Raw genomic sequence first — 72,089 nt, 5'->3', positions numbered from 1 at the left:
CAATTTTTAAGTTATCCAAGAATACAAAAAAATCATAATAAAATTTCAAAATATATATTTTATTTAAAACAGTAAAATATATTAATTATTTAAATAAAGAATTTATTTTTATTGAGTTTATCGCAGAATTTTCAGTGAATTATTTAATTTTATTTAAATCTTCAAAAAATGCATCACTGATTGACTGTGCTTGTGGAATTATGGAGTTGCATATTCTTGTTCCTTTCCTATTTTTGATTATTAAATACTTCTTGCATTTCTTACAAATGACAAAATGTCTGAATCTGATTAATGTTCACACACTTCCAATTCTTTCTCCATGTTGATATGACCATCGAAGAAAATTTATACCTCATCGTTCTAATTATTTATCGTAACTGCTTGTATAATTTCTTCGTCACCTATATTTTCTAAATTGAAGCTTAAAAAGCCTTACGAAAACAATTTACGATGGTTTGTGGTGTTAAATAGTCCCAATTATTTTTTGACATTCGATTTACATGTTAAATAACAATTTGACCACCATCTAATATCTGTAGCAGATTCTGTAATAACAGATTATGGTAATAGGGCTTGACATTTTGAATAATCCCTTGATTCACTGGCTGAATCATAGATTTCATATTTTTTTTATATTCTATAGTTATACACATGAAATTTTAAATTTTGAATAAGTAAAAAGTTGAATAGTTAAACTTAGGTAAACAATATAGAGCTATTTAGAGAAAATTGTAATCGTTTATCAATCCCTTAACAAGTAACGTTTACACTTGGAAATTTGACTATGCCTGTGACGCATAGCATAACCTGTGTACCTGAGTAACTACGTATCTATCGTTAATCGTTTTAAATTTATCGTTAGTATCTACGTATATATTATGCGTGAGAAGTAATATAGGTTACACGTCGTATTATAATGTAAAACGCAAAAAGTAATGAAATTGTCCCCTGCGGTTTCGTAAGATTCGGAAATAGACATACTCGAACCACGTTACCAAAGTGCGCGTGCGTTTGTGTGAGGGTAATGCAACTTAGAACGCTGTTGTCGCGACGGCCACTCGTGCAATTCTACGATAAAATTGCGTTTTAGGAGAAACGACTTTTCATCGCTGTATAATACACTATACTATCGCACCTCCCGGCTGGCGTCAGTATCGTCGTGACATAAACATAATGGTCTAAGCGCGTTATTTCCCCGGGGCGCCTCCACTGAAAATAAACTGTTAATACAACTGTATACGCTAAATATACCTACGTGATGTCGAGGAGCCTGTGTGCCATCTAGGGTGAGACTGAGTGGGGAAAACAGAGAAATTCGCACAGTGCTTTGTATTTATATATATATATATATGTGTGTGTGTGTATGTGTGTGTGTGTATGTGTGTGTGTGTGTATGTGTGTGTGTGTGTTACACGTTTAATAAACGTATCTACACACATAAACAGGTAAAAGAGAAAGGAAGAGAGCAGTGAGGAGGGATAGAGAAAGAGAGAGAAAGAGAAATCATATTATACAGGTATATAAGATATGATGGCGAGAGGAGGGCTGAAAAGGATCCCGTGTAGGTCTTGACCATGGTCGATTTAATATTGATAGGTAGACAACATACCGGAAACCATTGGTCGTCGGTCGGTCGGGAAAAGGGGTTGCACAGGAGAATATGTTTACCGACAACGCTCGCACAACCCTTATCGTCCACCAAGCACGCATTTCCGAGAATTCTGGCCGAATGTCCGGTCTCTTGCGGCTTCCGCTCCATTCCGATTCTATTTGCATCCTTGATGACACACACAGATGCCCGTACACGAAGGCCAATTCTACTACATATTTAATTATGGCACCTTTGCCAAGGTTGTGGCCTTAAATATCCATAGTATGGGCTTATTCGCCTCCTTATAATGGCCGTACCTACGCGCCCGGACAACCACCACCATGCACCACGCTAGGAGTCGTAGTTCCTTTGAAGCTCCGGTAAATTAGTTTAAAATAGACGGTGATGAAGTGGATAATATGAACGCACCAGTAAATAACTTTACACCAACTTGCAGCGCGCGTAATCTGTTTCACACCTTCTTCACGTTTTCCAATTTAGACTGCTATCTACCTATGGCACTGTTTGTAATACGAACCCGTTAAATCCTACCAACGGGTATTATTATTATTATTATTATTATTGTTCACACGTAGGCTGTATGATGAATTTCTCCGTTCAAACAATGTATACTTTCCGGTGAAGTACTGATGTATTTCTCAAATATTCGAAACCGTGATAAACAAAATAGTATTTGAAAATTGATTCCGACTGAAAACTATACCATTAACATTCCTTAAACGTATTTTAAAATTTATATAAAAAAATAAACTTGATTATCAGTATATAGCGATCAAAATTTTCACATTTTTCAGCTATCCTCAACGTAATCCATTAATATACCATACTCATTAGGTTGTATAAAAATCAGCTTTTTCTATCAAAATAACGTTGTAATGAAGTATATAAAACTTTTAAAAATATATAAATATTTATTAATATATTAATATTTATAAACATGTTTATATTTATATTATAAATGGTTGTAAGCATAAAAAAATTAAAATAAATATTTATTAAAAATGATAAACAAATAATAATTAATACTTAATTAACATATTAAGTCCTTTTTTTATACAAAATATATATAGAAGTATTTTATGATGACTAAATAAATCAGAGCTGTTAATTTTCATACCCTAGACCAATTTTTAATAAAATTTATATTGTACATAAGTAAATATATTGCTAAAATGTATTAAGCTTGTACTTAATATTAATCTTTATATTCTCAACAAATTATTTACTCGATAATGTTTATAAAAGAATAACGGTTAAAAGTTACACTATCATTGGCGTAATACAACATGGGGTTGAATCGCAGTGAATCGCATTAGGCTAAAAAGTTTGGAAATGTGAAGAAATATGTCAACTTTTACCTCTAGTATTGAAGATTACTTTATCACACTTATTTAAAAGAAAGTGTCTTTTTTATTTTATAAACAAAAATTCCACTTTCAGAGTGCTTTTCAATTACAGTGCGTCGTTGATATAATACCTTAAAAAATGAAATAAAATAAAGAAATAAAAAAAGAATAAAATAAAGAAGAAAACAGGAAAATAGTGAAAGACATTTGGGGCGTTGGGAATGAGCAGTCAGCCAATACGCGGCTGTTTATCTAAATACGATTCACTGTATATCTGGCAACACAACTTTTTTATCTGCTTTCCTTTAAACTTTTATTAGATATCCTCATTACTGGTATTTACTGATGAAATTTTGATGAATCTGAGATTTTCCGGTACCCTCGCCGCAGCCGAACTCGTGCATTATTTAGCGACCGACCGACCGACCGACCAAGAAACTTCTTTTCCTTTTCACAGGAAGGTTTTTATTTTTATTATTTTTTTTCAACGTGTCCCTCGTGAGACTTAATTTTTCGCCCCTATCCCGACCGGATGTATATTTGTTTTGTTTTGAATCATTACATTTTAATATGTTTTTTTTTTATATTCCAAATAAAATTGTTAAATGAAAAAAATGGTTTTATAAGTACTCGAAACTCTCTTCTATTTTATCATATATTTGAAAAAATAAATTTTAATTTTATTTAATAGTCTAAAATAAAGTAAATAACATTTATAATTAAATAGTTGTTTAGATTATTTACAAACTTATATTACACCAAATAATCCAAAAAATATAATGAAAATAATATTAATATCAAAAGTACAATTTCCACAATGATTATATTTAGATATATAAAACAAAGTATGAAGTATAAATAAGAAATTGGTGTGAACGCAATATTTTGAAAAAAATGTGTGTTGCTGAGTTCTATAATAATCTATCGATAAAACGGCTGTATACTTTTAAACAACTAAAGATAAGTGGTTCGGTATAATAAAATATGATACGAATAAATACATTTTTTTATTTTTTATTTTTGCCAAAAGACTAAATTTTCAAATCTAAAAATTAAATTGATTTTGAATATTATTTAATAAAAAAAAAAAAATCAAACACCTCGAAAATTACATAACGATTAAATTGAACTTACGCCATGTATAAATACAATGTTTACATAAAGTTACATTTTGAAATAGTTAATTTTGTGAGCTGCTATTCAAGTTGGTGCCATTACTAGATATGATATTGTATTTATAATTACGAGTATACTATAGTTATAAATATATTGTAGTTTATTTTCTGCAGTGAAATCAGTGGGAATTTTTTACTCGCATAATTATAATATCTAATAGATTTTTATATATAATTAAAACCATTTTAAAATCAACGTCTCCAAACATGGACGCGTGAATACTAATTTTTGTTTCTAATAAATCATTTTTTTAATTTGACTGTTGTCAAATATAAACATTTTACATACGGTTAAAACCAAGTGTGACGCAATGGCATATTACCAAAAAAACCACAAAGATATAGATTAATAATATATACTTTAGGACAAGTTCAACAACATAAATGATCTAAAACATGACTTAACAATTGTGATATGATATATTATTATAGTTTATAAGAAACGAGAATTCTTTTTTTTGAGATTTTTTTTTATTATCTAAAAATAATTAAATAATTTCTAGAATATATGATTTTATAAATTTGAAGTGCATTCATAAAAAGTAATCAGTGTCGGATTACCCATTAGGCGGAGTAGACGCCCATATTAGGGCCTCACTCATTTAAGGGACCCTTTGAAAACAGAAAACTATATTTTTTTTTTATTTAATAATATCTGTATTTTATTTACGAATTTATGGGACAAAAATCATTATGAAATATAATATATATTAAGTTGTAGGTGTTATATGTAGTAATATGTAATAATAAAATTTTTTTGAAAAAAAGAGAAATAATATAATAATTAATTACTTTTTCTTGCAAATAAAAAATTTAATAAATATGCTTTTATTTATTAATAATAGTTGGTTATCATTAAAGCTATTTATTTTAATTATTGGATAGTAATGTTAAAGATGTATGTAAAAAATAATTTTGTAAGGCCCAAAATTTTAATTACTTAGAGGCCCATAAATTTTTAACCCGACACTAAAGGTAATACAAATTGGAAATTTATAATTCTTATCTTACTAAAGAACATCTCAACTTCATTAAAACGTATATACTTCAAATTCATAATATAAATATATCATATAAGATTTACCTACCTATATTCTAAAATGCTGTACCAACACCAATAATACTATATTTCTGTATAATTATAATTGATTATTTAATTATAAATTTGATAATTACATTATACTCGTGTATATATATATCGATAATACAAATTAAGTTATTAAATTCCCTTTGTTGGATTTATGTAGAAAATACTTAACTGATTTTAAATTAAAGTATCATAAAAATAGTTATCATATTAATTTTTTTTTATTTGACAATTATCATGCGTTAAATATTTAAAAATTTGAATTATTAAATACTAAGTTACAGGTAATAAGTAAGCATACAATTTTACTTATTTCAATCCACCAATAGAAAACAATTTCTTAACAGATGCTCTAAATAATTAAACTTGCGTATAACGTATTATATTTTTGAGTGAAACCCTATAAAATTGAAGTTTATCTAGTTTTTCGTCTACTCAATACATCAGTTTTAATCTAAACATAATATAACTTTGTAAATACATACACTATAAGTCTTCGTGTGACTTAAACCTCTAGTAAACGATTCAATCCGGTGGATCTCTTCAAATTTTCCGGTCCTCCTCCTGTCTACGATAATAACCACGAATATATCCATGTATAATATATATATATATATATAGTATAGTGTAGGCAGGGAAGCGGTAACGGGACATATCAAATCAAAATTATATTCTTTCCTTCCCTTCAGATTATTTGTACATTAGGGACCCGAAAACGAAGGGTCTTACCATATAATATACAGTACGTACTAAATGGACTACAACAAACAGGTGTCCCGCTTGCTCCCCTCTTTGCAGGCCACGGTCTATCCCCACGGGGGCCTTCCGCATCTCTTACAATACACCACCCCTTACTATCCCTGTTCGCCGCCCGTGCTCTAATATTGTTAACGCCCGTAGTCGTTGTTGTTCATAACAATAAACAATATAGCGGCACTGTGTATAATGTAATATCCTCTTACAATATAGCGCCGCTGGAAAGGGATCGCGACATCATCAACGTCATATAGTAATCTGTTGATTTTTCGTTTTTATCGTTATGATTTTTCGAAACACATGTTACCCCTTTTTTTATCGTACAGTAGCAAATTTTAACGTCCCCTAATAGATATACAGAGGGCTATAAAATAACGCGTTATCCATAGGAAGAGGAGAGGAACCGTCCATATCGTTATTATAAAAATAAGCAAATTAGATTTCGGTTAAAAACAACGATCAAAAGAAACTAATTTCAAAATAAAATTAAAGGGGTTAGCGTGAACATTTGTTTTGATATTTTTTTAAGTGTCTCAAAAAGTACCCGTCGTATCATATTTATGAGATAGTTTATTCTTTCTATAGATATGTAGTTATTATATAATCGCTATTATAAATAAATACACTTATTCAGTGCAGTGCTAAATCAATTAAAATAATTAAAGACCATAGATAATCGTGTCAATAATTCAACTCTAAGACATTTTCGTTGCTTTAAAGTAGTATAGAAAACATATTAATGTTAAATTAACTTTAAGAACAAAAAAATTGATGGATTGGATTATAAAAATTAATAATCATACGTTAGTGCAATGTTACCGAAATGCTAACAGTAATACATTTTTGTTGATGGTTAGAATTAATTAATAAAACGTTCCTTGATTTTGAAATGTTTTACAAGATAAACGAATTTTATAAAACAAAGGTTTTAATCAAATTAATGTACTAATTATACACGTAACTAATGAAGTTTTTGAACCGAATATAAAATACAATGACTATAGAAAATATATTGACAAATCGACATAAGATCGTATTATTATTAGACGTAAGTTATTCGTAAACATAAAATAGGTTAGAGTAATAGAATTAACATAGGAAATTTGTTTTTAATTATTTTAGAAAAGAATTATAGTTTAACCAGTAATATTATTGATATTCTAATAAATTTTTTTTGTTATTTTGAGAATTATTTTATAGTCCAACAACTACAAAAAATGCTAACAATTCTGTTGTTTAAGTCTTATTAAAATTAATTTAAACATACAGTCATAAATCTATATTACAATAATACGATGAATAATATAGCTACGTAATTACTATGTATACTAACGTGTGTTTTACGATTTATAAACACAGTTAATGACGTAAATTGACAAGAATATTATGGACATGGCCAACAGGAATTGGTAGCTCCCAAAAATGAACCCGGGGAGAGAGTGATTCCCCCACAATAGGTTAAGTGTAACATAATACCAATTTGTATACGTACATGAAATATATGTTTTAAAAATATCATATATATTTTTTATATAAGAACATTGGCCTTACCTCGGAGTTTCACTTGTATGGCATGGACCCAAATACAATTTTTGAAAGTAACCCTATATAACTAGACAAATATATAATAGTATGAATAATGAGTGTGTCTAATATGTCCAAATGTATCAAAAAAGATTTACTATACATTATATGCTTTTAAAGCTGCATTACATACAATTATTATTATTGTTGACAAAAAGATATACAACATTCGACTGCCCGAAATCTAGAAAAATATTATACTATACCTATCCTAAATGCAAAAATATACTATAAAAAAACTAAATTATTGAAAATAATCTATTATTTTAAATAATTTATTTATAATAACTCGGATGATGATTAATTGTTTACTCAAAACTATTATTGTGGAGTGTTATAATTACCAACCGTTGAATTAAATTTTTTTGACAGCATGATACAGAAAATTTAAGAGTGCTAAGCACTTCTTAATTCTCCTATATTAATGGTAACGGGTATTATGGACATCCCTGCACAATTTTACTCATATATATAATGCATAATAATAATAATAATAAATATGTATTGTAAAACCATACTATAGCGAATCCTAGAGAGAAATTTTAAGCTGTACGCTGTTATAGAAACGTTACAACATCTTTTTATTAAATACGGCTAAATATTTTATGTAATACTTTGACAAACTTAATTTTGAATACTATAATTTATCATTTTTATGAAAATTTAAAAAAGTTGTTATATTTTAATGCGAATTTTTAGGGTACGATTATTGTTTTTTTGCGGTAATAAAACTTTGAATTGCTCCAGTTACATTTGCATTGTGATTACGATTTTTACATCAATTTTTACATGCAAGTTTGTATGCTTATTTATTGATAATAGTTAATTACTAGATAAGAAAAACGAAAAAAATCAAGCCGAGGAATTAAAATTTAAGATTTATAATATTTCAGTTTTTACTCACGAAATTGTGACGGGACAGTATAATAGTTAACTATATAATTACAGACTCTTATTGTGGCCACTAACTACTGATTTGATGTATTTAAAATCATGGTGCGAGCCATAAAATTAATAGATGTTTAATATTACACACACACTAGATGGTACCTGCTTATTGTATGGTGTACCTAATATTACAGCTACTTTTGTACTTATAATTGGTAATACATTTTTATATTAATTTCGATCCATAAATTTGTCACGAGGTACAGAACTTTGCGGGCCATACATTGTGCATCACTGGTGTATGTCTGAATGTATGAAATTATACTTTAGAATGAATTTCGGATTTCAAGTATCTCTTTGCAGTAATTATATAGGAATTCCGCACGTGCTCGTTCATCTAACTGCGGCGAAAGCCCCTTAAACTCGTTAAAAACCGTGTAAACAATATCCGAGGTGGGTTCGCCGTAATAAATATTAATCGGAGTTTTAACGAGTTCCGTGGTGCTGCCGCCACCGCCACCGCGCACACTATACGGTTTTAATAGAATCCTAACCCAAATATTTAAACACAATAAAGTATCGTTATAATAACAATAAAGCAGTGTGCGCGAGAAGTAGAAGAGCGGGCGGCAGTGCCCTCAGGAATAATGCGGCGGGAACAATGGCAGCTGTTACCAATACATGGGGGTGGCAAGTTAACGGCGGGTACATGGAACGGTAGAGCTATGGTCCCCCGAGGGTCAGTCAGCAGAAATCGGCTAGCGGGTGAAAACGAGGAAAAAAATTGACTGGTATACGTCATGGAGAGTTTATCGAGCATGAATTAAGAGGCTTTGCAAAAAGTCCGGTAAACTTGTGTATGTATGTTGGTGCACGCTAAAAGCTTTACGGCCGTACGGAATGAACGAGATGAAATCCGCTTTGAAAATACACAGAGAGTCTAATGGGGTTTTGGGAAATGGAGTTGAAAAGTACATTGATGTTTTAACCGAGCTCACCATGTTTTTACGGTCTAACTTCATATATATACATAGGTACATAGTAAATACACATGGTCTCGAGCTCTGGAGTAATGAAGCTATAATGACGTAATGATTAAATTTCTTCAAATGGTAGTAAAATTGTGTATGGTTATATTTTGTCACTAAGATATAACGTACTAATAACACAAATATTATTATATATAAAAAAAAAATTAATAATAATAATTAATCGTACTTAATTTATTTACAATTTTCGTGAATTAATTAACCCCTTTCGTATAGTATCTACCCTATAATTCAAAAATATTCTTCCAAACGTCAATGGTTGAATCTATTTATTCAAAATAAATAATAACAAAATATCATGTTATTTTATAAGAATTATATTTGTTTTCAATATTAAATATATCTTTATTTAATTTTGTCAAAATAAGAATAAAATTGCTTAAAAAAAAGTAAATAAGTATATGACTTTTTATAAAATTAAACACCTTGGTATATTTTAATCTGAGTGAAAGACTCAAGACCCAGGGAAAACCTTAAGACTCTTAAGTAATCATGTCCATGAAATATCCACCGCATTTAAATTAGTATTTATTCATTAAACTGAAAATCAAAATGAATACCGTTGATTAATTCCATAATTATTACTTATATACATATGGTTAATGATATTGCTAAATTCAATTTTGACTTCATATTTTTAAAAATATTATATTTTTATACATTTTAAAATCTTAAAGCCAAATATAATCAGATGAAATACTTTTTTAAATAAAAGTTTATCAAACCCCTCATACTCAATTATTCAAATGAAAAAATATTAATAATAATAAAAACAACTCATCACAGAAATATATTACAATTCATTCAATACGTTCTTAAAATATAAACAACAGATTCCAATAGCTAAACAGGCTTGCCCAAGGCCGTAACTGGAAAAAAATTCGGGGGGGGGGGGGGGGCCACCACCATTGTTTAACGCATAATATAGTTGTTAATAAACTTTCACCACTAAAATGTTTTTTCTAATTTTGAAAATGTCGGGGGGGGGGATCCGGACCCCTTGACCCCTCCCCCAGTTACGGCCTTGGGCTTGCCTATTTAAACTTTATAATTTTAGTTCCAGTTCATGTAATATAAGGTTAATATAATAGTATTGATTTAAATTATACGATTTAGAATGTTTAATTAATAATTATAATTTAATATATATATATATATATATATATATATATATATATATTAATATAGAAAACAATTTAATTATTAGTTAAGAAGTAATGGCCTCGAGTATAACCCAGTGGTAAATATAACTGACATTTAATCGATAAACTTAGGTAGTGACCATAGCTACATTAGTTTATTCCTAGGCAAAGCCCCCAAAATCATTAAGATAAGTAGTTATTTAATCTTTTGCCAGAAAGTAAACGTGTATTTTAAATTTAAATTTTTCTGGTAGCTGGTCTGTGTTAACTCTTTCTGGCACGGTAAAATATACACATTCATCAAAAAAATTTTCTATTGTATAAAATGGGACAAATATTATACCACCAATAAAATATTTTTTCTCTATTTTCCAGTAATTTTTTAATCTAATTTTAGATACTTAATATTTTTCTCATAGCTTTATAACTTAAGCCAGGGGTGTACGTATACAGATTTTAGCAACTCTCCCAGTTACAACTGCTAACAGTGAACGATCTTTTTAATAAATATAAACAGTGATTTAATGATAAACCTTGATGACGACCTAAATTAATTAACGACCAAAACAAGAAAACTACGGCTGATGTAAATTTTAATTTAATTAAAATATTGTTTGATTTTAAATGCTTTAAGTAAAGTACAAGAAAATTTAAAATAATATGTTTTATGTATACCTATTGCATAGACCTAAACCGTAAACCCCCCTATTGAAAAATCTTGCCTACGCCACTGGTATATGCAATATAATTATGATGACTAGCAGTGGCGGTCAAATTATTTTATCATAGGAGGGGGAGATGTAGCTGATTTTTTAACAAACACTATATATAAAAATCTTTATTTTTAAACATGAAAATTATATTATATTAATGATATTTATATTATTAAATCTATTTTTCTGGTTTTTTTTTTGCCAATTCGTCCAGTACTTCGTCTGCATTTATATTGACAACCCCACGACGAACAGCTATAGTGGCTAAACATTGAGACAACTTTAAAATAATATAATTACACAATTCATATAATAATATAATATATTATGTTAAACAGTAAGTACTAAATTTAAATTTCATACATTCTTATAATTAAACTATAATAGAAATGAAAAAAACCTAAAAAATTTTGTTTCAATTAATATTTTAGTGTTTTATGTTTGAACTGTTAATTTTATTCCAACCTAGAGACTGTATAATAACTAATAAGTGCAGCATATTTATTTTTTTAAATAGAAAATTGATGAATACCTATATTATATTATGTATAATATGCATAAAATATAAATATTTAAAAAAAGGTCATGGGGGGGATCTATCCCCCCCCCGTTTGACCACCACTGATGACCAGGTATTCAAATACAAATATTTTAATACGTATATACATACAAATCTATATTATAAATTTATAAAACGTAAACAATTTTTTTTTTAAAAATTAAACTTGTAAAAAATTAACAGTTAAATACTTAAATCTCTATTATACGTTCTTTTAATGTTCACCACTGTTGTGCTAATTGATTAATGTCCATTGGTCCACATTATATTCCTAATATTACTAAGGAATTGAATCGGTCATCCTTTATTGACGATCTGAGAAATGTCTTCACTAATTTGAATTCACTGAATGTCTTCTCATTTGATGCTACAGTCACTGAAGAAGTTAAAGCCACACGACATAATAATTAGCGCATGGTAAAATATGTTTGACTTCTTCAGACTTTTCCATTAACCATTTAAAATTTTTTGAATCATTTAGTAACATGTTAAATAATATCTCTAGTTGAGCCTGGACTAAATTTAGATATTGTAGATTGGAATCTGTACTATCTTATGGAAATAAAGAAAGTGAATTTGTAATGATTTCAAAAGTAATATTTGATTTGTCTAAAGGTTGTGAAAATAATTTTAACAATGGCTGAACAGAAAAAATACATAAAAAAAGTATTAAGTTTAAGTTTAAGTATTAAGTTTTAAGTTGGTATTTGATAATATGATTAATGTATGAAGAACTAACTTAAATTATCTTCGGTAAAATAAATGTATTGAAAATTCAACCCCAGTGGATGATCTTGAGTCAATTCGTTTAGGACATAATCTTCTACGATGATGTGTTTTAAAATAACTCTCTGAGTTTGTTCCAAGTAAAGTTGCAAAAGATAAAGTGCTATCAATTAAAATATTTTTAGCATCAATTATACATAAATGTTTAATTTCAAGATTTTTAGTAAGATATTTTAATTTGTACAGAATATTTTTCATAAAAATTATAGAAATAATAAAATCAAATGAAAGTAATTGTTATTGAAGGCCTTTGAATCATGTTCCCTTGTCAATATTTCCATTATAAAAACATATTTAATCAAGACTTTTAATTATTGCTTCTAATGAGCCCCATACAGCATTGATACTTTCTGCTCTTGCTGTCCACTGTGTTTTTCATAAATTTTTTAGCTGCAACGCATTTTTGATTTCAGATAATTTTATGTTATACCATATCTCTTATTATTTGCAGAAAAAAATTCACAGAAATTTTCTAAAGTATCAATCATATTTGCAATAATTGTACTTGCATCTATGCAACTATGCTATATATTGCAACTATGCTCTAAAAATGTATTAAGCCTAACCGACAATGTTCCATTGTAATTTTTTTTTCTTTTTTACTTATCAGTTAATACTATAATAATAAGAATATATTTATTATGATATTCTTATAAAATTATAAACAAAGTAGAAATATTTTTTTTTCATTATTAGTATTTTAATATTTAACTATAAATACTTAAGATATTATTAAATTGCAGACTCAATGTATCGATAAAGCATCGTGACAACTAGACCTAACTAGAACGCCGGGAGAGAGGAGCACATCCTTCAACCTCCCCTCGGGACGGCCCTGGTTAGACCACCAAGTTGTGGGAGTAATTTAGAAAATCTCTAGCGTTAAATTTCCCTTTAATAAAACTTACATGAATATTGTTTAACTTTTGACTAAATTTAAAAAACTGGATAACGTGGAAGAGACTCGGGAGAGTATTTGAAATAACTGTGAAAAGAATAGTAAAAAAGTTTAATATAGTTGCCGAAAAATTGTTGCATACAAAAAAAGCTTGTTCTCGTATTATGTAGGGATTGGGTACATAGGCGTAACTAGGGGGAACTTTAGTGGGGGCTTAGCCCCACTGTCATAATTCTTAGTCTTGCTAACGGTAGCTAAATTTTTAATTTTAATTTAAAATATCGTTTTATTTTTTTTTTATTAATATCTTGGAAAAATATTTATTTTTTTTTGGTTATACGTATTATTGAAGTATGATGTTTTTATGTAAGGTTTTACTACATAAATATTACTTAGAAATTATTAATAAATTAAACACAAATATAGTCGTAAAAGACGTACGATTATTAATAACTTGTGCCAACGATTAACGAGTAATGAAATATTAATGAAACTGACTTAAAATCAGAAATTTTGGTTGCGAAAAATTGTTATGACAATCAATTATATCATTAAAAATCAGGAACATTTAAAGCAGCTAAAGAGTATCGTTAAAAAATCTGTTTTCCCAAATTTATACAAAATGCTACATTTAGCCCTTGCAGTTCCAACTAGTTCCGCATCTTGTGAAAGAACATTCTTAGTTATTCGTCGAAAAAACACCTACATAAGGTCAACTATATTACTAAATCGATTTTCCAAATTAGCAATCATAGCGATTGAAAGAAATTTGTCAAACATTCTAAACAAAGAAGACATTTTAAATAAATTTACCAATACTGAGCGGAGGCTTAAGCTGTAATAGTTATAACATTCCTTTAAGTTTTTAATTTTAAAAAAAATTTAACTTGTATCTGAAATAATACTTAATAAATATGTTAATATTTTAATGTTTACCTCAATATCACTTTTTTTATTATCTGTCTTATACATTATATATTAATAAAATAATATTATAATTTAATAATGAATATTACTCGAGGGACGAGTTTAGGGGTTGTAAAGGGCAGAGCTCCTCACATTTTTAACTTATTTTAAACATTTTAGGATTGAAGCCACCCCTAACTTCAGGATATAGTTACGCTTATGATTGGAACACGTTTTAAAATTTCAAATGTCTTCTAATCACCTATTATATATTCTTATGCATAAAGTTAGCACCATATAAGTATTATTTTTATGTTCCTAACGTTATTAAAAAAACTACGATATATATTTTTTTTTTTTTACCATACGTTTTGACATTTTCATTTCAGCAGTACAATTTACGGATTTTCGTCTTGTCGGATATGCAATAATTTTACCAAAACTTTAGAAGATATTGTACCAAATATTTAACTAAGGGCTCTGAAAACAAACGGAACGTGATCCTATTCCGGGAAAATCCCAAATCCCCTGGATCGACGGGAAACCAAGGGAACGAAACCGGACTGAGGAACGACGAGTCACCGATATGCAACGAAAGTTGCTGAAGTGCTCACAGATAATAACGCATCTTGCGAACCCAAAACTGTAAGACCATACTGCAAATCATTATACATAACTGTATATTATATGTCGCGCGGTCTGCAACTCAGGCCCTGTAGTCTTTACGTGCAGCTTAAGAACTACATATATTATTATTATCAACAAGTGATAACGTATATTATAACGAAAACCAGATCGTGGATATTGATATGATCCATTGTTAATAAATCAATAAATATTATTTGTTGTTTTATTTAAATCATTTCCCATTATCGCGATCTTTTAATGATGTTTATCTTTCTAATATACTATACTAAATCGTAGTTTGTAACCGTGTTTGGTCAACATTTTCAATCTTCGTTTCTTATTAAACATTTGTCTTTTTTCCTAATGAACGTTCCGGAAGTGAAATGTACATTGCTTTGCGGCGCTTCAGATTACTCTCAGTCGTTACTGTTTGAAGTAGGTGCTTATTACTTTTAATGTTGCGTTTGCATAAGTCCGTATTTGAAGTCTATGAAACTTTCACGAATACTATATTAATTAATACCTTTAAAATTTTTTTTAAACGTGTAGAGCGCAGTGTACTGGGCCGAAGTCGGGTATCGAGTAGTTTACCTTCAAATGTTTCAGATGAAATCCCTACCAATCCCTGTAGATGGCGCCAAACCACCTAGTGTGCATGCATTAAATCGTATTACATTTCTGTAATTCAACTAAACATTCATTGTTTCCTATTATTTCATGATTAATTGTGTTTGTTATATATATTTTTCACATTTAGAACGCTATCCCGGTGGCAAGATCTCGTTAAATACACTTGCTCAGTCCACGAAACCAGTCCAAATGTACCACGCGTAATTTTAGTTGCAGATTTGCATAACTACTATAATAATGAAGATAGAGATCAAAAGATAAGACTTGCACACATGTTATGTGCTTGTTTGTGTGACGCCATCTCATACTGCAGTCAAGTATATAAATCTACATCATATTTAACGGTATCGACAGAAGACTCTATGCTTGAAACACATAAATTATCTACAATGTATTTTCCATCGACCACGTGGATTAGTAGTTTTGACGATAACCAAGTTGTATTTTGTAAGAAACAAATATATTCATACCAACAGCGTACACAGAAAATAAAGTTTATAAAATTAAACAATAAACTAAGATGCAATTCTGTTGAAATATTATACATGTGAATACAAATAATATTTTATATCCATTAGTGTTTGTGTTTTTATATAAATTGATCATGATAATTTTAAAATGTTAAGTATTTGAATTTTCTTTTTTAGTTATAAATTATATTATATTAAAACTTTGACTGAACACTTCCATAACCTTTTATACTACTAATACATTCGTACTACATTAAAAATGCACAAGAAACCATTCAACATTTAAGTAACAATGAATAATTCAAACAACTACTTGTATAGTATTAAACATGAAACACGATTGAACACCATCAAAAATTTTATTTTGATAATAAAACCATAAAACAATTATAAAATATTAAAATTAATAATGAAACAAAATGTTAAAATATAATAATAAATTAATAATTATATTTAATTATTAGTATGTTGTCTTATAATTCATATATTATAAATGTTATAGTATGAAATGTATATATATAAACTAAAATTTGAAGATACTCATGATTGTCAAGTTAGTAACTGAAAATAGCTAAGTGTCCGCTTTTTTTGCGCAATAAACAATGCTATCATTTAAATTAATGTTACTTTTAAATTAAATTTGACTGATCCAATAGAAATCCAGTGTTATTAAATTAGTACAAGTTTTTATACTTTGTAAAGAGATTATATAGCACTCTCAATGTTGACTTCAAATCCAAATTCACAATATCTAGAAAATAAATACTATAATTAATAATTATACAATCTTTATCTTTGTATGGCCAAAAATAAATCATACTATTTATATAGGATTATATTCAATAAAATAAGAAACATATATTTAATATTCAAATTTAATTTGATAAATTCCAATATTTATTCAAAAATATTTTAGTTGTAAATAATAATTTACAGTAATTGTATAAATTGTAATATCATATTTATAAATATATTTAACTATCTATAGGTTATAAAATGTTACCTTCAGGTCTAGCTTTAGGTGCAGCGAGTCCAATTTCTTGCATTAAATCAAATGCTACATTGACATTATGAACTTTCTGTTCAAAATTTTGAGGTGACAAATTGAAAGAATACAATGGTACAAAAAATCCTTCAAGTAATCCCATAAGTAATGTCAAATAAACACCATCATGGAATTGTGTGTCTAAATCTTTTACTTCCATGTTAATCTTGTTTAAATGTTTGTTGACAAATGTAACCAAGGACTAAAAGAATAATCAATTAATAAGTTAAAAATAAAAAAAAATAAAATATTTTTTACCTTTTTAACCACTTCTAATTTATCAGGTGCATGATCAAATAAAGTATCAAAAGCATCTCGCTCACATCTCATACCAAGATCATCATATCTAGATGTAATTTCCTCAATAACAGTTCGATTCTTCAATACTCCATCTCGTTTCTATAAAAGTATTATTAATTAGAACTAGTAATTTGAGAAAAAAATGTAATCATAATAATAAAAATACCTGTACAATCACTACGTTGACAGTGACATTTTCAGGAAGTCGAATAGGTGCTCGAAAATGTCTTGCAAGTGATACCAACAAATGTAAAATAGCAACAAGGTTCTTAGAATGAACACTTTCAACACTCCATTTTTGTTGTGAAAGCCTATTGCCAGTTAATCCCAAAATCTAAATAAAAAAAATAGTAATTTTTTAAGTTATTTAATTCAAAATTCAAAAACTTAATTTTCAATAGATAATATCTATTTTATAAAAATTTAGAGTATATAAAATCAATAATGTATATGGCTATACATAAAATATTTTAAACAACATAATTTGAAACAATTTAATGGATAAAAATTGGAATAGTATTCACAAAAAATTATTAATCTACACCAGCGTTTCTTAAACTTTTTTATTCGTGGAAGCCTTTTTGATGTCCACATCTATCGTGGATGGAACCCCTATTTTTTTTTTAGCTTTTTTTCAAGGTTATTTGTCAATAAATTATAATCATATAATAATATTGTATTAAAGGTATTTAATTCAAAATATATATTAAAATTAAAAATTAAAATAATAATAATTGTATACATATATTATAATACTTTAATAATAATAACTTTAATTAGACTAAATATAAATTTAGACTATTCCATATGGCTTATACATTGTTATTTAATGTACAAAGATTTTTTCTCTATAATGCAAACAGTTTTCACTATTAATAATGTTTACTAATGTTTAAAAAATTACTTAAGCTTCGGGGAACCCCAGGGTTCCGCGGAACACAATTTAAGAAACGCTGATCTTCAAAATGTACATATAACCAAAACAATATAGTTTTAAGTTTCAATATCATATACATACATTATTTACGGATCCTAGTACTACATACAATTTTTGTTTTTGACCTTCTTCAGATTGAGTAACTTCTGGTACATCTAATTTTTCTCGAGTCAACTTTTCTAAATGTAATAAGACATATTGAATAGTTTAAACTAATTATATAAATATATTAAATAATCTCAATATATGAAATTAATAATACTCAAAAAACTTTGACATCATAGGTTCCATATTTAGTAATAGTATACCAATGTCACAAGATTATTTAAAAAAATGAATATAAAAATACTTTAAAATATTTATTCTATATAAATATGTTACATCATACATTTATTATTACTAATTTTATAAATTTTAATCAATTTATTGATAATTAAAAATAATAATGTTTAGAAGTTCAAATAGAAATGTTTAAAGTAATAACTGTATCAATTAATCATAATTTAAAACAAATAACATTTATGGTACAGTAAATTGATGAAAGAGTAATTATAAATATTTTTAAGTTTTATAGATATCATATGACAATTCTTAATATTTGAACTACTTTACTAAAAAAGAAAAGAAAACCTATTAATAAGTTAATGCAATTTTTTTTTGGAAATCTGGTATTCTTATTAGTTATTACAATACAAAATGCATAATATATATTCACTAGAAATTCAATAATCAAATCTTTTATTATTATTACAACATGACATTATTATGTTTCTAAACCAAAAAGAGTATTAAATATATTATCTAATTATAAACAATTAAAATAATAAATGTTGATTTATATTTTTTTTTTTAACTTAATTATTTATTTGAGAGGTTATGCAAATGAACGTTGAAGGAAAAAGAGGAAGATAAAGACCAAAAAAAAAAAAATGGTTGGATACAATTGAGAATGATATTAGGGCTGTTAATGTATGCGTAGGGGATGTATGAAATCAAGACAAATGGAGGTTTAGGTCAAAAGTGGCCAACCCCAAATAGTTAGGAGAATGGTGAAGAAGAATTGATAAGAAGTATTTGAGAAAAAAAAGTTCAATAAAATAAAATTTAATTTAAATCACAATCGTTAAATAATCAAAAATAATAATAAGATTGTAAACTGCTTGAATTTACTTTTTTAGATATTAAATACCTAGACATTAAGTTTTGCAGATGAACTTAACATTATAGGAGGCTCATTGGATGATACAGTGAGAGCTACTGAAGCATTGGAACACGCATCAAAACGAATAGGGCTACACATAAATGCAAACAAAACAAAATTAACAGAACTACTAAACATGGAAACATCGCTAGATGTATTGGAAACGCTATCATATAAAAATGTCAAACAGTTTCAGTATCTAGGTATACTATTTAATACAAAAAATGATTGGTTCCATGAGATCGGGACGAGAATAACAAAAGCAAAGAGAGCGCTTTTCGCTTTGTTAAAGTTTTTTAAGTCTAAATTATTTTCAAAATGAACAAAAATAAGACTTTATACATCAATCATAAGACAGATACTAACATATGGTTGTAAAGTATGGACTACTACAAGTATAACAGAATGACAATTAAAGACTTTTGAAAACAAAATATGGCAAGAGATAAGCAGTCTGGTAAGGGACATGAGGACAGGTCAGTGGCATAGGAAGTTCAACCAACTGAAGGAAGAAATAAAAATAGTATCAATTAATGGGTTTGTAAAGATTCAAAGGATACAGTTGCTAGAAAATGTCATGAGGCAGAATACTGATGCAGTAACCAAAATAGTACTGGACTGGAAACCAGAAGGGAAAAGACCACAGGGCCATCATTGGAAGAGATGGATGGATGTTGTAGAAAAGGATTTGGAGTGCAGGATTGGAGGGAAATTGTGCAGGATCGTGATTTGGTGATGACAGTGAAAACTCTTGGAGAGTTATGAAAGCCAGAAAAAAAAAAGAAGAAATTCCTAAACAAATAAATAAAAATAACTATATACCATATAACTTTTGTAATACTTGTCCATCATACAAATCTTGCTCTAGATTTTTAACAATAATCCGATGATCTGCCAAAACATCGTTTACCCAATCAATTAATATATTCATTAACTCTTGTAATTTAGGATCGGAATAAGACTTGGGTTCTACCATAGTACGTTCCTCGTTTTCCTCTAAAATATTGAAATATACAGATTAACAAACTAAATTTATTCCTTGATCTTGAGTAAATAAATAGTACATTTACCAAGGGTGTATTCTTCGGGAGGAACATCAGCCATAGCTGGATTGCCAGGTGAATCAATAGCATATTTGCCTTCTTCCTGAACCTCTTGCACTGAAAATATGCCATTTAAAATAAATAATTTATACAAAATAGAGAATAACTTAAGTAAATATTATTTTAATAATATCATAATGAATGATGACCATATAAGGTAATGTTGAAGTGCCTACCTTCCTTTATTCGTTTTTTGCGTCCAAGTGTTCCTATTTTATCCCAAAATGTGGTTTCGTCTTTACTATCATCCTTCCTAAATGAATTCTGTGGTTTGGGTGATTTCGATCTCGGGGTGGTCATTTTAATACGAACTATTATTTAGGTTGTTCTTGATTCAATTATTACTGTTGATGTTGATAGTAAATTTTGTTTTGAAAAATATATAATTGATAAGAACAGAGATATTAAAATGTAATTTGGGTCTATCTATTTGATTAGAGCACCACGTTATCATTTTTATGTTATCACTCTATGCCAATATAATAAAAAATCACAGATATGTAATAATATATATATTAGTTATTATTAGTTATTATATATATGTGTAAAAAATATAAGACGCCATACCAAAAGTGAAACGTGTACCACGACCGATAAAATGCGCTGATAAGTACTTTCACGCGGCGCATTACAACACGATCAGCACAACCAGTACGACGAATATCATTTAGGCCGGCCGTACGCCAAAAAAGCAAAACTGTGTTAGTCATTGTTAGGTGGAAATCGTATTTATAGTATCTAGTATCGTATTTAGTCACCAACATGTCTTCCGACGAAGAAAAAGTTATTATCCCTATTTTGTGATCTCTAATGTTAGATATCGAAAAGAGTGAAAAACAAAAAATAATGTGGGTTCATCCTTTAAATAAAAAACGTACAACAAATAATTTAATTTAATTTAATTATCTTTATAATTATAGATGGTTGATCTTTGTTGGACAAGTGTTATAAGTGTTTCCAGGTCTATACTTTCAGCGATCATAATAAAGTCTGTGTAGAAAAATTAAAAATAATATATATGTTTATTATTTGTTCATATATTATGTAGATATATAATATGTACACACATGATGAAGATTTATGCAATATGGGTACACAAAATGTATAATATATGAAAAAAAGTATAGTATTCGAACTTCTCAAAATAAATTTAATTTTAGTTTATTTTTATTTTTTATTTTCATGATGCTGGTACACAACATAACATTACAGTTTTATGCATAATTTTCAAAATATAAGTTAAATTGTTGAAAAGATAAACTATATTTAAAATTTTGTTTTTAAAATAACTTTTTTTTTTGTTTTTCACAAAACTAGTCAAAAGGAGACTAAAAATATTTGTTTAATTTGTTTTAAGTTGTTACCCAGTGTGCAAAAGACAGTGCATGAGACGTCATATGAATGTTTTATTGTATGATACGAGGTTAATATTTAAAGCCTAGTAACGTACAAGTGACTTTCCCTAGATCCTTTATGCCAAGTTATTTGACCTAAGCCATACGCTGTTACAAACGTAACTTGCTTTTGATATTAACAAATGCGATCTATGTTTAGTTTACCATGCGAAGTTAACATAGCAGTATTTCGTAACTCTTATTATACATCACAAAATTGTCTTCCATATTTAATGTTAAAAAATAACTTCCATTTAACTTTCCAAATTATGTTTTGCTTACCAATACTATTCAAAGTTATAATTATATAACTATAAGCTTCTTGGGAACTTCTAAGTCTAAACTTTAGAATTTGGTTATATTGTTAATAATGCTTTAATAGTTAAGAGTTGAAATTATAAATAGATACAAAAGGTTAAAATATTATGTGAGAAAAATAAACACATTCATTCAGATTATGCTGCCAACGAAAGTTTATTTATCTAGAGCATATACACAATACAAATATAAATATAATTAAAATGTACATAATTATAAATTATTTTATTTATATATACATAACAATTTCTAATAACAAAATTCATTATAAATAATTATTATTTAGGCATAATTCATAATAAGACGTACCTATATATTGTTTTTTTTTTTCATTTTATTATTTATTTTACTTTTTATACTCATTATTATGATTTAAAACTTATAATCATGTAATATTTTGATATTACATTTGAAACAAACTTAAATTTTAAAATAAATTATATATTTACATATAGACAAAAAATATATATGATTTTTTATAAGCTAAATAAATAATAGTTTGTTTTTATATAAAATAAAGTGATTATTTCTTACACAATAACTAAATTTACTAATGTGCGAGATATAAACCAATAAACACTTTAAATGTAATAAAACCTTATTTAAAATAATTAAAAATCAAATATAATTTTATTCATGTAGTGTTACAATGAATGCAATAAAGTAAACATTATAGCTTTATTATTGGATATAGAAACAAAAAAACATTTCAAACTAATTTCATCTAAAGGTATTAAATAATAAGATGATACTTTTGAAATATTTACATAAAAACATCCTACCTCAGTTGACTTTATAAGGGAATCAAACATTGCATAACATTCATGAAATTTGCTAACTTCCAACATTATATTAGAGTTGGGATATTTAATAATTTTTTTAACCTATTAAACAATTGTAAATTGTAAAAGTATGTACTAAAAAGTAATTTTAAAAGTATGCTGAATCCTTGCTTCTTGGGCGTCTGACTCTAAACAGATCGTCAAAACGAATAAACATTATTAACACGTAATGAAAATAAATCATACCGATACCAACTCGCCTGTGACTTAAATGCGACGTCTATGAAACTTTTTATAGTGTTGTACGTTCTAGATAAGATAAACCTATAATTTTTTTACACGAAGACACCATAGCAGCGCCACCAAAAGATATTAATAATTAAATTGAGGGTTTCACATTTGGTGGCACCACAAAGTTGGCCGCGCCGTTCTAATCTTTTCGAGCGACCAGACATGTTGAACGCGCGACTAAAATAGTCACGATATCATTCATATTATATGGTTTTTAATTTAAAAACGCGTATTCTATTAGTTTGATCAACTGCCAGTGGCACGTTTTTAAGTGGTTACTGACGTTTTCAAAAATGTCACAATTGATACCTACCTATAACTTTACATGAAAGTAAATTATTTATATACCATTAACATCTCAATTGTAATGTTAAATACAAATCATTAAACTCACAAGTAACATTTAAATGTAAATGAAGTTCCATGTCATGTCAACATTAAACATTGCATGCAAATTAACTTAGTAAGGTATCCACAGAATTAACTTTTAGATTGTTTTGCTATAATTTCACCAATACGTAATATATCCGTTACAATGAGAAGTTAAATGTTGAACTTAAAATCTACGTGACAGCGAAGTTAGTGTCACGCATTTGCACACTGGGTAATTAATGTATCTTATGTTTATGAATAAATTTAAAAAATTTAAAAAAGTTAAAATTAATTTTAGTAGTTTAAAAACCACCAAAATATATCGGGGTCTAATTAGACCCCATAATACCACATACGTATGAATAAAAAAGCAATATCAGTTAAGGGTTAATTGTAATTTTATTTAAAGGAAATATTTCGATCGTTTTTAGTTGTGTCGATTATTTATAAATTATAATGCATCCATATACTGTGTGTGTTGTATATTGAGTAAAACGAATAACTCGGGGCCCAGGCAGATGGCTGCCATGACCAGGCCAACACTGCTGGATGAGTTCTGAGTATATGACAATAATCTTATAAATGTATGTAAACAATTTTCAAAGGAATACTTCAAAAGAGCGAGGAAGTAATACAAATGGCTGCATCCGAATTGGGTCTCGAATTTAAAATTATTACACTAGTTGGTTCCCGAATTATTTTAAATACTACACTAGTTAGGTCCCGAAATATTTTAAGTACTACACTAGTTGGGTCCCGAATTTCTATAGATACTACACTAGTTGGGCCCCGGATTTCTATAGGTACTACACTGGTTGGGCCCCGGATTTTTATAAGTACTACACTAGCTTCTAAATACTTTTTGGTAAGTACTACATTATACTAACATTTTCCTTCCCATTTTAACAGACTTAGGGCTGTCTATGATCTAGTTACACCACAGGTATGGTTAAAATATTTTTTATAGTTTTTTTTTTGTTTTTTAGTTTCTTTTTTATTAATTTTTATTAATATTATATAATGATTTTAACATTTTTAATAATTTTAACAACACAATTCTAATAATATATATTTTAATGGAGAAGAAACTAAAAAAACAAAAAAAAAACTATAAAAAACATTTTTAACCATACCTGTGGTCTAAATAAATCATAGACAGTCTTAAGTCTGTTAAAATGGGAAGGAAAATGTTATTATAATGTAGTACTTACCAAAAAGTATTCAGGAACTAGTGTAATATCTAAAATAATTCAGGGCCCAACTAGTTTAGTACCTATATAAATCCGGGACCCAACTAGTGTAGTACCTATAAAAATCCGGAACCCAACTAGTACACTACCTGCTATTAACCCCTTGTACTCGGGACCCAACTCGGATACTCCAATACAAATAATACATTTTTACTGCCAGTAACTAAGTGTTATAACTTTATACTTTACTCAATAAGCAAAAATGTTAAAAGGTATTTTATAAAGTTAGGTATATATTTTAATTTCACTTTTCTGAACTCAAATATTAATTTCCAAATCGTTGGGTTCGACATACTCATCTGTGCCTGGATACTCCTGTGAGATGCTTCAATAATATTATTTGTTTTCTGTTTATACAGATAACCAAATCATAAAAAAAAATAATAATAATTTGTAAGTACTATTATAGATTCCGAGTGAAACAAAGAATATATTAATTTTGCCATGAAGTTTTTTTTTTTTTTTGTACAGGTATGTCAAATGTCCTAGTAAAAATCATCCTATTACATATTTTTTCTATCAACAATTTTAGGAGTGTTTTTCGATGGCAAATGTTTTCTAGATGGTTCATTAGAAACTAAATAGGTAATTTTTACAATTTCTCAACAGTTTTCCTAATAATTCCGTAAACACCCGATTTCATCAAAATATAATTTTTTAACGTTGCTCCTGTAAACTTTTTTGATTCACTGGAAAGAGCAACATCTCTAGTAGGTACATTACATTAAATTTTTAAGTCTTAAATATACATATTAAAATGTTTATACTTCCGTATACTCTGGACAAAGATCGTATTAAGGTGCATTTACATTGAAGTCCGAACGCGAACGAACGCTAGCGAACGCGAATTAATTTACATTGCTATGTTCGGGACTATTAGCGACCGTTCGGACTTGATCTATAGCATTCGCTTTGAATTTATTGATATAAAATATTCAATTATGGGCACACTATTTTCCATTGAACACATGTATTTTTTGTTTAAATTTGTTGTTTTTTAAGTATTTAGTCAATATTTATTATAAAAATGTCATCAAGTAAAGATACGATGATCAGTGGCGAATATAGGGGGGGAGGCTAGTGGACTACAGCCCCCCCTCCCTAAATGTTTCAAAAAACTTAAAAATTATTTTAAACATTTGTTATACTTAATTAGAAATGATTGTATAAAAAAAATATAGAAAAAGGATTTTGAACCAGGTTGCATTTATTTTATTCAATAGTACTACAATAGTTCATTAAAATGTTTAAAGGTTCTTAATTTATGGTTTAATGCTTATTATTAAGAGTTAATTATATAATAAATAAATAAATTATAATTTTTTAATACATTTTATTCATAGCATATTTTATTATAGAAATAGTCCAGTAGACATTTATATATTAAATAGTCAAGTACCACATCATATATCCTTTGTTCATAAATACAGGATTATACTTCCTATAGGAAATACGTAAATAATGAGATCAGTTAAAACAATTTTTATTGCCTTTGTCAAATAGTTTTGGGACATTCTGTAAATGAAATGTAGATAATTACCTACTGTGTCTTGTTAGTAATTCTTAGGTAGCAGTGGAAATTTAATTCTGTCAATAGTAGCCCCTCCCGAAAATATTTTCTGTATACGCCACTGCCGATTATATATTACTAGCTTGTGCACAGTGCTGTAAAGAATACTTTTATAAAGTATTTGGAATACTTTTCAAATACTTTTTTTTTAAAATAGGTTTCTAATTAATGTAATATAAACACATAGTAGGTTTATAATAATTTTTATTTATTAAATATATGTTTATTACATTTTAAAAACATAATGTTTTCAACATTTTCATCAGTCATAGTTTCTTTTTTTGGTCATGGTTGCTCCAACCACACTAAATACGGCTCACACAGAAATACAAAATATTCAATAAAACTACTATTCAATTATAATTGTAGTTAGCAATAATATTTTTCCAACCAAATATTTTTAATAAAAATAAAATATTTGAAAAAAAAAACAAAGTATTCAATACAAATAAGTATTTAATAGAAGAAAAAATATTTAAAATATTATTGAAAATACTTCGTCCTGAAGATATTTAAAAAGTTATTCAATACTTAAAAATGTATTTTAATACTTTTAACTTTTAACTGATTGTGCGTGTGCAATTACTACTAAGTTACTGGTGAAAAAAACAAAGAAAAAAACGTCGTTATTGGATGCTATCACTAAATTAGAACAGAAAGCTATATAGTATATATATATATATATATATATATAGCTATATAATATGCTACTTAATGATTTAATGATCCCAAAGAATAGTTCTGGCTTTGTATATTTCAATCAGAAATGGACATTCTTCATCCATCAAATCCATAATAATTTTATAACAATTAATAAATTATAAATTATTATTTAAAACTCAATTATTAGTACTCTACTTAACAAAAATTTAAAAATAAATTGAAAAATAGTAATGCACGCGGTAATTACTGGTTTCAAACACGAACAAATTAGAAAAGACGACCGAATATCGTTCGAACTGAACGTTAATGTTTTTTAATGTACCACCATTTGAGCGAATGTGTCCGAACGCGAGCGATTGGGCAGTGAACAATTCGTTCGCGTTCGGCAAACTGTTATACACTATTGCGTTTGGTACAATTCGTTCGCGTCCGGACTGCAATGTTAACGCACCTTAATAAAACAAAATATTGTCCATTGATAAAATGTTTACGCTCATAATATAATCCATAGTCTGGTACCTATTTAGTATTTTTGTCAATAATACGTAGGGTTGCCATACTTCCCGGAAAACCGAAATTGTCACTGGTTTTGGATTTCGTGTCTCGGAGTCTCGAAAAATGTTTTCAGGACGTGTATATGTCCTGGCTTAGACGTTTAAGGAAATGTAGAATTGACCTAAAATAGCTGAAGGTTTTAGTACCACTTTTGTTAATAAAAAATAAGTAGGAAAAATTCAAGAACAAGCCTTTTTTTATGTTACCATTTCATTTACAATTTAATGGTCGTAGTAACACATCTAAATTTCATAACAGTTGTGAATATTATGTAACTTTATAAGTCAACTAAATGTTATTTCAAAAATATGTTTTTTAAATTAAGATAAGGGCAATTTTCAAAACATCATAAAATTTGATGTCAAAAAACAAAACTTCAAAATTATTTTGACTCTAAATTTTGTTTACACCTACATATCATGTGATCATTTCAAATTTTAATTGTAGAATACAGGTACCCTGTTGACAGTTGGTGAATATAGCTGATACGTAGAAACATTTATTAGTTTATTACTATTTACTAAGACCATTTAAAATATGAACTTTATATATCTAATAATTTAAGAATGAAAAATATATATAGGTATATTTATAAATTATAATACTAATATATATTCTCTCTCTATGGTTTCAATCCATAGATTGGTTTGCAGCCATCTTCCAGTCTTCTCTCTTATCCGCCTTCCTTTTCATTTCCACATATGAGTCACATCCTTGGTCTTTTATTATCTGTTAAATTAATTCCAATCTTGGTCTACCTCTACGGTTATTTCCTTCTATTATCAATTTCAACAATCCTTCGTGTCTCATGATATGGCCTATCCATTCATTCCGCCTTCTAACTATGTTATTCCATAGTAACTTTCTATCTGATAATCTTTCCAGTACTTCTACGTTAGTTACTCTATCCATCCAGCTTATCCTTAGCATCCTTCTATAGCACCACATTTCAAACGCCTCAAGTCTTCTTTTTTCCTCCAATGTTATTATCCAGGTTTCACACCCGTACAGGGCAATGCTCCATACATACGTTTTTAATAGGTTCTTTCTTATTTTCAGACTGATGCCTCTTGATGTAAATATAGTTTTCTTTTTGTTAAAAGCTATTTTAGCTTGACAGATACGTTTTATAATTTCACTTCTGTTTCTTCCATCCTTGCTGATTATGTTTCCCAGGTATGTAAATTCATCTATTTGTTCTATTGTTTCATTTTGTATATTTATCTGTATTTTTGTATTATTTTCCCTTTCACATACCAGTACTTTTGTTTTCTTCATATTTATTCTTAATTCCAGCTCTTTTTCGAATGTTTTATCCATAGCATTAATTAGTTGAGCCAGATCTTCCTTAAATAATATATGTTATTATAAGTAATAGTTAAAATAATAATTTTTACCTATTATGTTTAAATATAAATTTACTATTTTGTAATCGGAAAATGTAAAATACCTAATTAACATTAATTATAATTTAAATATAAATATTTAAAAATGTTATCTAGATAAATTTATTTGGATGTTTTAATTATTTATCATAGATAATAGCTTAGACAACATATTTCTTATTTATCTGTATAAGATAAAAGATAAAAATATACCTATCTAGATAAAACACAACACTGATTGTGACCAAACTATTTTGAATTTTGATTATATAGGCCGCAAAAAAAAACATTGATGTATGATATGTAAAAAAAAAAAAAATTCAATCAATTATTGATCAAACTCCATTATTATTACAAAATATTTATTTTGTTTTTATTTGTTTATTTTCTTGCTTTTTACATATTTTTCAAATATTATTATTGGGCCCTATTATAGGCTGGAGTCATGGGCCCGTGTGTTTGACACACGGAACATACCTGGTTATTGCAGCACTGCACCCACATCACCTTTATCTAAAGTTATCGAAAGTAAACGTGGAAACAAAACACTAGTACGAAACAACTTTAAATTTTTTATTGGATCAGTTAACAAATATCAGCTAATTTTATATAATTATAATTTACATAACTAAGGTATCGTATACCATAATTTATAATTTTTTTCACATTTTTATATCTGACATTTTTTTTTAAATTAAATTTTAACATTTTCCAGCGCTTCAAATAGGACTAATGACTACATTATGTCCAAATTGCCATGCAAAAAAATAGAAAAATGAAACCCATAGACTTTGCTGTGCTGGCAGTAAAGTTGTTTTACACCAATTTGAGGATCCTTCGGACCTAATTAAAAGTTTAATTGATAATTCTCACCCTCTATCAAAACATTTCTTTGGTAATTCTAGGCGGTATAATACTCCGTTTCAAATTATATCGTTTGGAGCAAACAAAATAGATGAAAAGAACTTCATGGCTACTTTAAAAATTTAGGGTGTATCATTTGACAGGTAGTTTATTACTAGAAATTGGAAATAATTCTACATTTTTACAAATATATTTTATGCCAGTCGAATCAAATAACTACTTGAACAAGTATGATTCCAAATTTAAAGAAATCTCATTGAATCATTGTAAACAGTATATATATAATCTAAAGTCAAGGTCTTTTAATGAATTGTGAAAATTAAAGTTAATTATTCAAGCTGATCGAGTTCTTCAAGGATTATATAGAGGTTAATATAATGCACCTATAATCGATGAAGTAGCTGTATTATTAGTTAATGAAGATAAGGGTTCCAGAGACAGTGCATATTTTAACTAATATAGGTACTGGGCGTCATGTCACCTAGAATATGATACCTATACTTAATTATTGGGCGAAAACGTTGTTTTGGTGAAAATTAAGATGTTAATTTTTAAAAGGTTATTTATCAATGGTTCACTATGCTTGATTTTGTAACTTGTTTATCATTTCCTTTGATGATTTAAAGTTGAAACATAAATTATATTGATTACCAGAATATCTACAATGAAAAACCCATACGATATTGTCATAGAATATTGTATTCTATACAGTGTTTGGAAAAAATGTCGTTCGTGAACATACCTTCACGTCTTCACATTTATACTTTGTGAAAGACACGCGAACATCACTGGCTTTTTTAGGTTGACCGTGAACATGAACAATGTTTATATTTTTAATGAATTTGAATGATTTTTGAGACATTCAAATTTATTTTATCATTATTCTCACGAGTGCCAGTTAAAATGGCGAAATATTTTAACAGCGAAGAAAACATTAACGAAAAGTAAGAAATTATTTTCATTAGTAGATATACCTTTATAATATAATAAGTAATAATAAACATTAAAATAACATTAAAACCAAAATACTATATAATTTAACGATTTCTTCGGTTTTTAAATTAAAGCGTGATTTATTAGGATTTCATTACATCTCCATAAACGGTAGATTTATTTTTTGTCAAACCTATACAAATAACCATTATATTTTAATACATTTTTGTTTTTTTGACTGAATAAACTCCATTACGAATGCATTACGTATGAATATGACAACGGACAACTCGGTAATAGTTATAAGTTATAAGACTTTTAAAGTACATAATTACATTATTGATTATCTAGTATTATTATATTATAAAGGTTGACGCGGACCCGGCGACGACCGTTCACCACAACGGACGCCGCCGATCGTATTTATAGTCTTCTAATCAGCCGATAGTTCGCGGATCACGATACCGACGCGTCACACCCCGCACCTTCCTTAAGGAACGGGGAGAGCGGAGCATCGGCACCGCCGAAGGCAAGTGTCGTCGGAACGACGGACTGTTGTTCGTCAACTTTTGGTACGTTCGCATCGCCACTCTAACGCACATCACCCACGTACGACATCGAAGAACTACGACTTTCGCTGTCTTATTGATTGGCTTATTCTTATTATTATTATTCTCGTGTGTTCTCGACGATACTATTGTGATTATTATTATTCGTGCGATCGTTTTTGTAAAATATACGGCTCCTTAGCCATTACCATCACACATCTATCGTGTCAGTGATTATTATTATTATTATTGTGTGTCGCGTCACTAGTTGGTTCGCGACAAGGTATTCCCACTAACGAAAATAATTTCGTTCTTTTCGCGATTTTTACATGGACTCCATCCTCAATAGCTTTATGACTCTGTAAGTTTTAGCCGCCACTGTCAATGCTCTCCAACTTCTACAATCCTTAATCAACTCTTCTCACTTTGTAATTTCTCGTTTCGTCTTTATGCCATTTATCCAGCGTTTTGGCCTCCCCTTGGTTTTTTCCTTTTTGGTTACCAATTCATGGTTGGTCTAGCTTTACTTGTTGCTTCTCTCCGTTTAACGTGACCGAACCAATTAAGCCTTAGTCCTTTTATGTAACTTATTATAGCGGGTTTTTTTGTACTTTCCCTTATCTCTCTATTTTTCTTTTTACGCCAGAAATTTGCTACATCATCATATACGGGTCCACATACTGTTTTTACTACTTTGTTTCAAAGGTCTTTTGAAAAACGAACATGACCGCATATGCTTTAAAAAAATTAACATTAACATGAACGAGTTCTTTTTTTTATGGACTGAACGTGAACGAGTTCAATTTTTTACTGAACGTTCTGAACACTGATAATATATACATTACAAGTTTGTATCATACTATTAAAGTTCTTAAGGTTTGAATATTAAACACTAATATTTTTTTATTTTATTTTATAGGTTCATAATATAGTTTGTTGATGTTAATTTTATAAATTTTAATTGAATGCGTGAAAATTTTTTTTGTCGCCTAATGAAAATTTCATAAAATATTCACTGCCCAAAGATATAGTTCTGCACAGTCGACAAAGTCAACACACCGGACACTTGCGTCTAGTTTCCGAATTTAATAGATCTTATGATTTATGATGCATTACAATATTCATTAATGTATACTAGAGGTGAAGACTGATATCACATTATGTTTCTTTTGTGATTATGATTAACAAAGCTCAAAACAATAATATATAGTTTTCATAAAAAAATATTAAAAAAGGTTTTTTTTAAAAAAAAATTGTTTAATACATATAAACATAAATCACACCAATTGTTTGTATAAAATTTAAAAGGAAAAATAATGAAAAATAATAATAAATAAATGTAATAAAATATTATTTATAACAACCAAAACAAATAAATATACCATAAACAAACTTTAAAAAGGAACAATAGAAAAAAATACAGAGTGGTACTTTAAGCGATACAGCCAATATCATAAAAAATGTACATATTACACCCCATTTAAACAGTAAAAGCTTATAATTTATAAATGAAAAATTAATAATTATATTAAATTTAACATTCTCAATATTTTAATATAAGAGGTAGATCCGCTGATTTATTAAAAATGTATAAAAGAATTATGAGATTAGATCAAAAAAATGTAATACCTCATTGTTCTAATAAAAAATTTAAATTAAATTTATGAATATCAACATTTTAAAACAGATTTTCTCAATAATTTGAATTTTTCTTAAAATTTAGGAACCATAACTGTGCTAACATAAATGGACTTTTTAAAAATGTTTATGTTTACAAATTACTAAAAAAAAAAATCCAACTATATTACCAACTTAAAGTGAAGTCACCCATGTATGTAATTAATTTAATCTATTAAAAACATTAATCTAAAAAAAAATGTAAATAAAATATTATGAGTATCTTATTTTGATCATTAATAATAAAATAATAATAATAAATATATATTAAAAAAGCTAAAAAATACTACTTAATTAGTTTATAATTATTACTCTTCAATTATTTCTACTAATTAATAAGTTTTAGGAAAATTATCTAACTATAAACCAATCTATGATTTGAAATTATAACTAATTAATTAACATATATAACAAATACATATATAGTAAATATTAGATTATGTGTAATATTATAGTAGGTTAGAATTAATATTTCGTGAAATAAGGACTAACATGTTAAATTTACCTTTACGTACGAATTGTCATAAACAATTTAAAACCCATAAAATGTGTAATATTACTTTTGATTCTAGAACAATTTTAAATTAATTTATAAAAATAATAATGTTATTATAATATAGTTTACAATTTAATATTATTAAATAATAATTAACATGTAAAAAATATTTTGATACTTTTTTTTCTCCAAAATTGAATACCAAATTTTAAAGAATTCAATACTAGTATGGATACATTTTAACAATATAAAATTAAAATTATACTTATGGAGTAAAAATTGCATTTCATAGTCATAGCAATTTGAGACTTGATGTATGGTCCTTGAATTTGATAAGACAGTGTATTAAATTTAGAAATATTTAGTAACTTGGAAGTTCTTGATTCATTTTACTAAACATTGAACCACGATAGTTTTTTTGTACAAAATAGGGTTTGTGTGCTATATTGTTTCTATGATCTACAAATAAAACATTATTAAAAACTAATCACATAAACCAAAAGAATATAATTAAAGTTAATGTAATAAAAAAATGAATACCATGATGTTGTTTTGAATTAGAAGAAATGTTATTTTTAAAATCATTATGTCTTAAATGAATATCTCGTATCTGTAATGTTTTAGTATCAGTTACAGCACAATCAATTTGAATCATAGTGACAAAATCTGAACCTAAAATACATGTACAAATATGTTATATGATTATTTTTTTTACAAAATATGATATTATAAAATATTGGTAGGTATCTTCAAATTTGGTAATTTCAAAGGATATATAATACTAAAGAATAATATTCAATGATCCAAAAATGATTTTTAATAAGTTTGTTGATATTTATAAAAATAAAAATGGATGGATTTTTTCAAAATACTATTAACATTTTAATCATATATCTAAAGACTTAATTATTTATATTTGGTTAAAATGAATAGTACATTTCACTCTAATTATTAATGGATAAGACATTTTTTTTAAATAATGTTTTTGCTTCTGATTTGATAATAATGCACATAACATATACCGTATACAACAATTATAACATACATGGTCTAAACATTTTAAGTACAATTTATTACACAAAATTCTTACCATTTGATGATAAAGTAGGAAAAACAAGTGACATTTTTGGTCGAATGGTAGTATTAGAAGCATTGTGGCTGGGTGGTAATAGTAAATGATCCCCAGAAAATGATACAACATAAAATGTATCATCTTGCCTTTCAATGGAGTCAAATAAACTTTCTTTGCTATTTAATTTCAAGTGCCCAAATATTTCTATGAAATCATTACTTGAGGGAATATGCTTTCTTTTTCTAAAAGTTCAATAATAATATATTTATATGAATTAACAAAAAATTAATTTGTAAGTGATATAAAATATAAATTAAAATTATTTATATATATTCTATTTTAAATAAATGCACAACTTAAAATTGAATACACTTACTTAAAATTTCTTTTTGGAATTGTATCCATTTTTTTATCTTTCTTTGCAACATATTCATTATTTTTAGCTTGTTCAATATTAGTACTAATAATTTTTGGTTCAACATAAACCATTGATAAGTTATCATTCAACAGCTTCAAATTCCTTGGTTCAATCCATTTTCGCAATTCACTATCAATTCTGAAATTTTAATTGGGTTGGTTGGATTTAAAGAATATATTAAAAAATTATTTAAAAATGTTTACAATTTAAATGTAATTAAAATTTCTGTTATTTTATTTAAAATTTGTAAGTTTAATTCATGCTCTTACAAGTTTGATTAATACAAATATATAAATTATATTTATTTACTTTTATCTTTTTATAATATATCTACAAGGATGTATGGCGATTTAGACATTTGACAAAATAGGGAAACACCTATTAGTTGTCTAATATCTATCTCTTACTAACATAATACACTTTATAACAATGAATAATTGGAAATTTATGAGTACTTTTAAGTTTTGTTTGTTTTAAAAACAAAATCTAACTATTACAAATATTAATTATTATATAATCATGATATTGGTATAGCTGTTATCAATTTAATATCATTAATATGATGACTTGCAAATCACCTTTTTTGCTTTACATGACTATGTTGTTATTACAGTCCAGATATACCTAGTATATGTTTAATGTATAAAATAATGTAGTTACTCTATACAAATATATTACTTAGATTATTAAATTATATAAAAACTATATATTAAAAATTTCAACATGCTTAATTGCATAGTAGTTATTACTTATTTTCCAATACCTTTTTGATTCTGAAATGTTTATGAAAGTTGGGCACATCAGATGCTCGGTAATATTTAATGTTGAATTGATGTCTTCGAAATCACTTGACCACAACAAATTTCTACTTTGAAAATTTAAGTTTTCAATACTTTTTGTTTTGAAATTTTTACCCAAATTCATTTTTATCATGGAATTATCAATTTGCCTTGAATTAAAAAGTCTAAAAATTGAATAGTGATTAAATAAAAAAAATTAATTAAAAAAAAAAAAAAATTACCCTAAAGGTGCAACATTTAAGGAAATCATTAAAACTACAGATAGTATAGCTGTAGCCTTTTTTACTCTTTTGATTAAAGGTCTATCGGTCATTGAAGATAATTTATCAAAAATTTTAAGCCTTTCTTTTAATGCTGAATTTTCCTAAATAAAATACAATAATAATATAGTATTTATGCTATATGCAAAATAATTATTATTTTGTGTTTTTTAAAATGATTTTAAGTATCTTACAATTTTTAGTTCTAAATTTTCTTTATGTAGTATGCTTATTTTTTCTTCTAAAGATGTTAAATATTCTTTTTTCTTTTTACGAGATAAACTTGCTGCTTCTCGATTTCTTATCATTCGTTGATGGCGTTTTATTGCACTGATCTATTAAAATTTAATTATAATTTCAATATACAATTAATTTATATTAAATAAATAATAAATTTAATACTTGATTATATTGTAAAGTGGTAGAAGAATTACATCTAGATTTTATTGGATCAACTTCTACAACTGGCAATGATAATCGAGTATTTACTTCTGATGATGTACTTGATACTAGTGGTACGGTTGATATGCGTAAATCAGCTTGTTTCTGTTTTTGTAATTTGGTTATTTTTGAAAATTGATCAGGAGTAAGTATAATTTTTCTTGGAACTGTTGATAAAATTTAAAAACAAGTTATTATTTTACCATAATAATTAGTAAAAATACTATATTATAAAAATAAAAATATTTAAATAGTTATTGCATTTATATTATTTATATGTAATTGATATTTTATTACCAAAAGATTTTGAAACTGTAATTGATGATTGATTTGTTTGATCAGTCAGCATTGAAGAAACATTAACTTATAATAAAAAAATATTCTATTAATATTGAATACACAAATAAAACAATGTAATTAAAATATTATTCATAAATATAATACTTACAATTATTATATAATAAAGAATTATTGGTATTAGAAGAACTATGAGTATTTAATGCTGGTTTAATTGGAGCTGGTAATATTTTCAGTTTTGAATTTTTTTCGTTTTGATTTATACATTTTGGGGCTATTACAGTATTGGTAGTACAAACATTTCTAATATTATTCTCGTAACTTATATTTGGTGATAATATTCTTGACGATACCTATTTAAATAGTATAAGATAATAAACATGTTAATTATATTAAAAATTTTTATAAGTAAATACTAACTTGATTTGAATCAAATGAAGATTGAGAATCACCACTAGGTGTTGATCCACTAGATGAAGGAGATGATGGAGGAGATAAATCATTTTGTTCCAAATCAATACCTATAGTTTAAAAATGTTTAATTTTACTGTTATTTAAAGTAAATTTAAAATAATATTACCATTTCCAAAACAAGATTCGATGTTCCATTGCATTGTTAAATCATTGTTGAGATCATTGATTTCTGAATTAAATTTTAAGTCATCTCCATAATATTGAGAAAATGGTTCTACCTTCAACTCATCAAACTATGTAATAACAATAACAAATTAAAAATATAAATAAAAGTTATCAAATTTTTATATTTTATGCTATTTAAATGTAATCATCCTTTAACATTACTTTAATTAAACACGTTAATTCAAATTATAAAATAAAATTTAAATGAAAAACTATATATTAAAAAATACAAAGGTTCATAATCCAAAAAAATACAATAATGATCATTGGAAGTTATAACTATTAATATTATGTATAATATTTATGTAATAATATAAGATGTATACCATAAAATACTACTTGAAATATTTCAAAATTAATGATATTAAATTTAAGTCTACTAAGGTAGATAAAATATATAATATATTGTAATATTAATCACCAATATTTTCATGAATATATTTTTTATAAAAAAGTAAATTAATATTATTTTACTTTTATATTAAGTTAATATAAAAATATAAGATATTTTTAAATAATTGAATGGGATAACTTAAAAAGGCTAGATTATCATTATAAATATGTTCATATAAAATATAAATAACTATTTTTAAGTAAATAATATTAATTTTACAAATTGAATATACTATTTATTTAATAAATACTTACTCTAAGTAATTCATCTTTAGGTTCAACTAATACATCCATCATTTCTGCAATATAAATAAATTACTAACATTAATATTATTTTCTTAAAATATAATTAGATCTCTTAATTGAGTACTCAATTAAATTTTTTTTGATATAAACCCTAAAGCGAATAAATATGTACAGATAATAAATAAGTATAACACAAAAATGCAAATATTCTGGTACAATATTTAGCTCCTTTTTTTTTTTTAATAATCCTATAAAACAATTTTTAAAATAATGTATTCAGTTATAAAACTTTAAATTTACTATACCAATTATAAATTTTAAACTTACTATAACCATTTATCAAATTTTCAAAATAAATTTGTTATTTAAGTGAATTTAACTAACTATAAAATGTTGACATCTTGAGTATTTTATTTTGTTCATTTAAATAACAAATTATTTTCAAACAAATAATTGTTATCTTTCCCTAATTTTAACTATTAGAGATTTGCTAAAAGACTTTAATAAGGTACAGTTATTTAACAAAACACTTTATAATTATTACAATCAACTTAGAAAGATATAAATACAATAAATCATCTAATTTTTGTATAACATGAATGATGTACAGTAAAAAAGTTGTTTATTTTTATTTTTTTTATTTCTATTTATTGTATTTACGGAACTAGTACTTTAAAAGAAAACTTTGATATATACAGATTACATAGTTAAATTATAATTACAAGTTATACTTATATTGAGGATTGAACAATATCAATTAAAATATGTGGATAACATAATTTTTGGAATATTTTAATTAGGATAATAATTTTTTTGATAATTTATGGATAATTTTGTACGAAATCCAAGCACTTTGCCAAGTTAAAAAAAGTAAAAAAAAAAAAAATCAGAAACATTAATTATTTTTTTGGGGCTATCCTACTTCTATTTGAAAATTTGCATAATTTAAATGCATTCTTTATAGGTTTTTTATATAGCCAATATAAAGCTCTTTAAATAATTAATATTATGGGTGAGTGGAAACATTTAGGCAGAAGAATCAATTTGTTAGAAAAGCAGTTCCCAAACATTTTATCTATGGGATCATCAATATCGTAAAAAAATCTTTGAGGACCACAAATAGGGTTTTAGGTTGTACATTTTCATACTTATATAATCTAAAAACCACTTTTACTCTATAAAAACATATTCTATAATGTTCGTGAATTTCGAGGGGTGGGGGAGAGCTTGAACCCCTCATCCTTCTTGTGTACGCGCTTGTAATAATAATGCGCACTTACATCAGTAACTACAAAAATAATTAAAACAATTTTTTATTAAAAAAAAAAAAAAACTTTATTGAATCTAATAAAGCACGATTTAAACAATTTAATGAGATATTTGACATTGCTTGTCTCCGAGATAGTCAATATCTGGATTAAAACTGGATAGAGTTAGCCATAAATCACTCTCAACATTCAGTTTATTTCCTTTACTTATATATTTTTTCACACAGGTAGTCGAAAAGCCCATAAAGTTTCTTTATTCTATTTTGGAAATTTCTGGATAGTGTTATTAATTCTATTATAACCAGAAAAATTATTATATAATAAAAATATTTAATAATATTATTTTAACCAGAAATATAGACGTTAGTCATGATGGTCCACGACCTATTTCCGCGTTGTCTGCGGTCCATGGGTTGGGAACCGATTAGATATTGAATCCTTATTTAAAATTTTAGAATCGTATTAGTTTTAGGTTTAAAAATCAACCTGAAGTGGTATTTCATAACAAATCGAGAGAAATTTTTGATAGGGGTTTCACAGACCTCAGCCCATAGTTTTTTATAAAATTTTATATGTATAAAAGCAAATATTTTAAAAACATGATTTAAATAAATTTCGAAAAAGATATCGAAGTTCGAACCCATAGTGAACCTATAGACAGAGCTGGTGAGAACTTTTGAGGGCCCCAAGGCTGATAGGTTCCAAGTCACCTTTACTTACACTTGTTTGGTCAGGATATACATACTTCTACATTTTTTAGTATAATAAAAATATTCAAATTTGCATCTAATGCTATGGCGAATGGGATAATAATATAATTTTGTATAAAAGGATGAGACATCAGGCCCTCTCAGAGGTACGACCCCTTTAGCCCTCACTACCCCCCCCCCCTCACCAGCTCTGACAGTAGATCAGTGGCGTATTTACAAACAATTTGGGGACGGGAGTGTCATCATATATTGTTTTTTATAAATCAAAATAAAATAATTAAAATTAAATTTTTATCTGTTTTATTGTCTTTTTGTTGAAAACATGAAATTATATATACATATGTATTATTAATTTAATTTTTAGTTGATTACGAAAATTATAGTAAAATTATAAAAATTAAAAATATTATAATAAAATATATATACATATAACATGATAACATGAATAACATGAGAATAACACGAATAAAATTTGGCTATCAAGAATATCTAATCATTATTAAATTATTATTAAATAACGATCGATAGAATGAGCAGTAGATATAGTAATAATGATAAATCTTCATCTATCTCCACAATTAGTAGACAACAATTTTTTGCGAACTACAGGCTATAGCAATAGGCTTTAGCTTATGAAGATTTTGTTTCGACTTACACAGTTGAAAACACCAATATTATCGTAACCCGGTTTTATTAGTCTTTATAAAATATGTAAAATTTTTCCTTCATTCGAATTTACAAAAATTAACAAAATTCAAATTGATCGAAATTTAAAAATTTAAGGTCGGGAAATTTTCTGAGGGTGGAAACCTTCCCCCCCCCCCCACAAATACGCCGCCGCTGTCGATAATTTTTTCTAAATCTTTTCATTCCGCCATAGTAACGATTGGCAAGATATAGGCTATACAAGAGGCCGATTATCTTGTAACTAAAAAACTAGCCATTGTCGCAAGTTGAAAACAAAATTATATAAAAAAAAAAGGTGCTCTGTAAATAAAAAAAGTTTCCATTTTTTTTTAATTATATATTTTAATTTTATTACAAATATTCAAAAATATAAAACACATGTGCAATAGATAAGCCGCAAAATATTGCCCTTGAACTCGAGATAATATCATACAGGTCAATGATCCTAGTCTGAGCACTAGTATATACATGGCACTGATCACAGAGAGTTTCCACGTTATTAGGAACGTTAGCGTTTATAAAAAGAAAGAAGAATATCAGTTAATTCAACTTTTTATATTATAACTTAAAATGTAATTAATCTGAGGATACCTTTAAACTAAAAATTCAAAAATTTATTAAAATCAACTAGAAAATACTAAAATAAATATATAAAACTAACGTTTAAAAAAAATCTCTCGAAAAAATTAATTTTAAAATTGAAATTGATTAACTTTTTAATACAATAATATAATAATAACTAAAATAATATATATAACAAATGTATTGCTCACGACTTAGTAATATAGAACTTATACTAACCTAACCTGCGACTGATACAATTGATAAACGAAAAAGTATTAATTAATACTTACTTAATTCATTGTAATACCAAGGCCAAGTAGAACCATCATCATTAGAATCTAATTTAGACATTGCTATAAACAATATTTATTTATAATAAAAAAAAATATTGTATTAAAAAAAACTGACTTCTTGAATCCTAACTTAAAACATTCATTCAATAATTTGTATTGAAATTATTAATAAAAATTAAAAACACTAATAAGTATTATAGTTTAATCAACAAATAACATAATTTGGATTATAATAATAATTGTCATTTATTCACAATATACATTTGAACTGTTATCCATATGCCGGCTGTGATAAATAATTTGTTATTGGTTATTCCACTTTACTGCTTACGTTTTGAAAATACATAATGAAGGTAGTCACTTATATTATACATGTTAGATTCTACTCAGTAGTCAGTGTAGCCACTTAACAATTGGTCATTTAGCAAATTTTTTATAATAAATTATCAGTAGTAGAGGAGACCCGGTAAATAATTTTTTTTGGATAGTAATTTTTAAAAGCTACCATTTACAAAAGATTAAAGATTCGTAATAACAGTACTTTTAGAAGGTTATGTGAGACCCCAGGGCTTAATATATATTGGAAACTTTTAATTACATAAATTATAATACACACCCGATACATATATTTTTTATAGCATAAATTATTATTAGCTATTAATAAACTTAATAACCATATCAGTAAAAATTAATCATTTTTTTGAATCTGTTATACATACTGTATAAACCTTTATTCAGTTATTTAGTTTATTATAATTTTAAAATGTATTATCATATAGTCATTTATCTCAATTATATACAGTCCATTTTTACATTCAAAATTTGTCATGATTTATTTAAACCCTATCCATCCATGCCATATGTGGACGAAAACATCAGTTTTTCTTTTCTTTATTAAAACATCATTATTTTTATTAAAAGCAAATTTTAATATTTTGTAAAAAAATAAATAATTGTAAACTTAGGATATTTTATAAATTTGAGACACTTCAAACCCCTAGGCTCCAGCCTTGGACCTTCAAGCCAGGAACTGGAACCTTTGAATTTATAGGTATCGGTTCCGGTACTGGTTCTCAGAAAATAAAATAACTGTTCCGGTTGTATGATGAAAATTAATAAAAGTACCGGTTCCAGATAATTTTGGTACCGGTTCCTATTATCAGTTATAAAATATTATTTCTTATCAATAAAAAAAAGAATAGTGAAAATAGTATAATATACCATCGTCCACTTATTAGTGTAGTATAGTAGTAAACGAAAAATTATTTTAATATCTATTACTGACAATCAATATTACATTAAATTAATACACAAAACAGTAACTGTTATAAAATCTGTTATAACTGGTAAAACTAAATCATTATGTATCAGAATTTACAAGATAATAAAGTTTTAAATTAAAAATAGCATACAATAAATAGGTTAAAAACAATTAAATTATAAATAATAGCCTTCGCTCCATAGAAGCAGTAGTTAAAAAACATTTACAATACTCGTCAATCGTCAATAAACTATGAACTACAATTTACACTAGCGGGTAGTGTGTCTATTTTATTAATATCATCGTTTTATTTGGAAGTTAATATAGATTCAAATTATGGTATATACTGAGAAAAACATTTCTATATAATGTTATTTTGTGATAAATATACACGTAATAAACACTTCAAAATTATCATTTTAAATAGGTAAAAAATAAGGATAAGTACTTTGTATAGTTCTAGGTATAAACATAATAAGAATAGATCCCTGATTATTTATAAACAAAGTAGTAACTACAAATAATCTATGCTAAATAAAACTATTTAATTTTGGAACCTAAAAGAACCTTTATAATTTAAATATTCCAGTTCGGTTCCAGTACTTCATTTATCAAAATAAAGGTTTCGGTTCCAATTATTTAAAAGGTTCCAGTTCCAGAATCGGTTCTTTTCGGTTCAGTTCCTGTCCCTGCTTTAAACCCATGCCTCTAGACAGCACTGGTAAATACTGTAGCATTGAAAATTACAAAGTGCCTCTAATTTTACTCCCATTAAAGAGCTAAGAAATATTTAAAGCCTAATGTTTAATGAAGTAAATAAGTTAGTAAATTAAAATCAAAAAAACATACTATAGTATAGAAATCAACTAATATTTAATTATTTATCTATAGAGTACTCTTAACATGATGATCAAATTAATATTTATATTACAGGTCTTAATATGATACTGGTATCAGAACAGCAGTTTCTTGAACCCTGATATACATTTTACTATTAAAAATGTTTCTAAAGCTTGTTAAGTAATTAAATAAAAATTAGAACTAGAATAATCTTGAAGATTATATTTTTCATTAAATATATATAATTTAGATTAATTCACTACACTTTAAGACTAATTACAAAGTAATTGTTTTATACTAAAACATATTAACTATAATTATCAAAGTAAGATCAACAGTTTGAAATATAAAATAATAGAATAGGTAAACTTTTACTCATAGGTATATTCATAATAAAAAAAAAACTATATGACATAACCTTAACTACTTACAAAAAAATTAAAATTCATACAAATACCTATCAGCTACATAAATTAGAACATTACAACAATATATTTATTTTTTATTTAGTCTAAATTTAGAATAATTTACAATCTATATACAAATATAATACAATGGTTAATCGTGTTGAACATTTTTTAACTAAGCTGGACAGTATAAAAGAAAGGAGTGTTCATTGATACTACTTCCAATATGAACTTAAATCAGTTTGTATTAGTGATAAAATCATATGATTATTTTTGTCTGAAGGAAGGGTTGTCAGGTAGTGTGGTTAATGCTAGGTTAACGACTAGAAACTTAGATTAATTTAGGACGTTTTTGTAGAATTTATCATAATTACACGATGCCTGTGGATAATACCTACCATGATGAAGAATCATTGATTTAGTATGCTTAATCAGTGCTATAACTAACATACCATAGGACATTAGTGAGGAGTTGAAGTTTTATTGATTGGAATGATTAAAGGATTTTTAGATTAAAGATTTTACCCCAAAATTAAATCAACAAAACTATACTAAACATAAAGAATTAGCAAATTTAAAGTATAATAATGTTTGTATAATTAATTAGTTAAATTAGTTAAAAAATATTTCGGACTAATATTTATTATTCTTTGATCTTATATTCAAATATTCAATAGTAAGACATATTCAAAACAAGTAGGAACTAAAAGCTACAATTACTTCAATACTCTTTAAGTACATCGCACAAATTATACTGTCAAGTATGAAATATGCACATTTCATACAGTTTTTACAATTAATAATACAATAATGATATAGTAGATAAACTAAAATAATTGTTATTAAGTACCTGATTTTGGTAAGAAATTAATATCTTCGTTCTGCATTAATGAAATAATTACAAATCAATAAATTAATAAATTACAGAATAATTTCAATAACAAAACGAATAAAATCAATAGAGTATTAATAATTTAATATTATATCAAAAGAAAACTAATGCAAATTAATCTAAACAATACAAATTGAAATTACAATTCTTAGTTACCTATCCGGCATTTAAAATTGTTTTAATGTAAACACAATATAAACTAGATATGCGCATAATAGTGTTTATAAACATTATCTATGGTATAGACCATAGAGTACTCTATGGTATAGACGGTAACCAGTATAAGCAATTATGTATAGATATATCTGATAACAAAATATAGTGATTGGGCAAGACATATCGGAAATTGTTTGTGGTACCTCGGTATCTCAAATTTCTATGATACCGCTTGATAAAAAGTTTTTAAACGCCAACCAATTCCACAACTTTTCTCAAATAAATATTTTGAATTAAGAACCTGTTCAATATAATAAACTATATTTTGTTATAGTATACATTTAAATAATGGAAAACCTACCTAAATCTACACATTTACGATGGAACTTTTTACATCAGGTTGAGCCGAATAAACATTCAACTTCCAGTGCTTAAGCATAATCAGCCATGGTTAGTGTAGTCGTTTTACAGTTTAACTGCACATATAATTACATTATAACTCATTAGTTATGTAATTAGACTTTTTAACATAACGAAAATTCATCCAATTTAAAATGATCAACAGATAATTGATTGATCATGTTGCATTCAAACAACAAAAAACATGATCAACAATGCATTGCATTCAGTTATGGTTTGTTTCGTTGTATGATTGGTTAATAACAATATGTCTTCAACAAATAAACATGATTCTGATAAAGATGATGAAACTGAGCAATGTAGTAAGTATTTATATGTTTAATTACCACACATGTAAACATTGTAGATTGTTGTTGGATGCTTTTTCTAATGGTAACTAAAGTGAAAACTTGATTAAATTTTAACTCAACAAATTATTTATTTATTAAACAATCAAATTCTTATTTTTTAATATATATAGTCACTTTATTCAAATTTATAGTTTTTGATTTTCTCCTATATCAAATGGAAAACAAAGTATCTTAAGACATTACATGATGTATTTAGTTAAACAGCCAAAAACACTTTATTATTTACTCATTTTAGTTTTACTGCAGTAGCATTAAACATTTTATAAAACTCTTATTTTAATATAATACTAATATTATGCATCAAATATTAAAAATGTACTTGGTAAAATGGTAAATTTTATGTATAAATATATATCATAATTAGATTATATTTAACATAAGAATTAAATAATAAAAATCATAAAGTAAGTGATAAATTATAATACTATAATCTTTTGTAAAAAATTTAACTAGATCCTATTTATCTTTTATTCTATGATTTGATGGACTCAGCAATGTTATTCTAATTATACATTTTATGCTTAGAAGTGGTTTTTAAAAATTTAAATATGAATTTTTTATTTTAAGTGATTTTAAGAAAGATGACAAATAATTATTAACTATTTATCATACATTTTTTAATTTATTACTGAGTAAAGATAATGTAAAATTTTCTTACAGGTGGTTAGTTCTTTTGTAAATAGATTAATAAATTGCTTTTGAGAAATATATTAATTACATATAAATATTAAATATTTTATGTTAAAAAACATTCAGAAGTTTACCAATTTAAAATCAGATAAATAGAAAATTACAATAAAATTAATATTTTATTGATTCTTATATTACTTGTATATATATAATTATTTTGCTAATTTCTAACTTTAATAAAAAATTCATTAGAAAAATATTGCTTAGTTATACTTTTTTACTTATCAATACATGTTTCATGATCAATTTATTTTTCATTTAAGCCATAAAAAATTTGGCCTTTTATTATTATAGGAAAACTGTTGGATAATAAAACTTTATTGGATAATTAGTTGATTAAAGTACTTAGTGTGGAGTAGTGGCTTTATTATTACATTTTTGGATAGTCGTCCACATAGGCGAACCTTGGAAATTTATTAGGGGAGGTAGGCAAAAATATAATAACATATCTAACGAAAAGGGTGTCCGAGGCTAAACAATGCTTTACTATCTACATATTATATAAAATTATTCATTTTCTAACTTTATGTTAGATAAGCGAACATTTAAAATTAAGATAAATTAAAAAAAAAAAATGTTATAGTAATAGCTATTACCTACTGTTTTGTACTTATGTTAAAAATTAGATGGGGCACTGCCCTTCCTAATTTATTCTAGGGGGACAATTGCCCCCTTGCCCCCCAGTTTATGCCTATGGTCGTCCATCCAGGAACTAATAACATACGAAAAAGTTTGACTGCAATACCAAAAAATAATTGAAGCTAATCATTTCACAATATTTTTATTTGTTCTTTATTCATTTGTTTTAAGAAATATAAATTAATGTTTTAAAATTTTTTAATGATATATATCCATGTTCATTCAGAAAGTGAATGAGTGTGAAAGAAAATGTAATTTGTTAAGATAAATCTGATTAAGACATTAATTAATATATGTTTAAATTTTAACTAAAATGTTAATTGTAATACATATTCAAATACCGACTTTTATAAAAATATATGCATAAGTATTGAGTATTACTTTTTTTCAGTAAGTACATTTAAAAATAAATTTTATATTTTAATTTTACATACTGAATCAACTAGTTTATTGAATTTAAATTTATCTTCTAGTTTCTTGAGTTATACAAATTATTATTGAGTCATTGCTATAAATTATAATCCTATGTAATAATTATACATAAAATATCTGGAATAATAATATTTATTGCTTATTATTACGGCTAGGAATTTTATGCCCTTAAAAACCTTAAAATATATATATTCATTTATGTCCTAGAGAATCATTAAATATGCTATTAAAATATACATTTAAAAAAAATTATAACTGTAATAATTAATTAAATAAAAAAATGTAATTAGTCATAAATAATAATATTTTTAGTTATGATAGATATGATGATCTGAGATAGTTATTTTTTTTTTTTAAATTTATTTTCATCTTATTATGAGTTTTTGTCTAAAACAAAAAATTTAAAATGGTTTTAAAAATAAATTAAATTAAAAAGATTTTTTCTATTTTTAATATAGTTATAATTACTTTGAGCATTACATTGGATTATAAGATATTTTCGTAAGATGGGAAATTTAAATGACCGGCTGTTATCAGTCAAAATATTTTTATATTTAGAAAAGGAATGTTCTACGTCTACGGAACTAATTGGTATAAACTTAAAAATTGGTAGGTTACTACTACTAATATCTACTAATATACTAATAATCCATCCATAGATTCATTTTTTCCATTTAAAATGTTTGATAATTTTTGTAGTTAATCAAATCAAAACTTTTATTAATTTTGTCATCAATTGCCTTAGCTTATATCCTTCAATTTTTGCAGAATTTATATGTTCTTTTTTAGTTTTAATTATTTTAATGCATTCAGTTAGTGCCCTAATAAGACACCTTGAGTTCCAAGTCGAATGATATATTAAAAAATAAATCCATAATTTTTTTTTATAAAATTAAAAAACTTACTGCTTCATATAAATAATTGTCAAATATGAACTTATAAAATAAAAAATGGTCAAATATGCACTTATAAATGAAACATTGTCAAATGTGCAAAATATGCATCTATAAATTTTAAGTATTAACTTGTATTGCTATGAAACAAATTTATTTATTACTTAGCTGTGTTTTTGATAATTATTTAAAAACATGCAAACTCCTAGAAGTCCCGAGCCCAACTTATTATCTACAATTAACTAAAATTTATTTATTTAGAATATTATTATTTTAATTATTGAAAATAAGTTTTATAAAATTTGTTTTATATTATGTTTTATATTCAATCACTCCAAATTAAATGTTATATTTAAATAGATAGTTATTTGAGGTTTTGAGTTAAACTGATTTTTTTTTTTTAAGTTTAATTCTTTATTATCATTTAATTATTCATTTTCAATATTAATGTTTTAAGTATATTTATTTATATATCTACCAATAAATTATAATTTTTAAATAGATAATACTTTAAAAAGATCGTTATCCACATTTATCAAAAATAATTACTTAAAAAAAGTAAATATTTTATTAAAATAAATGTTCAATATTTTGTTTTTAATTATTAATTTTTATTTAAAGACTATTTAAAATCTGTGCTACCTTTTTACAATGTATAATAATTATCTGATATACTTTAAAACTGAATAATATGAGGTAATATTTTAATATTTAAGTCTCCAAGTGTTTTTTTTAAAAATAATGGATAGGATTTATGGGTCGTGTTCGATGAAATATTAGTGGGTTATTATCTTGGGTTTGTAGTTAAGAATAAAATGTTCTATTTGATGACTAATTGGTTAACTTTATTAATTTTAAAGCCAGAGAGTAATCAACTTAAATGTTTGTATGGTATTCGAAGCTTAAATTTTAAAATTTGACGAAATAGATGTAGTCAGCTGTTAGTAAAGGGTTGATTCCTTTTAACGTGAACAGCACATATAAAGATTTGTCTGGATTTATATTTATTTGACTCTAAGTTGCTACATTTTCAATTCAGTCGAAATAAATTTGTAATAATTTGGATGTTTTAACAGTCATTTTTAACACTGAGTATTTCAGTGTCATCTGCATAAGTGGCTAAGGTACTGTTTATTGTTACAGATATGTTGGTTATATGAATCTTTAATAGATAGAGACAAATATCGATTTCTTGGAGTAAACCAGCTTTAAGTGATTTTCTACAAATAAATAGATAATATGATGCAAATTTAAATTTAAATTCAAAAAATGTTTTCTCAAAAACTAAAATGATTAATGATTAATGATTAATATGAAAAGAATGTTATAATTTTGAATAATAATATTTAATCATCATATCTATCTTGTTTTATTAAATTTAAAATAAATATTACTTTTAAGGACTTTAAATCGAAATAAAATGAATTGTTGATTACATTCCAGCCAGTGCCGTAACTGAGAGGCCTATGAGCAAATCAAAATCTTGAGGCCCTTTATCGTTTTACATTTTTGAGCATTTGATCTATTGAGGTTCCATTATGTGGAACGAGGCCCAGGGCCTGCATGCAATGCACACTCTGCACACCCAGTTTTTACAGCACTGATTCCAAGCATTGGTTTAATTAGTGTACATCTGACATTTTATGTAAAGGCACTTCTAAGCTACATAGAAAAATAAAAATAATAAAAAAGGTTAAAACTACATTTTAAAATATTAAACTAAGTTTAAATTATGCATATGAATTCAAAAATGAAATGTTTAACAAAAATGCATTACAAATGTACTTTGAAAAAAAAGCAAAATTCTTGTTTAGATATTTTCATAATTTTTTATTTACATTATATTAATAACATTCTTAAAATTAAATATTTTCAACTTAAGTGAACTAGAAATTAAAAATGGTAAGAAAGGTCATGTTTATAAAAGAAAAATGTTTGTGGTTAGCTATAAAATCACTTAAGTTTTATTAAATATTTTTTTTAAAAAAATATTTGCCAAGAATCCAATAATTTTGTGTGGCAATTATTATTATTTAAAAATGTAATACCTACGTTTTGGATTATAATTTTACATTATTATTGTTTTATAAATCAGCGTAGTTGTTTAGTAACAAATAAGATCCTTTTAATAATTATTTTTTAATCACATACATGTGCATCCTGTCTCTATTTAACTAAAACTAGTGATGAAATATGGACAATAATCAGTAACCTTGATCATTGATATCATCGTAAACGTGACGTAATGATCAAATATGTACTACATATTATTGTTAACTGTTTTCATTTACATTCGTACATTCGTACATACTAAATATTTTTGTTGTTAAACTCAGTTGACTAGTTAATGTCTAGACTGACTCAGGTCTCAAGTGCGAAAGGTATACCACTGTATTTCACCCCACTCCATTTGTTAATGTAATTTCTATTTTTAGACTTTTTATCTATATTTGTTACGTTGCTTTACAGTTTTTCTAATAACAGCAGTATATAATATTAATTAATACGTGCGTACGTGCTCAGCATTTACTTAGTTTCTAAACGGTTTTATCAATGCTCATCGATTTTTATCATTATTTTTAAGGAGTTGTTCCAGGTGAAAAGTACAAAAAATGGAATAATAACATTGGTAGTGGAAATAAATTTGCGAGAAGAGCTCGTTCTTTTAAAGAAGATTTATTGGATATTATATCATCAGCCATGCGATCACCTAGTCATAGTGCCATCAGTTCCAGAAGTGGATCACCTAAAAATGGTTTGCCAAAACAAAGACATGCTTCGTCAGGAAGTAGCCCTAAACGTTCCCTTAATGACATTGACTTTCATGTTAGACAAGTAAGTTATAATAATGTATATATCATTTATTTTTATTTTATTTTATATAAATATTATCATTTTACTTCTTCAATGTAAATATAATAACATGTATTATAAACAATTTTAGGTTCAGATAGCTTTGAAACATTTCCTTGATGTAATAACAAAAAATAAATTAGAAATGTTACCAGGAAATGGAACAGTAGTTTTAGAAACGGTGACATCAATTTGTGGAGTGTTTAAATCATATGACATTAATGAGCAAAGTTCACTAGTTGTTTCTGCTTTAAATCAAGTATACCAAAGTGTAGCACAGCTCATTAAACTTTGTGATGATGTTCTTATATTTGGTGAAAAAGCAATAAATACAGAAAATGTATCAGACATACTACGTTTGGTTGATTTAGCAATTCAGGTATTATTATATTGCTTATTTATTTTGTTTTTACACAGTTATATTTAATATTAATAACTGCTGAACTAAATTTTTTGTGAAACAATAGAATTTGGTATCACTAACCAATGATAAACTTAACCATGGTGTAAATAAAACTGTGTACAAAGACGAAGATTCATTGAAACTTCCTGAAGAACTGAAACAAAGAGTCTCTCTGCCTGATATACCATTAACACCGAGAGAAAGAGAAATATTAGAACAAACTAGTAATCATTCTTTTGATACAGTTGACAGTGTCCCTCCATCAAAACCTCCATTACCTGATCGGTAAATTGGATAATTGTATGACCTTGTATTATGAAAACATTATTAATAAATTCTTTATAATTGTTTATTTAGAACATGGTTAAAAAAGACTGATCAAAATATTTCTCCTCCCCCATTACCACCAAAACGTCGTACTGGACACAATACCAAACATAATGTATATAACTTAACTTTGGAACCTTTGAGCCTTTCTGATCGATCTTCCTCAATTGGTTCATTGGACTCAATTTTAAATGATGATGAAGTTAATATTGCTATGTGCAATGATGATAGTTCATTTTTAACCAGTAAGTCAAAAATAATAACTATATTAATTTGTTATACAATAATAATTATTATGTATGTTAAATTTGAAGATGATCCCAATCATGTTTGTGGCTATTGTAACTGTTCTTCCAGTTCTGCATCTGTAGACCAAGGCAATGAAAAACGAATATCACCATTTTCTGAATATCCACCGCAACATAGTAAGTGATTCTTTAATAATTTAAAGAAACACCTTAAAATATTTCTGAGAAAACATTTCTACTTCATTTTTCTAATGATCTATTAATTATAATTATACATTTTTATAAAAATACTTCGTGGATATTTTGCAGTATTTTTTTATAATTGTTTCATCTCTCAATAAAATAAATATAATTTATACATTGATTATAATATAATATTATCGAGAAACAAAATTTTTTAAATGCTATTTAAAATAATAATATAAAATTTTAATAATTACTAAACATAAAATTGTAAATAAATAGTAAATCATTCTACCAAAATAATGTTTTTGTGGGTTTTGAAGATGAATAAATTAGTATTAAGAGGGCGATTCACTCATGTTTATTATTTTCATTTTACAAATGTACTAATATTATAATAAACTGATGACCTATAGTCAAACATAAAGGGAAAATTTGTATTTTATTTTTTATTTTTTATTTCAATATTTTAATTTTTAAGCGGACTATGATTTTTTTTTAATTTTAATATTTTATAACCTCCTAACTCACTGAGAAATTAAAATATCATATTAAACCAACCAATAAAACTCAAATATTCTTCTTTTTATGTTTGATAATAGATACCCTGATATTAAAGTTAACAACACAATATTTGAATTTGAATTTTCCACATTGTACATTTGTTAATGGAAAAAACCCATGTAGGCGTGCAGCATCCTCTTAAATTGGCATTTACATTTAAGAAAATGGCTGAAGCTCCACTGTCTAATGAGAAATATAGATACAAATTATATTGCCGTATTGGTCTTTTTAACTTTAAAAAACCTATTGTGAGTGAAAGAGATTAATTGGATTAGTATAATTTTTTATGTTTTGAGTTGCTATAATTAATATATATAGAATAACAATCAATTAACTGATATCGAGAAACAAAATTTGTGGAAATAGCCAATTTTGTTAATATTTTATTTTTTTAAACTTTTTATGACTTATGTTTCTGATAAAAAAGAAAATGTATTGGCTGCAAAGAATATCTTTTGAAAAAAAAGTGGTAGAAGCATATTCAGTGAACATTTTCAAATTTCAATAATTAATTAATTAATTTTAACAATTTTTTTTTTTTTTGCAATGTTCTAGAAAACTATTGGTAATAAATTCAACACTACTTTTATTAAATTTTTTATTTATATTTGTTAAAAGAAAAACGATTTTTGTTTAATACTTATATTGTATTATAAATGTATTTTTTGTTGGCAATATAAATATCTATAATTTCCAATAGATATTTTTTGATAAGTGTAATTATTTAAACTATTTATAGGTAATCATGACCAAATTTAATGATAGTTGTTTTCTTATTCAAATAATAAAAATGGGAGGGTAATAAATCAAAAATTTGAAAGTTCAAACTAAAAACCTGTAAGTTAGGATTACAGTTATATTTGGTTTTAGTTAAGTTTATTATTCTTATTATCTAGAAATACATCTCTAATAAAAGTTATATTTATCTTTATTAGCTATGGTAGAAAAGAAAACTGCATTTATGCATCAGGCATCTAATCAAGTTTGGACACATTCCAAATCTACTACTATACATCAAATTACAAATAAAACTGTAGTAACGAATGAAATCAATTGTTCTATGTCAAATGATGAGGTAATTTATTTGTTTTTATAAAACTTAAAATTGAAATTAGTTATTTTACTAAATAAATAAAATTATATCTATTTTATGGTTATATTATTTGTGTATATAGTTAATTGTGAACTTTAATTATATTAGATTCCGCCACCAGTGCCAGAAAAAAAACGAATAATTAGACAAAGGCTTCGATCAACTTATGATAATTTATCAATGGATGAAATGGCCACACAATATAACTTCCATAGGAATAATAGCCACTGTAGTATTCAAGCATTAACACATACTGCATCACTTGATAACCCTACTGCTGATCCTTCAAATCCACCACCATTGCCATTGAAAAAAAAACATAGTAAGTCACACTATAACTATTTTATTAGTTAAGATAAATAATTAATACATACAGTCAAGTTGTGTATCAAATCTAAAATAAAATAATTTATCATGTTTCAAGTTTTTTATTATTTTTAAAATATTTTAAAAAAAACTGTTCCCTTAAAATAGATTTTAATAGATATTAAACCTCTAAATAAACTGTAACCTAATTTTTAGTTTTCGTTGAACTTTAAATAAAGTACACTAATTATTTGTTTGCCATTACTATGTAATATGTATGTATATTTGATTCCTGAGACTAGTCATAATTTGCTGGACAAATCAAATGTTATGAAGGATTGACTAAATAATATAACAATAATGTGTTACATATAATGTATATATGGTTTGAATCCAAATATCTTATCATTGAATAATGATTTTTATAATCTCTTTTTTAAAAAATGTGACTTATAAATATATATTGAATAACATGAGGATTACTAAAAAAAAAAAATCTAACAATTTTTGTACTTTTCTTCTTTGTTTCTTTTCTAAGCTTAATGGTTAGCATAATATAGTTACTAACTGGCTAATTATTTTATTTAAGTGCTTATGAATGTTTAATATTTAAGAGATGATGAAAAAATAAAATATAATATATGTATAATAGGTAAATATATTAATTAATCAAATATTCTACTGTTGCGTCCCAGTCTGAGTGTACAGACTGGTGCAATGGGAGAGGAAAACAATCGTACAGCTTCTTAATTAATTAAACTATCAGTAGTGATGAATTAAATAACTAAAGACTTTTAAATATTCACTTTATTAAATAAATTCTCAATTCATTAGCATAATTTCATAAAATAATTTTAAGTACAAATATTAAAATATTAAGTTCACTGGCGTGAAGATGCTTTCATTTTACCGGATTAAAACACATCTGAATATTGGTCTGTTAGCAACTCCTTTATATACTCAGGTCTTGTGGGAATCAGTGTGGAGTATTATGGCTTTATAATATAAAAGTTGTTTCCAATTATTGTTAATACTCTGAAGTATTAAATGCACGCATTTCCAAATATATTACTTTGATGGTTGATCTCAAAATATTACTTCTCACACATATCCCATATTTTGTTGCGCACTATTATTAATTGCATTTTTAATATGACTGAAATGTAGCTCACATTTGCGTATGTGTTTGTGTTACTCTCGGTTCCTGTAATTATACTAATAATTCCTTTTTTTATCGATTACCTGATTTCTATTATTTACTATTTATGTGGTCCCTCTGTGTAGTGAGAGTCATAACAACCTACATTTATGTATTCCGTAACACTATTCATACATATCTATATTTAATAGTAAATATTCATAATTTGTTTTAGCAATAAATATTTTAATAATATTAAGAAACACCAGGTGACTATGAGGTCTCAAATATAGTCGATCTATGTACACATCTAGCTTGTATAATTATAAAATTACAATCAAATCATAAAAAAACATTTTTTTATGATAAATTAATAAACACTATTTATTGCATCAAATTTGTATAAATATTAAACATTTCTAGTAATGATTACCACTGGATTATATCTACTGAATTCTTACATTTTTTTTTTATTAACAGTTTATCAGTTTCATATGGTAATTAATCTAATAACTAATTAAAATACTAAACAATATATAACCAAGAATACTGGTGATTAAATTTCAAAAAAATGTGTAAATACTTCAAATGTTTTTTGTATAGTTTTAACTTTTTTTGTCAAAATTAATTTAATATACCGTAGATTCTTGGTAATCCGGCTATTTGGTAATCCATTATGTCCAGTAATCTGGCAGTATTTTATCTTAAAAGCATCATTAAAAACAAAAACAAATGTATATATATTTTAAACTGTACCGTCAAAAAATTAATTCACAGTAGGTCATAAATTGGTATGTACTTATGTATTATTTATGATTTTTAATAAAATAAAGTTATTCAATAAGTAAATATACGTTTTTATGTGAAACTCCATTAATCCGGCGTTCTCGTTAATCCGACAATCCTCTGATCAGATGTCTATGGAATTATTGAGATTCCACTGTATTTGAAAAATTATTCAGCATGAAGGTCAATTTAATGCTCACATACTTTATTGTCATAATTTTATTTTTATTTAAGTCTTGTGTATCATTAAACAATTTTTAGTTAATAATTTATTTTTCTTTAGTGTTTCATTCGGTGGCCTACTCTGGTAAGATGTTATGACATTTAGGTTTTTTGCATGTTAATTATTATTTAGTTAGAATAAACTATGTCTATTTTAATTTGAAAATGGTTTGAAGAGTGTATTTAGAATTTTTACTTTATTTTAACATATATTTAATATGTACAATAATAATAATTTAATAAATGTTATAGTAATGGCTTACATGGAGATGTTTGGCAATTGTACACATGGAAATACTACAGAATTTTTGCGACATTCTGTTCATACATATACAATGCTTCATCAGAGTAATTGGCATTCACCTCAAAAATATCAGAATGAAATTCAAAGTTTTAGTGTTGAAAATTCTTGTCAGCAGTATTATTTTGCTAAGTATGATTATAACTAAAAACCTAATTAAATGAATGTTCGTAAATATTTTATAATTACAGTGAGTCTGATCCACCAGCTTTACCACCTAAACGAGGTAAGATAATGTCATCTTATAGAGAATTGACACCACCTAGTTCACCAAGTAAAATATATATAACAGAAGTTAACTCAACTCCAATTCAAGATCAATGTTTAGAAATCCAGTACGTATACTTTTAATATTTATATGCATATGTTGTATAACTGATAAATTGTACAGAAATATAATGAGACTGACTAAATATGGTTTGGAGTGTTGGGCGATTGACAGAAAAATAGAACATAGTATGAGTTTTGCGGAATTGAAAATGCTTAGATGGATTGGTAGAGTAACAAGAAAAGACGAAATAAAGAATGAATATGTGAGAGGTAGTATTGATGTAGTATCTATAGTAAACAAGATGAGAGAAAATAGACTGAGATGGTTTGGACATGTGATGAGACGAGAGGAAACAAATACAGTAAAGAATTGTTATGAAAATGAACTCTGAAGGGAAAAGAGGAAGAGGAAGACTAAAAAAAAAATAGGTGGATAAAATTGAGAATGATATGAGGGCTGTTAATGTGTACATAAGGGATGTAGAAAATCAAGATGAATTTTATTAATTATCTTGTAGTATTATGGTTCCTTATGTTTGGAATTATTAAGACTTCTGTATTAAGAAGAAAAAAAAGCTGTTTCATTTAAAATTATTAAATTTAATTTAAAACTGATAGGGATGTCACACCAAATATTATTGAAAATCCTCAAACTGATGTTTGTGAAACCAACATAATGGAAGAATTAAATGTTTGTCAATGGCTTGTATTTAAAAAACCAGAGGAAGATGGACCTCTTGTTCGTGGTGGACATGCAGATGCTCTTGTTGTTCATGCCGCAAATGCTGTTAAAAATGGTACAATTTTTAAATAGTTTATAAGTATTTTTTTTTTATTTTTTTTTTTTTTTAGATTTCATGTATCAAGAAGCATTTTTAACAACATATAGAACCTTTATATCACCTTTAGAGTTAATACAAAAACTGTGCTTAAGACACCAAAGGTTTCAAAATTCTGGCGATTTAAATAGGCAAAGAGCTGGACGAGAATCATTTTCTTTGTTAGTTAGAGTAGTTAGTGATTTAACGTAAGTAACTAATTTAAAAATTATAAAATTTTATTTAAAAATTAATCTCATTAATTACAGTTTGACTGACTTGGACAATGAAGTACTGCAAATTCTTATGGAATTTGTATATCAGTTATTATGTGCTGGAGACTTAACAATGGCTAAAGCTCTTAGAGTTAAACTTTTAGAAAGATATCAAGCAAAAATGATGCATAATACTTCAATAAATGCATTATTACCATCTCAAAACATATATACTCGTCAAGCCACTTTATTAGACTACAAAACCGAACTTATTGCTGAACAAATGACCATGTTAGATTCAGAACTGTTTATGAAAATTGAAATACCTGAAGTTCTTATTTGGGTCAAAGAACAAAATGAAGAGCGTAGTCCAAATCTTACTGAATTTACTGAGCATTTTAATAAAATGTCCTATTGGTATGCACTATTAAAAAAAGAATGATACAAATATATATTTATTTATGCAACGTTTAATATTTTTAGGGCAAGATCACGAATACTAGAACAAAATGAAGCTAAGGATCGTGAACGTTATGTTTTAAAATTCATTAAAATAATGAAGAGTTTAAGAAAGATGAATAATTTTAATTCATATTTAGCTCTTTTATCTGCTTTGGATAGTGCACCAATTAGACGTCTTGAATGGCAAAAATATATTACTGAAGGCTTAAAAGAATACTGTGCTTTAATTGATAGCTCTTCCAGTTTTCGAGCTTATAGACAAGCTTTAGCTGAAACAAATCCACCTTGCATCCCTTATATGTAAGCTAAACTATACTAGTTATATATTACAATTGATCCCATATACTCTAATATTGATTTATGAACTTTAAATTAATAGATAAATATATATAATATAAATCATATTATATATTTGTATATCACATTTTAATGTTATTATGAATTAAAAAGTTTCAATTTTATTAAATTGATTAATAATATAATAATTATTAGATAATATTTTTTTAAATATTATAAGTATCTGGTATTATTAATATTTGGATTATGTCAAAATATACCAGATAATACAACATTGTTATCATAAGCTACCAAGAATATTTTTTGAATTTGATTGATGTAAGCATTAGCCAAAAACCTTTTGATTAAATCTTAACAAAAAAAAAAAAATATTCATAAAATAGTTTAAATTTATAACAACAAATATCAAAATATATGTAAGAAAATTATTAATAATTATCCTAAAAGACAAATTATTTAATAAATAATAAGTGTAAATTGTAAATTATGAATAGTTTTTAAGTATGTTCTAATAACACAACATTAAATTGAGTAAAGAATTTATAATTTATACATTTACTTTTTTTTTTAGATAAATATGATGAATCATCTTTCTAATTTTGAAGACTATTTTTTAGATAAATTATAAATTTTTGTTTTGATTTTATAGCATAGAATTTAAAAATCTTGAACACTTTAATGCTTTTAGATTTTAGAAAAAAAAAATCACTGGAATTAGTATTTAGTTTGATTTAAACCCATGTTATTTTTTAACTATCTAACATCACGAAGATAAGTTATTAATTATTATACTCTGGCAGTTTGATATTTTATTATTGAGATAATGTTGTACACAGTGCCAACAAGAATTGTTACATGATATTTAATAAATAACTTTTAATATTATCCAAATAATGTAGATATTTCATTTTTATCATTAAAGAATCATTCACTAAAATGCATATCTAATGTTGACATTATCCTAATTTTAACAATACTTTTACATATATATATAGATAAAATACGATTTTTCAACAAATTATTTTGATTAATTGTTTCTCACAAAATAAATTTTCTTAAATATATTTTTCTTATATAAAAATTAATGAATGTTATGAAAACACTCTTTAGCCTTCATAATTATATACTTATCTAAAATTTAATTTATTGATGATTTACTTTTATACATTTTATTTCAGAGGACTAGTTTTACAAGATTTAACATTTGTACATATTGGCAACAATGATTATATATCAGATAATATTATAAATTTTTCCAAACGATGGCAACAGTTTAATATTGTTGAAAATATGAAAAAATTTAAAAAAGGGTAAATATATATATATATATATGTATGTATGGTATATTTAAATCATCAAATATGTTTTAGGTGTTACAATTTTAAAAAGCATGATCATATTATTGCTTTCTTTAACAATTTTGATGAATTTTTATGTGAAGAAGCCATGTGGCAGATAAGTGAAAGCATTAAACCTAGAGGAAGTAAAAAAACTACGTAAAAGTTAGATTTAAAAATGTTAATTTGTAAATTTGTTTTGAAATTTACATAGCAATATTAGATTCTAAGTAATAGTTAGGTATACAAAAATCTATTAATTTTACAATGTAGCATTTTCACCTTCCCAAATAAAACTTAAATAAAAATCTATAAAATTTCTCCAAAACATTTTATTGAAAAGTGCTAGTAAAAAAAAAAACAGACATTGGTAAAGTATATAACCTATTATTGATGCTGACTTACTCTTATTCTAATTATATTTATCAATTTCAAAGTATTATACACATTTTTTTTTTTTTTTTTTTTTATTAAAAATGTGTAATGTTTGAGTATAATGTTAATATACTAGAAAAGTTTTCAAAAATATAATTTAAAACATAATCGTCCATTGATTCATCATTGATAAAACCATTTATTGAAGTTATTAAAAACCAATAACACAAGAGTTTTTTTGTATATTAATTAATTAATATATTTATCATATTTATACTTTTTTCTGTTTCATTTATTAAATGTAAATGTAGATTTCATATTAAACACCCAACATATTGGATAGATTGTACATTTATATTTAATGCCATAGTACCACATAAACAGATCAACTTTGTAGAAATTCTGAAAAATAACTTCTGTTAAAAAGCAAAACTTCTAATGGATTTATCATACAATTACTAAACATGTTGAATGCTCAAAATGTTCACAATAAATATAGGTAATTGTTAAAAATGTATACTATATTTAGTTAATTTATAGCAAAATGTATGAAAGTAATATTTTAGATTTCATATAAAATATTTATAATATATTTGAAATGGTTACAAAAATTTAATCATATAATTTTATAACATTTTAAAACCCTATTAATTTTGTGAGCATTTTGAATTATAAAAATGTCATTTTGAACTGTCCAGAATATTTTCAGTGGTAATCCAATGGTCATCCAATTTTTCAAAAGAAAAAGTAATTATTTTATCTCCTAACAAGTAAAACAAGATGAAATAATAACATCCTATTAATTTTTGAAAACTATATTGTTTATTATTGGAATATCTCATTTGGGTATAATTATTATAAATAATTAAATTAGATCAAATTTTAATATTGTAAAATGATCAAATAGATTTTAGTAAATATCTAGTCATTTTTTCAAAAATTAAATTTTTTGAGATTTATTTTCTAACTAAAATTTTATAATTTAAATTATCATCCTTCCTTTCTTTATTTATTTATTTATTTATTTATTTTTTTTTTTTGTTAAAGATTATTGCTTATCAGCATTATTTTATTATTATTTTTCTCATTTACTTAAAAGAACAAATTTACATATAATATATTTTTAACATTACATTACTATATTTATAATTGACATTGATTGTTAAATACAGTCTAGATTGTTTTAATAAATCTGTTATATTCATAGCATTGATTTAATTCTCAATAGTACAGTACTATGGTCTTGTTTGTTTATTAACTATAAATAAATGCTTACTTATAATAATAAGTAGTAAAAAGAAATCAATTTTTATTATGTCTCATTATTTTTAATTAAATAAAGTTTTTTTTTGTATATTTTAATTAATTTTAAATGAAAGAAAATAGCATTTATTATTTTATTAGAATGATTTAAACAACAATTGTACAAAGTCACTTAAAGTCTGAAGGTTTTTATAAACGATGTATACTGTACTAGATGGTCTATTTGTTTATTTTTAATTAAATATTTTAACTATTTTATGTAATAAATAATTTACAGTTACTATAAAAACCTATATTGTCAATTGTTGAGTATAAGCAATTTATAAAAAATTATTAGCATTGAATAATTTTAGTTCCTATTTATTTTATTTTTATTTTTTAAATAAAATGACCCATTAATTATTATTACATACCATACATTTATATATATTATAAAAATTAAATTAATTATAAAAAAATATTAAGCCAAAATTAATTATAGTTATAAACTTAGAAAAAGAGCATCAGATATAAAATTATTGCCTAGTATAACTACTTAATTATACTAATATAATTGTTTAAAATTAAAAGAATAACTGATTTTCTAAGTATTATATATCTAAAGCAAATTAAGAATAATAATTAGAACAATAATTAATTTAAACTGTAAAATTATACTTATAATGTTATATAATATACAGTATAACTTTAGTGTAATATAAAATACAATTTTTAAATTGCATATATTCAAAAGAAAATGTTAACACACACACACACACATATATATATTCACACCATTAAATTGTCTATATTAAATATCACAATAGAAACATGAGCACATTATAAATAAATTTATTTATAGTGACTTTATTTATACATTTAATATATTATTTTACTGTATTTGAAATTTTGGACCATTATTTTAAGAAAAGAAAACAATTTCTGAATTTTTTTTTTATTATTGTTTTGTTATTTTTGCCTATTAATTACTTTGAGTATTAATGTTAGCTCTATTGAATAAATTGTTTAAAAAACAGAAATATAATAAAATGCTGTACATTCTTTTTTTCTGATTAATGAAAAAATGGCATATCTTATGTTATAAATGTTAATTTACATTATAAAATATGAATTGTTATTATTGATCATATCATTAAGATAAGAGAAATTAATTGTTTTCATTTTTAATTTACCTACATCATTTTAAATTAAATTTCTTATTTTTGTCATCACACCTTTAAGTAATAAATTAACTTTATCAAATGATGTGATCTTTGCTACTAATTATCATTCTTCTATAAATTTTTATGTACTCAAAGTGGAGAATCTTTTACTTTTAGTGTAAAAATTATTCACAATCTACATTTGAAATAGAAGTACACCATTACATATTATATATATATATATATGATCTATTTAATAATTAAGATTAAAATGTAACTATTTTTCCGGCCTTTATACAATTTATGTAGCTATATTAGGGCAACTACTTATAATTTGTAATTCGTTTTCATGTAGTTACATTCATGGACAAAGTATACTTTTGTGTATTTATTCTTTGTTAAAATAAAATGTATAGTATTATGTTTGTAATTTGTAAAAAAAAAAAATAATAATAATAATGTTATAGATATACAGTATTTATTTGTACTGGAATATTTAGTTAAAGCTATTTGTTTATACTAAGCTCAAAAAGAGATCTTTCTAAAATATTTGTTTTTGACATTATATATACTAAATAATATTCCTGGTATTTTGTAGTTAACCAATATACAAAGTTAACAAGTTGTTATAAAAAAAAAATCTTAATTATTTATTTGTATGTAGGAAATCGATATTAATAAAAACAATTAATTATACAACCGAAATAGTAATGGGTCTTATGCCGGCAGTACACATTCGCCGAGACATTGCGAGAGCAGCTGACTGCAAGAGTGAACTAGACCTTGCCTTGCCTCGCACGCCTTGACAGCACGCGGTTGAAAGGCGGTTTTTGTGCCCTAGTCAAAGGACTGAGGGCAATCGATACGCGAGCAGAGAACCCCTGTTCATAATCGTGCATTTTGCATATTCATCGCTGTTTTTGTCATTGTGCTTTTCGTCATTTGTGATTGGTGCAATAAATTCACATTTAAGTTTTTGGAGCTATATCAAAATTAACACGTAATATGGGACCTGAAGCATTCGTACCATAAGAACAGAAAACAAATCAGTGATGACATGGGTTCGATTATACGAAAAACTGAAACGTTCAGTAACCGAGTTAAAGAAAAAAACTCGATAATGGCTACATTTAAGGGCCATTTGCGTATAAAAAAAACTTCAGTTAGATCAGGAGCCAGTGCAAATTATATTTACAAGCCAATATGGCTTGCGTATAAATATACAGTGTGATTTAGAGATAACACTAAATTATTCTGTCCAGTGGCATCGGATTGATATGCGGTTTTCGGGAGGAGATAGGGAATGCCTAAATACACATTTTTCGATAGTTTTCAAATTTTTAACTCTTTTATTGAGGCATTTGCATTTTTTTTAAGTAGCAACATTTCCTTTAACAACAGAGTTGGATAAACCGACATTTTTTTAAGTCAATTTGGTCCTTTTTACCAAGACCAGTGGTGGTAAGTGATAATAAATTTCAAATAATACATTGGTTGTTTTACAATAGCTAAAAATGATTTATTATTGGCATTGGCGCAACTAGACATTTGAACTAGGGGGTGCTTAAGCTCCAGATTTTTTAATATATCGATCGATATATTATTATTAGCAATCATAAATAATAATATAAGAAACTTAGAAATGTCTCTAACACAACATACGTAATACGTAAATGTAGTGTTTTGAGTTACCTACAAACACTGTAACCTAAGACGATTTATTATAAATCTTAGTATCCTAGTAGATTGTGCTGTGTTTGTTGTGGTATATCGGCGTATCACCCGTATGCCAGATGTCATAATGACGAGACTATTTCCGTCCCTCGGGAATACCAGATTATATTAGTATGTTAGGCACTAATATACCATATAGATATATTTAGCACAGACTATTTAAAATAAATTGACCGCTCCGGCATCCTTATCTTTACTAAATTAAAATCAACACATCCAATTCAACATTATAAATAACAAAATGTTATATTACAAAAATTACTATTATGTTATAATTGTAATTCGATAAATATTCAACTTTTTTATTACATTTTTAAACGATTTTTTAGAGGGTGCTGATTTTGACTTAGGGGGTGCTAAGGACCCAAAGCACCCTCCCTAGTTGCGCCAATGATTATTGGTGAGTGTTTCATTTTTTATTTTAGGTGCTTAATCGAATAAAATGTTAGATTTATTGAAATTAACAAAATATGTCTGTATTAAATAAATTATTATATTTATTATATAATTATAAATTATTTATCTGTACAGTTTAGGTTACCATGACGTATAGAATCGCATAATATTTCTGCTGCATTGCAAACAAACTGTATAGCGTCACATCCGATTTTGCATCGATCGAAGCCACACGAAGACCAAATATTCAATTGTCCTGCGACTTTATTTAAAGTTATTTTCCTATCTTTAATCTTTTTTATAGCTTCATCTAGGTCAATACACTCAGTACTGCTAACACACATTTCGACAGTGATCCGATTACACGAATTTCACTATAAATAATTGTTATTAATTTTCTCATTTTTTTTTTCAGGTTTTTCTGTTCGTTTCACGTCAGTCGAAATGTATAACGATTCACCACCCGAGAGACGGCAGATGCATCGTCAACCGGAACGGTACCGCCATCCTAGGCTGCGGACCAGCGCCAACACCACGACGGTTGACCAACACGGTCACGTACGCCGGTGCTACGGCAGTCAACCTGGTCGTGGTACGTACTGCGTCCGACGCCGTACTGCGCCACCACGGCCGCCGTCGTACGAACAACACCGGACGACGTCGGTGACCGTTCGTTCATCGGCAAACCGACGACACCGTCGTCACCGTTGTTCGTGTATTCGAGACCACTACCGACCGGTAGCGTCGGCAGTAATATCCGAGGTGGTGCAAACGGTACGGTTTCGTGCGCGCGCACCGCAGACGGTCGCGGACGGCGACGATGGTACGCGGCTATCCGGCACTGAACTCGGTAGACGGTTCGGGCAGCTACTTGCCCGCCGATGTCCACCAACACCGCGCCTATGACGACTCGCTAGGCTACCGGTGGGTGCCGCACGTCCTCAAGACGTACCGACCGGTGCTGCATCCCGGTATCATGTGCGCCAACTGTCGGTTAATGTCCGACCGATTATAATATTAATATAATATTAATAATATTGTATATTATATAATATTAATAAAATTATAATAATTATTGTTATTTTATGTTATAATACTGTGTCTTTCCTTAAAAAATAGGTCTCTTAAGTATTTTTATGATGGTTGTGATCAATGTCTTAAGGAACTAACAGAATTAAAATTGTTAATAAAAAAAATTATTGGTCGAAGTGGATAGTCTAAACAATGTTAACTCCAGTAACAACTCAATCTGTGCATCTTTAAAGTGAAATTCAAGTCTAGTATATATAATAGCTGAACCCGTAGTCCGTTAAAAATCCCTACCACTTATATGTTTCAAACTGTGGTTTAAATTTGTTACCTATCTGTGATTATGCGGGCTGTACTCCTTTCGCCCAAAAATGACCTTCCTCTTTTCGACCAAAAATGAAAAAATAGTTTCCTCTTTTCGCCCATGGTTTCACGTTTTAAATTTTGGAAACCACTGTCTCAAAATTAATAATTTTTAAAAAAAATCATATAATAATCAAATAAAAAAATAGAAAAAATATATAATTATTAATAATAATTTAATAAGTGTTAAAAATAAGTATTTAAAATAGTGTTATCGATGTAAAATAACTAATAAATAATTTGATCAGGTTACTACTGAAATAAATAGTTTGTTTTGTTGTTGTAAAATAATACAAATATTCATATTAATTATGACTTTTAAGTAATAATAACGTTTATTAAAGTGTTTTAAACTATATATTTCGATAGAAGAGTCGGCACCTTTATACACTTTTCTCAACTGACTATATTAATAACAATCAAAAACGTAATTTAAGATTTTTTAAAAATTATTAATTTTGAGAAAGTGGTTTCCAAAATGTAAAACGTGAAACTATGGGCGAAAATAATACAATTATTTTTGGGCGAAAAGAGGAAACTGTTTTTTCATTTTTGGTCGAAAAGAGAATGTGGGCAAAAAGAGGAAGGTCATTTTTGGGCGAAAAGAGTTCCGCCCGATTATGCTAGCAGTATATTTTCATACATATAAATAGATAGCTGAATTACCTGGCGTTGCCCAGGGAAAAAATAGAGATAGCCGCTTTCTTTCGTCGAATTTTTCATTTTGATAATGCTAATACACATATGCAGATGATAACTCTCTGATGCATATAAAAATTTAGCTAACGCATGCGCATTAAAATAAAAAATGCGACGAAGAAAGTGGCGAATTAAACATAATATCTAAATTGAAATAGGCTGACAACTAATAAAACTCATACCTCGTGTTTTATACTAAACTTAAAAAAAAAAAAAAACTATGTTTTTTGAAAAGTAATTTTTATTATTTTGGAAAAATGCTACATAACAACCAATTATTATCATAATTGTTGAAACTAATGGTTTTAACTAAGTTTCCTAATAAAAAAAAAAAAAAAAACAACCAATTAACCAATATTTCTTTATAAACAATATTATAAATTTTTTCACCAGGGACATATATGTATAAGTTTTTTTCTGAGCTCACGCGGGAGTAGGCAACATCAAATCGTCCACGAGTAAAGCAGGGATCGCTGATGTCAATTCCTGTAACTTTCATTGCCTGTCCTTGTGCCTTATTAATTGACATCGCAAAACAAAGTTTAATAGGAAATTGGACACGTTTAAATTCGAAGGGATGCTCATTTGTTATCATTGATATTCTTGGAATATATACAATTTGACCACTCGCTGAGCCGGTAAGAATTTCAGCTTCAATAAGGTGTTTTTTCAATGATAATATTTTTAATCTCGTTCCATTGGACAATTTGGGAGCATTTAAATTTCGTATGAGAATATTATGGGCACCAATTTTTAAATCAAGTTTGTGTGAGGGAGATCTGATGGATTTAATGATTTAAAAAATTCAGTCGGAATATCAATAGCTTCACCTTGATTAGTAAGTGTATCTATGAAAATATAGTTTTTTTTATCAGCTTCGAACATGGAAAGAACTTTTTGTTTATGATGTTGACGGTGTCGTTTTTAGGGGCCAAAATTGTACATTCACAGAGTCATTCATTAGATTTATTGGAAAGATGAGAGATTTTAGGATAAACTTTGTTGATTAAGTTATTAACTTAAACTGTGACAGTTATCCAGTCCAGTTATTATTAGTCCAATAAACTAAATATAACTAAATTTCAAATTTTTCAATTTTTTCTGATGGTGCAAAAACATATCTTTGCACCACCGCATTTTAGATGTGGAGTGTCACATTTGCAACCGCCCAGTTTACGCCACTGTTCTAGCCCTTAACTAGAGTATTTTTAAATGTAATTAAATTTAATTATTATTATTATATTTTAATTTTTAGTCTTGTAAAAGAGATATATTTGTTGACATTTCGCTTAAAGCAGTGAAACCTTAAGGCTCTGTGCAATCTCCTGGAATACCCCCCCCCCCCATAGGAGGTCGTAATACAAATATAATCTTTACTTTAGTATTTATATTTGAAATAAACAATCTAAACTTGTACATTATCATATATATCATTAAAATTATAAATCTTTTCTTAAAATATGGTAAAAAAATCAATAAATGTAATACATTTGAATAAATTATAAAGAGATGTAAAATATAAGTATTATGATGTATTATCATTGTGTTTCATAACAAACAGTTATCAATATGATCATCTAGTTCTATTATGCTACTAAATATATTTTCACAGCAAGGGCATTTTATTAGATTTTTTACATCAGTATTTGATGATTCCTCTGGTATACAAACATCTAAATGTGTATTGATATTCATTTCTTTGACCTTTTTATCACAAATTGGACAGTTCACATAGTCAGAATTATCAAGTGAACTCACAGAAACATTTTCAAATACATTATTCAAAATTTTACAATTATCTAAATGTTCATTCATTAAAGTTCTACTAACTTTTTCATTACAAGCTGGACATCTACATGTATCTACAATTTCACTGCCAAACATTTCATTCAACTGACTACAATTTTGTAAATGGATATTCAACCAGTCTGTTAACACAGAATCATTACATACAGGACATAAAGTTGTTTCATCATTTACTAGACATAAATCTTGATTGGTAATGTTTTCAGAAATATTCTTTAAAGGAGAATCTACTGTTAATTTTATAGTTTCTAAATTTGAATTCAGTTGTACTTTTTGTTGATTACTTTCAATAGATTTGGAATATAGTTTAGCTTTATCTTCGGAGATTTTTTTTTCCGGAGAATCTAATATTTTAATAAAATTAGTAATTTTATTAACATATTTAACTGCTGATTGTTTAGAAACTGGAGGGACAGTTGATTTTTTTTTCAATCCATAACCTTCAGGCTCTTTGATTTTAATAAAACTTCCACTGCAAATAGCTTGATGATTGGCCCACCATCTATCGCTTGGTCCTGGTGCACGGTTCATACTTCTTTTTACAAATCCATAAAATGGTCTGCTATATTGACATGGCCCATTACATTTCCACCAATGTTGTTTATACAACCTTACTTCATCATGAAAATCATGATAAATCGATATTTTAGTACCGGCTACTACATTTATTCTGTACATATGTTTACAAAATTCTGGTCCATGTCCATCTCTATCTCTATGATCTTTGTTGTTAGTAAGAAACAAATATGCATGTATCATTTCATGTAATAATGTTTCAACTAAATCTTTCCGAGGTCTAAGTTTTAGCAATGGCTCACTTAGACTAATGGAACAAAATCCTCTTTGATACCTGCACAAACCAGCACAAACGGTCATCCTCTTGCTCCATTGTATAACGACTGTTTCCAAAGTCCCCCAAAAATATTGCTTGTTGAATGCCAAAAATAGACTGTGTATATCTGGATTAGGGTCTAATGTTTCCCATGAAATATCAACTATATCTTCAGTAGTCTTCACAAGTTTGTTGCATGGTCGTTTTATCGGTTGAGATGATATATCGGTACAACTACGCTTTTGTTTTTTTACATCGATTTCATGATTTTCCAAATTGACTGCAGCATTTACACCTGGTGAAAATTTAGTGATATCCACATGTTCATTATCACCAATATCAGTGAGGTCGACTAAATCATTTTGTAGTTGTAGAGCAAATAAATAATCATTGCTTGCATCCATTTTTCTAATAACACATTACATTAAATTATGTACGCGATAGGGTTTAGAAAAAATAAATTCAAAAACTTACCACAGATATAATTGCAAAACAAATGTCCGTTTGTTTCAATTGAATATCAAACCAAACCCAAAATAAAATGAGCACTGTACTAGAGTACAACTGTACAGATATTGTGACACTGTAAATAAAATTTACCAAGGAGCATTATTAACAATAAGGTAAGACCTTGATGAAGATAACATTTTGTGCTCGTCCTTAACAAAGAACAAACAAGATTCACAGCTTATATTTTATCTGAATATTAGAAGAGTACCTGAGTACGTTGTTGTTGATGACTGAAATGGAAAAAACCCAAACTTATAAGAAATTAATTTTGTATTTATGATAAATGTTTTGCTAGCGATCAACGACACATAAACCTTGGTTTATTTTATAACGGTGAGCAGAAACATAATCTTGGTCGATGTTACGGTCTTAGATCTTCCATGTACGGCATACACCACAGATATATAAAACAAATTGTTTCATACATTTGTGACCATGGGATAATAAAGACTATACTAATATATAATAGTCGTATATTACATACAAGGTGGATATACAATCAGACTGTATATTTTATATATCCACCTTGATTACATACTGTAATATATAATTATAATATATCTTTATGATATAGGCTTATGACAGTTACCCATATTTAAACTACAGATATATAAAAATACTAATTTTGATTAAAACTTGATAGTGAAAAGTGATAATCTGCCGTAGAGTCAGTGTCGTTCAATAGTACTACACAAATGTGTATGACTGTTGCTTAATGGTAACACTTATTGTTAATTATTACCACATTTATTATCACCAATCAATTCCAAGACAAAAACCAGTATACGCTGTTTTAAAATTTTTAGGGAATTTTAAATTTTTGTGTAACTGTATTTTCGTACGATTTATTAATATATACTACATACTACAATTTATTAATCTGAGATTGAAAAACTCAAACGATGTCCAGCGACTATACAAAACGACGTTCTAGTTTCATCAAATTAGGTATATATTATCTGAATGCTTAGTTTGTTACCAATAAAACTCATACCAAAACTATTTTCGTTTGTAATTTTAATTGTATATTCATTTTTCAGAACCTGCTGAAATGCAATTGGCGTTGTTTCAGAACATGAAATGGGTAAACGCCGAAAAAGAAAACATCATTTCTAACTCTGTATTATTTGGTGATCG

General features: G+C 26.3%; 7 protein-coding genes and 1 long non-coding RNA gene across 21 annotated transcripts in view; 4 read left to right on the top strand and 4 right to left on the bottom strand.

Moving 5' to 3' along the window:
* Positions 1-15,303: 15,303 nt before the first annotated feature.
* On the top strand, positions 15,304-16,309 carry LOC112683019. 3 transcript variants are annotated; one of them, XM_025553858.1, is made up of 3 exons: positions 15,304-15,563; positions 15,678-15,795; positions 15,886-15,978. In XM_025553858.1, exons 1-3 carry the CDS (start codon positions 15,492-15,494, stop codon positions 15,960-15,962), a joined length of 267 nt encoding a protein of 88 aa, XP_025409643.1. In that variant the 5' UTR covers positions 15,304-15,491; the 3' UTR covers positions 15,963-15,978. The 3 variants fall into 3 exon arrangements, with proteins under 3 accessions (XP_025409643.1, XP_025409641.1, XP_025409642.1); XM_025553856.1 differs by having other exon boundaries at positions 15,308-15,563; positions 15,678-15,808; positions 15,886-16,309; XM_025553857.1 differs by having other exon boundaries at positions 15,475-15,567; positions 15,678-15,808; positions 15,886-16,309.
* A 387-nt stretch (positions 16,310-16,696) lies between these two features.
* On the bottom strand, positions 16,697-21,272 carry LOC112682993 (beta-parvin). The gene is made up of 8 exons (XM_025553802.1): positions 20,991-21,272; positions 20,782-20,871; positions 20,534-20,707; positions 18,592-18,689; positions 17,740-17,907; positions 17,532-17,672; positions 17,232-17,475; positions 16,697-16,979 (listed from the first exon to the last, which is right to left on the bottom strand). The coding sequence occupies exons 1-8, from the start codon at positions 21,112-21,114 to the stop codon at positions 16,903-16,905; spliced, it is 1,116 nt and encodes a 371-aa protein (XP_025409587.1). The 5' UTR covers positions 21,115-21,272; the 3' UTR covers positions 16,697-16,902.
* A 12,845-nt stretch (positions 21,273-34,117) lies between these two features.
* LOC112683041 (cyclic AMP-dependent transcription factor ATF-6 alpha) lies at positions 34,118-45,466 on the bottom strand. 2 transcript variants are annotated; one of them, XM_025553888.1, is made up of 14 exons: positions 45,359-45,466; positions 38,488-38,531; positions 37,781-37,907; positions 37,621-37,721; positions 37,352-37,553; positions 37,201-37,266; positions 36,865-37,070; positions 36,657-36,797; positions 36,424-36,566; positions 36,166-36,366; positions 35,361-35,540; positions 35,003-35,226; positions 34,453-34,584; positions 34,118-34,371 (listed from the first exon to the last, which is right to left on the bottom strand). In XM_025553888.1, the coding sequence occupies exons 1-14, from the start codon at positions 45,393-45,395 to the stop codon at positions 34,274-34,276; spliced, it is 1,902 nt and encodes a 633-aa protein (XP_025409673.1). In that variant the 5' UTR covers positions 45,396-45,466; the 3' UTR covers positions 34,118-34,273. The 2 variants fall into 2 exon arrangements, with proteins under 2 accessions (XP_025409673.1, XP_025409672.1); XM_025553887.1 differs by lacking the exon at positions 45,359-45,466 and adding an exon at positions 41,998-42,557.
* Positions 45,467-45,915: 449 nt separating this feature from the next.
* LOC112682994 (guanine nucleotide-releasing factor 2) lies at positions 45,916-61,230 on the top strand. 6 transcript variants are annotated; one of them, XM_025553805.1, is made up of 18 exons: positions 45,916-46,006; positions 46,122-46,278; positions 51,577-51,815; positions 51,925-52,212; positions 52,301-52,521; positions 52,594-52,808; positions 52,878-52,988; positions 54,494-54,633; positions 54,760-54,973; positions 57,165-57,188; positions 57,356-57,536; positions 57,596-57,739; positions 58,293-58,471; positions 58,527-58,701; positions 58,762-59,124; positions 59,191-59,469; positions 60,645-60,776; positions 60,837-61,230. In XM_025553805.1, exons 2-18 carry the CDS (start codon positions 46,224-46,226, stop codon positions 60,964-60,966), a joined length of 3,090 nt encoding a protein of 1,029 aa, XP_025409590.1. In that variant the 5' UTR covers positions 45,916-46,006; positions 46,122-46,223; the 3' UTR covers positions 60,967-61,230. The 6 variants fall into 6 exon arrangements, with proteins under 6 accessions (XP_025409590.1, XP_025409588.1, XP_025409592.1 ...); XM_025553803.1 differs by having other exon boundaries at positions 51,565-51,815; XM_025553807.1 differs by lacking the exon at positions 57,165-57,188 and having other exon boundaries at positions 51,565-51,815; positions 60,837-61,229.
* On the bottom strand, positions 45,949-51,124 carry LOC112682997. Of its 2 annotated transcripts, none has more exons than XR_003148564.1 (3): positions 51,033-51,124; positions 50,375-50,642; positions 45,949-46,032 (listed from the first exon to the last, which is right to left on the bottom strand). It is a non-coding gene; the product is annotated as an uncharacterized LOC112682997 (long non-coding RNA). The 2 variants fall into 2 exon arrangements; XR_003148565.1 differs by having other exon boundaries at positions 45,951-46,032; positions 50,417-50,642.
* Positions 61,231-64,551: 3,321 nt separating the features above from the next.
* LOC112683026 lies at positions 64,552-66,713 on the top strand. Of its 5 annotated transcripts, none has more exons than XR_003148568.1 (3): positions 64,552-65,044; positions 65,849-65,986; positions 66,129-66,713. XR_003148568.1 is itself a non-coding variant. In XM_025553867.1 (3 exons), exons 2-3 carry the CDS (start codon positions 65,708-65,710, stop codon positions 66,617-66,619), a joined length of 501 nt encoding a protein of 166 aa, XP_025409652.1. In that variant the 5' UTR covers positions 64,613-65,044; positions 65,647-65,707; the 3' UTR covers positions 66,620-66,713. The 5 variants fall into 5 exon arrangements, 2 of the variants coding, with proteins under 2 accessions (XP_025409652.1, XP_025409651.1); XM_025553867.1 differs by lacking the exon at positions 65,849-65,986 and adding an exon at positions 65,647-65,717 and having other exon boundaries at positions 64,613-65,044; XR_003148566.1 differs by having other exon boundaries at positions 65,849-66,713.
* Positions 66,714-69,316: 2,603 nt separating this feature from the next.
* On the bottom strand, positions 69,317-71,571 carry LOC112683036 (sprT-like domain-containing protein Spartan). The gene is made up of 3 exons (XM_025553881.1): positions 71,161-71,571; positions 70,917-71,025; positions 69,317-70,850 (listed from the first exon to the last, which is right to left on the bottom strand). The coding sequence occupies exon 3, from the start codon at positions 70,844-70,846 to the stop codon at positions 69,353-69,355; it is 1,494 nt and encodes a 497-aa protein (XP_025409666.1). The 5' UTR covers positions 70,847-70,850; positions 70,917-71,025; positions 71,161-71,571; the 3' UTR covers positions 69,317-69,352.
* Positions 71,572-71,690: 119 nt separating this feature from the next.
* LOC112683037 overlaps positions 71,691-72,089 on the top strand; it is a 1,330-nt gene continuing 931 nt past the window's right edge. Inside the window, exons 1-2 of the mRNA XM_025553882.1 lie at positions 71,691-71,900; positions 71,993-72,089. The exon at positions 71,993-72,089 is cut by the window's right edge and continues 21 nt beyond it. Of these exons, the coding sequence (XP_025409667.1) occupies positions 71,855-71,900; positions 71,993-72,089 (143 nt within the window). The 5' untranslated portion in view covers positions 71,691-71,854. The remainder of the gene's footprint in view (positions 71,901-71,992) is intronic.

Source organism: Sipha flava, unplaced genomic scaffold (genome assembly GCF_003268045.1).
Source record: "Sipha flava isolate LNK unplaced genomic scaffold, YSA_version1 217_pilon_pilon, whole genome shotgun sequence".
Classification (NCBI taxonomy): Eukaryota; Metazoa; Arthropoda; class Insecta; order Hemiptera; family Aphididae; genus Sipha; species Sipha flava.
The sequence above is the reverse complement of the archived record's forward strand: the minus strand, read 5'-3'. Positions and strand labels throughout refer to the sequence as shown.

Coding starts and splice junctions, on each gene's coding strand:
- LOC112682994 (XM_025553803.1), top strand. CDS start 46,224: ATGTCTTCAACAAATAAACATGATTCTGATAAAGATGATGAAACTGAG. Junction 54,974..57,164: donor GCCATTGAAAAAAAAACATA/GTAAGTCACACT, acceptor ATTTTTCTTTAG/TGTTTCATTCGGTGGCCTAC. Junction 58,702..58,761: donor AGAGTAGTTAGTGATTTAAC/GTAAGTAACTAA, acceptor CATTAATTACAG/TTTGACTGACTTGGACAATG.
- LOC112683019 (XM_025553856.1), top strand. CDS start 15,492: ATGAACGTTCCGGAAGTGAAATGTACATTGCTTTGCGGCGCTTCAGAT. Junction 15,564..15,677: donor CTCAGTCGTTACTGTTTGAA/GTAGGTGCTTAT, acceptor TTAAACGTGTAG/AGCGCAGTGTACTGGGCCGA. Junction 15,809..15,885: donor TTAAATCGTATTACATTTCT/GTAATTCAACTA, acceptor TTTCACATTTAG/AACGCTATCCCGGTGGCAAG.
- LOC112683036 (XM_025553881.1), bottom strand. CDS start 70,846: ATGGATGCAAGCAATGATTATTTATTTGCTCTACAACTACAAAATGAT.
- LOC112682993 (XM_025553802.1), bottom strand. CDS start 21,114: ATGACCACCCCGAGATCGAAATCACCCAAACCACAGAATTCATTTAGG. Junction 17,673..17,739: donor TCAACGTAGTGATTGTACAG/GTATTTTTATTA, acceptor ATACTTTTATAG/AAACGAGATGGAGTATTGAA. Junction 16,980..17,231: donor ACCTAAAGCTAGACCTGAAG/GTAACATTTTAT, acceptor TTTATTTTCTAG/ATATTGTGAATTTGGATTTG.
- LOC112683041 (XM_025553887.1), bottom strand. CDS start 42,058: ATGTCTAAATTAGATTCTAATGATGATGGTTCTACTTGGCCTTGGTAT. Junction 37,554..37,620: donor CTTCATTTGATTCAAATCAA/GTTAGTATTTAC, acceptor CTATTTAAATAG/GTATCGTCAAGAATATTATC. Junction 34,372..34,452: donor TAATTCAAAACAACATCATG/GTATTCATTTTT, acceptor TTTTATTTGTAG/ATCATAGAAACAATATAGCA.